A 72089-nucleotide genomic window follows, 5' to 3' on the forward strand; every position below is an offset into this window, starting at 1 on the left:
TCAAAATCTTTGAAAGGTTTTGCATCTTGCCACCCAAACACAAGTTCATCTTTCACTCTTGCATAGGCTATCTCTGGGCGTTCAGTAAATGGTCTCCCAATTATTAATGGTACCTTCTGAGATTCATCCGGAATAACATAAAATTCAACTGCATTCGCAAAAACGCTGTCCAGGACCACTCTTCCACGAACCTTTTCATTACAGATTACAGACGATCCACCTCCAAAACCGGTTAATTTCAACTCATATTGTTCTCTTTGAAATTTCTCACCAATCATTGATCTCTGAATCGTACATACGGCGCTGCCTGGATCGATAAGGCCCAAGAGTTCTTCTTCATTCAACAATACACGCTTCAAATATTTAGTTAAATTTGTTACCGTATCTTCCACCATCAAGATTCTCTTTTGTGTTGTTTCTCCTGTTGAATTTGGACAATCCTTCTTCAGGTGACCCGACCCTTTGCATCCGAAGCATACGACCCTCGGTTGGGTGCATTTATTCGTCATATGACCTCGCTCACCACATCTGTGACATCGATCTGAACGTTGTTGCCGTCTAGGTTCTTCAGATTTCCAGCATCTCTCTTCTCTCTTCGAGTCTGGTTCACCACGCACCTGTTTAACATCTTTAATTACGGTACCCCTCGGTCTCGTGTATTTTCTCGCAGCACTAATTCTTTCGGCCATCAAAATGTCGCGATATAGTTCCTCGGTATCAGCGTAAGATTTAACGCACAGATTACTTGCGATTTCATTCGACATCAACCCTTTCAAAATTTCTTCAACCGTTTCCGAAACCGTTAAAATCAAGTCCCGACACAATTTGAATTTATAGTGAAAGTAAGCACTCGCGCTTGCACCGTATTTCTGAACCCTGCTTTTCATCCGCTCCCATTTATCGCTAGTTGTTAATGTGTCCACAAAAGTCTTTTTAAACAATCGTTCGAAATCGTCCCACGAACCAATGTCACTCGCGCGCGCACGGTACCAATTCGCCGCTAGACCCACCAAATGCGATCGAGCCGTTTCAATTTTCACGGATTCCGGCCACTTGTAAAGCACCGCACTGGTTTTTACGCTCGCCAGCCAGTCTACCGCTCGCGATAGATCTCGATCACTATCGAATGTATTTACTGTTTTCGTCAGATCCGGCATTATTTGGAATTGTGAAGACCGTTGGCGCTCCGCCCTCATTTTGCGTAACATCTCCGTCATCGTCGCCATCATTGCAATCATGGCTCCCTCGCTCGTTGAACGCTCACGTCTACCATCCGGTAACTCGAACGCAAGACCACCAACTCCCGCCGTCGTCGGCCGTTTATTCGCACCTTCGTCTTCACTCATAACGACTCACGATATGTTTTTACACCGAATTTTCACCGTTCACACGTGTTTTTTGATAAAATCCCACTTCTGATGTGTAAGAAATAAATACCACTCACAAAACTGAGAACTATTTAATTAATCCTCATCAAAATAGTACATAGATAATAATATTCGATCAAACTATGACAATCTCGTATATCAGTCTTTCTCTTAATCTTACTTCGAAACACACATGTTCAGTTCCAAACCCCGACTGTCCCTTTCTTTTCCCCCCATCGAACCACGACACAACCCCACCGCGCTCACCCGCACTACCAATCCAACATCTACGCGAACCGAAATTCCGCGTCTTACATTCGACTATTCTGACAGTATTCGACCTCCTGGTCGAAATCCCCTGTCACAAAGTCCTTCATCCATTCTGGCTTCTTTCCCTCACGAATTCCCCGTCTTACACTCGAAAATACTAATTTCATTCCCTTTATTACCGATTCCACTGACTTATCCTTCAATGCAACTATTTCCAGTCAATTAGAATATGAATCAAATAATACAAGATAACTAACACCAGCATACGTAAATATATCTGAGCCAATTCGTTGCCACGGGCGTTGAGGTATTGGATAGGGATTTAGGGTTTCTTTCTGTTGCTTTGAACCATGTTTTTCGCATAACTTGCATTTTTTTACGAAATTTTCAATATCACTTGAAATGCCTGGCCAAAAGAATATTTGTCTGGCTCTCGCTTTCGTTTTCTCTATCCTGAAATTACCTTCATGAATCAATTTTAACATTTCATTTCTTAAATTGGTTGGAACGACTATTTTATTACCCACAAAAACTAATCCATCCACAACAGATAACTCTTCTCTTACCTTATAAAAAATCTTAATAAATGGTGGAATCTGTTTTGATAACTGAGGCCAATTGTCATAATAATATGAAATTATTTTTTGTAAGACAATGTCTTTTAAAGTTTCCTGTTTAAACAGCTTTAATACGTGCTCTCGACATGGCTACATTAGTGACCAAAGACTGAATAGCAAATTCAAAACTACTATTGGAGGATAAACCTTTTTTATTCAAAAATGCAATATATAAATATTTTCCTGGCTTGTAGTTTACAGATAAATCATATCCCAACAATCATTCTCATTCTTTGCAATCTAGGTGTAATTGTGTGTAATTCTTTTTAAAAAATAGCAACAAGTGGCTTGTGATCCGTATTGACATTAGTGCAATGACCATAAATAAGAAAGAAAATTTCTGTATTGCAAAAACGATTGCCAACATTTCCTTTTCGATCTGGGCATATCTCTTTTCTGCATCATTTAGGCTTCTTGACATAAAACCAACTGGGTGATCATCCTGCAACAAACAAGCTCCCAATCAATAGGTTTGCTAGGATGATAAAATCTCAAAATTGGGGCTGAAGTTAGTAACGTTTTAAGTAATGACAAGGACTCATCATGATCGCTTGTCCATGACCAAGGTACATTGTTTTTTGTCAATTCTCTTAAAGGGGCAGTAATTTTAGACATATTTGGAATGAACTGTGCTACAAACTTTGCCATTCCTAACAATCTTAACACATCTGACTTATTGCATGGATTTGGCATATTAATTATTGCTTCAATATATCTAGGATTTGGTTCCATTCCTCGTTTAGAATATATCTGACCCATAAACTCAATGTTAGGAGATTTAAATTGAATTTTTAATTTGATAATTTTATGTTATACTTTGATGCTGTCTCTAAAACTGTTTTTAAGTTTTCATCATGTTCCTGTTCTGTAACTCCCGATATTACAATGTCATCGAAATACATTCCCACACCCTTAAGGTTACCAAATATTTCATAAGTTTTTTTCTGAAAAACTTCTGGGGCGGAACAGATTCCAAAAGGTAAACGACAAAATTGATAACAACCAAATGGTGTGCCAAACGTACAAAGATCTGATGTCGATTATTATAAAAAATTGTTTTCCGGAAAATTGACTACTTATTTCATCTGCGGTCGGGATTAAAAAGTATTCACGTTTGATAGCTTTGTTCAAAAATTTCAGATCAAGGCACAATCTTAAGTCTTTGTTATATTTTTTTTTCAACAATAACTAATGGGTTGAGCCATTCAGTAGGTTTTTTGTCTTTTTTATTATTTCCTGATTTTCTAATTGTTCTAACTTTGTTTTGAGTCGATCATGTAATATTTGAGGGACTCTTCTAATCGGTTGAACATGAGGAATTGCGTCTTTTACTACAGTAATATGGTGCTCTGAAGGAAACCACCCTAAACCTTCAAAAACACTTGGATACATATTAACTAAATCCTCCACTGACCTAAACTCTAATTTAACACTATCTAATCTCTTAATTAAGTTTAAATCGGTGTTTAAATCGTCTGTAAACCCAACAAAGGTATTTGATCTTCATCTACAATAACAAATTTTACATCCGCGATTTTGTTTCTCACTTTACATTTTAAAGTTACTTTTCCTATCGGCTCTATTTTAAAGTTTTCATAAGCAACTAACGCTATTTTCGTTTTAAAAACTTTAGGCTTTATCTTAATTAATTTAAATACTTTTAGAGGCAAAACACTAATCTCTGCTCCACTATCTAGCTTAAATTCTACTAACTGACCTTGTAAATCTACAGACTGACACCCCTGAACTGAATTTAACAACCTCGTAGACCCTTTGGATATTATCGAATAAATGTAAACCTCTTCTTCACTATCTGTTTCTTTTTCTTCATCTTCTTTGGATTCCACTTCAGAAACTTTTCTTTTTCCTGTTTCAACTTCTATCTTAGTTTTCTTTTTATCTTCTTTTTTCTCCTTTTTATCTTGACAGACTGCAGCAAAATGGTTCCATCCCTGGCACTTCGCACACGTCTCACCATAAGCTGGACACTTTCCTTTTTCGTGATTATAACCACAATATTGACATGATTTTCCTTTATATTTCTTCTCTGTTCTCAATGAACTAACCATGGATTCATTGTTTATTTCCTTACATTGACTTTTACTAGCTTCCACCGCTAAACAAAAATCAATCGCTCCAGTGAGTGTTAGGTTTGATTCTCGTAATAGCTTTTCTCGTGTAGACTTTTCTAAAACACCTATCACTATTCGATCTCTAATGAGTTCGTCTTGTTTTTCGTATTCCGTCGATTTTACAGCTTTTCTTAGTTCAGTTACAAAGGAAGAAAATGGTTGTCCTTCCTTTTGAACAATGCTGTTAAACTTGAAAAGTTCATAAACAACATTTTTTCTCGGTGCACAATAATTCTCAAATTTTGCTATTATATTATCTAGCTTCTTATTCTCATCACCACTAAATGTAAAACTACTGTATAGTTCCAATCTCTCATCACCTATTACGTTTAGGAAGATAGCATCTTCTTTTGTTCCGGTTTATCTTGTAAGTCAGCAGCCATTAAAAACAACTCGAACTTTTGCTTGAATCTTTTCCAGTTTTCAGCTATATTTCCGTCGTTTACGAGCGGATCCGGGGCTCTAATTATGTTTTCCATATTTCCATACACACCTGACATCATGTATGATTCTCAAGGCTTAATAAAACAACTAAGGACCATGAATCACGTTTATTGTCTGAACTTAACACACAACAACTATACGAGTGCCGCCATATTCTATTTTATTCTTTATGACACCATTTTAGTCGTTTCTATAACTTATAATTAGGCAACTTCTAGCACAAAGGGAATTATAAAAAACAAGTAAAGTACTACATACCTGTAAGAATTTAATTAAATCATTCGTCAACACAATCCTTATGTAACATTAACGTTGCATTAATTGTCTGTTCGAGACCAAAAAAACACTTTGGATGGGTTAATTTATCGATGGACAATTTCCATAACTTTGACACAAAATCTTTTGCATCAAGCAATTTCGATGTTACCAAAGGCGTTTCTTCTGACAAAGCGCAGCGATATGGGTTGCTATCAAACCTTTTTGTTGAATCAAATGAACAATCAAATGTATTATTTATAAGTTCGATAAAATTAGCCGTATTTAAACAAGAACTGCTTGTTAATTCACTAGTTTTATGGCACGTCCTGATTGCACAGGAAACACTATAACTTAGTACTTGCACGGCAAGTTTTACCAACTATTTTTGGAACGCGTTTGGTTTTATATGTATATACGTTAATTTAGGTAATGCTCTAGATGTGTTTGACGTTTTGTCTAAAGCATACACAGCATTTATGTCTTTGAATGAAATTATTGTTTCGTTTTTTATTTTATTGTCTACTTTACACACAAAATCACTATCCATTACAAAATACCTTAATGTTTCGATGTATAAAGTAAGGGGTTTGAGTGGAAACATGCAGTTTTTCCATAACTGCTGTATTGGCAGGACCCTGGTCGCAAGTTATAGCTGTTGTTTTAGGGCAAGTCAGGGTTTGATTTTAAACAACCGGGACCAACTAAATTAAGTTTATTATGTATTATTTCTACTTCAACGTGTTAGAACGTTTTACAACCATGTTATAATACAACTATTATAACCATTGAACTACTTAACTTGTTTTTGTACGACTGAAGATAGTTTCAAAAACAAAAGTTATGCAACCGTACTTACATTATGTAAGCGTAACTATTTAACATTCGCCCGTAAACGAAAAATAAACAATAACAAAGTCCTAAAATTCCCTAAACTTAGTGAATTTAACCCTTTCAAGGGGTTTTGTGAACATATCACTAATGTTCTCTTCACTGTTACAAAACTGTAGTACAATTTTCTTATCCTTTACTATGTCTCTTATATAATGATATCTAACGTCAATGTGTTTACTTCGTCTGCTTATTACGCCACTTTTAATTAAACTAATAGCACTTTTATTATACATGTTTAACACGGCTTCCACGTTTCCTCCAACAATCTCATCTACCAGTCCCTTTAAGTAGATCAACTCCTTACAACACTCGGCCGCTGCTATATACTCCGCGTCCGTAGTTGATAAAGCAACTGTTGGTTGCTTTCTTGCTACCCAACTTATTGGTCCATAGTTTAACATTATCACGAATCCGGTCGTGCTTTTTCTTGTGTCTGTACAATTCGCGTAATCTGCATCACAATACGCACTTAATTTTAAATTTTTAAGTTCCGTGTTTAATCGATATTTAATATCAATGTTTTTATGAGTATTCAAATATTTTAAAATTCTTTTCACATTGATTACGTCACTGTTTGTTACTTCATTTATGAAACGACTTACAAAGTTTACCGCGAAGCTAATGCCCGGTCGTGTTTTGTTTGCCAAATACGACAAACTACCCACCGCTTCTTGATAAGGAAATTTTAAATTATTGTTTTGTCACTGCTTTTAAAGTCACTTATAGTAAAGTTAATGGTATATGAGTCTCTTGTGATTCATTAATTTTAAATTTTTTGGTTATTTTTTCAGTTAGTTTAATTTGTTGTAGTTTTAATTCATTATTTTTTATTTTTATGTTTTGTCCTAGGAAATTGTTTGGATTTTCCCATGATTTTGTTATGAAGTTTTTTTTTTATTTATTAATTACGTATTTTATGTGTTCTTTATTATTTGATATGATGAGGCCATCATCTACATAAATAGCCATAATTAATGTTCTGTCACTGTTTTTAAATATACACTGTTCTGACTTTAATTGTTACAACTCAATTTTTTGTAGTACTTTTGTGAATGTTTCATTCCATTTCATAAGTGCCTGTCTTAAGCCATATAAAGCTTTTTTCAGTTTACATACTTTTCCATCTGCATTGCCGTATCCCTGTGGTATATGTATGTACACGTCTTCATCTAGTTTTCCATATAAGAATGCCGTTCTTATATCAAATTTTACTACATAACTGGATTGTGCCGCTGCTAGCGCAAATAATGTTCTTGTAACACTTGAACTTATTACTGGGCTATATACCTCATCAAGTGGATCATTAAACTCCTGTTCAAATCCTCTTACTCCAATCGAGCCTTAAATGTTCCATCTTCTTTTATTTTGAATATCCATTTATTAGATAGTATCTTTTGGTCGTCTTTTACCTTGTCTTTATCCACTAATTCCCAGACATCGTTCTGTTTCAATGAACGTTTTTCCTCTTTTATCGCTTTCATCCATTCATCTTTGTCTTCGTCTTTTAATGCTTCTTCGTAAGTTAAATATACATAATCCTACAATCTTTCCGGTTTCTTCTTTGTTCTTTGTGGTCTTCCATTTGTTTTCTTTATTTCTTCTTTCTCTTCATCATCTTTTTTATTTTCATGTTTTTCTTCGATTTCATCTTTTTGCTCTTCTTCATTTTTCTGACATTCTTGATCTTTCTTATCTTCATTATTTTCTTGTCTTTCTTCATTTTCTTCTTCCGTGTCATCAACCAGTATTTTAATTTTTTTATTTTCGAATATTGCATCTCTCGAGATAATTATTCTTTGTTTTTTCTCATCAAAAAACCTATGTCCATTGCTTGCATATCCTACAAATATCATTCTTTCACTTCTTTCATCTAATTTTTTAAGGTAACCAAGCTTCTTTACATGAGCATAAGTACCAAATATCTGTAGATTTTTTAGGTTTGGTTTTTTTTCATTCCACATTTCGTATGGAGTGCATCCTCTGGTCATTGTTCATTCATTAAATAAGCACCAGCTCGTACAGCTTCACCCCAAAATGTTTTTCCTAATCCCGAATCATATATCAAAGCTCTTGCCTTTTCCATTATTGTTCTACTATTTGCTTGCTCAGCTTTTCCATTTAAATGTGGAGTATGTGGTATAGTATAGTCTAATGTTGTTCCTCTTTTTTTGCACCAGTTTTTCAATTCATTGTTGGTGTACTCTTTTCCATTACTTTTGCTTCTAATTTCCTGTTACCTTGTTTTCAATTTTAACTTTATTTTTTCATCTTTATTCCTGAAAAAACATTTTTCAGAATGATTATTTTTCTTGCAGATACTGCATCCTTGTTTGTTTTTGCAATTTTTTGCGATGTGCCCTTTTTTTCCACATTCTTCCACAGAAGCATGTTATGTCGTCTGGTTTATTGTGCCTATTAGTTCTTTTTTGTTCACCTTTAAATGCCACCTGTTCCGTTGTGTTTTCACTTTTCATTCTCAACTCTTCGTTAAGCAATCTTCCGGTTAGTTTTTCAAAAGTTTTATCTTTTTCTGAAGCCGACTCCCAAGCACTTCTAAAATATTTATACGTATTTGGTAGTATCGATAATAACTTTGTTATTTTCATTTCGTCCGTTATTTCTTGTTTTAATCCCCTTAGTTTGTGGGTTATATTTTCAAGTTCTGCTATGTTCGACCTCATATCAACTTCCTTTTTAAATTGTAATTGGTAAAAATCCTGTAGTAGTTTGTATTTCACATCTTCTGTATCTCTTTGATACATTCCCGACAATTTTCGATCATTTCATTTGCCGTCTTACTGTTTAGCACATGCATCATCGGTTGTTTTGCAATTGTTGTTATTATTATTTTTTCAGCAGTAGCATCCGTCTGCACCCAATCTAACTTTTCTTTGATTTCTTCTAGACATTTATTTATTCCATAAGCTATCTCATATATACCCTTGGCCTTAAAAAAGATTCCATTTTGAAAGCTCGTTTGACTCATTTTTATTATTTATTTTATTTTAATTTAATTTTTAAACTGTCTTACCGATTTATTTATCCGATGTTTTGAATTTGTTTTCGTTCACTTGCTTTTAACCGTCAATGATTTCTTTCTTTGTTTCGATGATACAACAATGGCGACCGCATTTTGGATGTTTTTTATGAAACATTCCTTTTTATTTTTTATTCCCTGGCTTTTCTCACTTTTCTTCGTTGCCTGGGCCCATAACCTGTCGTTTTAGGGCAAGTCAGGGTTTGATTTTAAACAACCGGGACCAACTAAATTAAGTTTATTGTGTATTATTTCTACTTCAACGTGTTAAAACGTTTTACAACCATGTTACAACTATTATAACCATTGAACTACTTAACTTGTTTTTGTACGACTGAAGATATAGTTTCAAAAACAAAAGTTAAGCAACCGTACTTACATTATGTAAGCATTACATGTTGACTATTTAATACTATTTTTCGTTTAACTATTTAACAATAGCCTTCAGAAAAAACCCACAATCCATTACATAATCATTGGCATCCACAATTAACGTTTTCAAATCATTGCTTTTTGTTCCTGTTTCGCTTAAAAAATATGCAATTGGTAGTTTCCACTTTACAAATAATCTGCGGATCATAAACACCATAGCTTTTTTGGCGGGTTGTTTACGTCGTCCTAAGGATCCTAAATGTTCATTCTCACTATACGTTCCGTCTCCGTTCCATAACCATTACATATACGTTCCGTTAAATTGTTGTCGTTCACATTTTCCGTTCCTGATCAGTTTCATTTACATAAAAGTAGTGTGCGTGTTCACAAAAAGTGGTCTGATGAAAACTTGATTATAGCTGCTATTCTGTTAGATGAAGAAGTTAAGTTAAAACGAAGATTTTGGGTGCATAATATATTAAAGAAAAGAAATATTGAAGGAGAATATACAACATTATTTAGAGAACTGAGAGATGACGAAACCAAATTTTTTGAGTATTTCCGGATGTCAAAATATAAATTCCACGAATTACTGTTAATCATTGAGCCGGTGATAACAAAACAAAGAACAACATTCAGGGAGGCGATAACAGCAAAACAAAAATTATCTGCTTGTTTAAGGTAAGTTGTTTATTTATTATGGCAGTAATACAAAAAAAATTGTAAGTTATTCAATATTTGCATGATCATAAAATGATTCTATGTATGAAGCAGCTGTTGATTTGAAGTAGCAGGGGAGGGCGTAGACGCTGGAGCAGTTCGGGTGTGAAAATTATAATTGTTGCTAGTAGTATTGAAATTTGCTCTAGTTCCATATCTTGTACCAAATTAAAGATCCTACTTTCTGCAATGTTTCTATAATACCTCGTAAAGCGGTTAACCTTTGTAGCAATACTTTCAAAAAATATATCTGTTGAATCTTTTACTGCAGGAAGACTTGTTTCTTCTCTTCTTTGCTTTTCAACAAGGTACTCCAGTAGCGAATTCATCTTGTTTTCTTTTCGATGGTCTGCTTAGATTAGAAGTAGATTTAGTTTGAGCAGGAGAAACTGTAACCCCTTCTGCGTTTTCCAATGCGTCAGTAACTGGGGTCCCAGTAGCCGCAATATTTTCGTCTCGTTCTTCTTCTTCACGTCAATATCGTCAAGATTGCTAATTGTTTCTCGTTGGCGCAAAAATGCTTCTAAAACCCCGTTTGTTCTTCAAATCGCCATTTGTTTATTGGCTTACTCGCTTGTCCCAATTTCGTCAGATTATTTTTTTATTTTTTCGCCACTGATCTCTCAACTGATTCCATCTATTTTTGCAAGTCGACCCTATACATAGAAAAAGTATTTATTCGAAAAGGTCTATTTATATATTTTATAAATATTGTAAAACTTTAAAAGTTAAATCTTTTTAATTTTGTGATAGTAGGGGATGAAGCGTTTCCCTTAAAACCTAATTTATTAAGACCATGATCTTCTGCTCAACAACGAGACGATACAACAAAGAAAATATTTAATTATAGATTATCACGTGCTCCAAGATGCTCCGACAACGCCTTTGCTATTTTAGGTCAAAAATTTCAATTTTATAATAGAAGATTAAAATCTGCACCACAATATGCAGATAAAATTGTTTTAACTACATGTTTACTGCATAATTTTATTAAAGACTATCAAATCAATTTCACAGCTAGTAACTCTACCGTAGAAAATTTGCCACACCAAGGAGGAAATGCAACAGCTACTGCATTTCAACTCGGAGACATTTACAAAGATTTTTTTAATTCTCCAATAGGAGCTGTTGAATGGCAAATGAGTGCAATTTAAAAAGTTCACCATTATATTAATCCGTACTTACATTTCATATGTATATACTAATACTCTTGTAATAAAATGATTACTATGATTAGTTAAAGTTATGAAAATATTCTTCTTACTTACCCAGTGTGACGTTTAGTTCCTTTGAAATAACTGACCAAATCTTGTCTTTATAGTAATTGTCACTATATTTAGAATTTTCTAAATCATAGAGGGTCTTATTTTCCCTCACCAGTTAGTTCGATTAACTTCTCGTCATTCATATCTCAATAACACGATAAACAATAACAATAACTCAATAAACACGAAAAATGTAAACGCGAAACACAATTTTATACTTAGTGCAGTTTAATAAAATATTGAACTGAACTGTAACGGTATCCCCACTATCAATAACGTTTCCGTCACGTCTCAGCTTGTCCGTTAAAAAATATGTTTGCGTCAATATGGAACGGAACGGAATGGAAACGGTATGTAAATGGAATGGAAGGTGTGCATACGTCCACTCATTTACAGCCTATAATATTTTACGTAAACGGAATGGTACCGGTACGGAATGGAGACGGAACGTATAGTGAGAATTAACCTTAAGTCTTCAAATCCTTCAATAAAATCAAGGGCCTTCGAATACTCCAACAATTCTTTTATAGACATTTCGTCAAAGCATACCGTGCAAAAGTTTTCAATTCTACTCATTGACTGTGTCTTCGGCAATAATTGAGTTTTTAAAGTAACACAAAAACCTGGTAAAACAGTTGCGTGTCCAATCCATCGCTTTATAGTACTTATACCAGGAAGAATGATATTTTTTCGTAAGTTCCGGTAGGCACTTGGACTAGAATAATATAGTGATAACGAGAGTTGTTTTTGTCCTACCTTCAATTTGGATCGTTTCTTATGCAATAACTGCATACGCACTAAATTTTTAGATGTTGTACTGAAGTAATGGAACTTGTTTAACACGTTAACTGCCATAATGTGTACCATATATGGACACAGTTGAAGTACCCCCAGCGCCATGTGTACCATCAGTGGGCACACGTTCTACCACCTTCTAAGCCATGTGTACACAAGGTGGCCGCATTTAGTATTGATTTAAATATATGTATGGGTGGGTCTGGCGTAGGAAATCATTATTCGAGTGTGGTCTGAGAATATTTTAGTTTTTATAGAAAATATGACACAAAATTATTATATATCAAAATATATCAAAATTATTTATTTCTTTCTGTTCAAAAATGTAACGTTTAGCTTAAACTAATATTTATAAAATTAATGGAAAATGACTGCGAAGCACAAAACATTCTATTAAATTTTTTTGAAAACGTGTTTTTCAAAAAAGCATTCCATGCAAATGAAAATATTGCCGTCGTAACCTAGACATATGTAAGTAATTCTTTTTGTATTTTTTACTGCATAATCGCGCCCATGTTGTTGTGAATTCTTTTCATAGCAAAGATTTGCATCTTCCCCTTTTATGCTTTCTCTCGTTATCCATTTTTTCGGTAAGTCTGTGTTCTTCTACTGGATTCTCTGCGTTTGGGTGTAGCGGTTCTCCACTTTCAAAAAGTTGCATGGCAAGGTTTTCCTTGAAAGTGGTTATAGAAATTCTTATTGTTTATTTTGTTGTACAAGTATAACGCATTTACTACTGAGGTGCCTGTAATAAATTCAAAAGCCAATTTTCTGTACCATTTTCTTGACTTTCTCAGAGAATTTGAATAGGCTGCCATTTGATCTGACATATCAACAAACGCTTTAGCTTTATTGTAATCGATTATTGCAGACGGTTTGAACCTGGGACCCTCTTTGTGATGTAGTTCTTTCTGTTCATCTGTGTGTTTAGTAGATAATAGGAGGACATCTCTTTTGTCATGTTAGTTACTTCATAACAACCACTTTATTTTGATTCTGCCTTGCAACAATTTCTCCTCTCTTGAGGTTTGCGTCGACCACAGTCTTTGGCAGACCTTTTTTATTCTTTCGAATAGTTCCTACTAGATGAGTTGATCTTTTTTGTAAGTTCTCCGCTAGGGCAACAGACTGGTACCACTTATCTGCATAAAGAGTCCTTTCATCATCAAGCAATGGTTGTAACATTTCCATAACGATAGATTCCGCCACCGATTGTCCTTCAATCTTTTCCTTACCGCAATATATCTTCAGGCTGTCGCCATCAAAGCATACTTTATAAATTTTCATTCCACACTTATGCCTTTTTCCTTTTATGTATTGTCGAAAAGATAATCTGCCTCGAAACGGAATCATGGTTTCATCGATACAAATGGTTTCTTCTGGAACAATGCACAAAGAAGCGTTTCTATTCAACATGTCAACCAGACATTGAATTTTGTGTAGCCTATCGTTGAAGGGGCATTCTTCGTTATTTGCTAAATGGAACTTGCACAAAAGCAGCTCAAACCTATTTCGAGCCATATCTTGATATCTCGTTTTTATACAATGGATTTTTACGCCAATAATCTTTGAGTGATGGCTTTTTATCTAATCCCATCCAAATCAAAATAGCAAGAAATGTTCGTATTTCACTAAAGTTGGTATCTACCCATGCATGTAAACGTGAATAGTCGCCGAAATTCTCGTGGCTTATGGCTAAAACAATTTGCTGTTCGGCATATCTGTTTGTTTCATCAACGATCTTGTTAACAACAACATCGGACACAAGCAATTCAAAAAAACTAAGCTCGTTTTTACCATGCATTTGAGCCTGCAGGGCTGGTGAAATTTCCTGAAATTGGTCCCCACTCTGGCTCTTCACTTCGACTTCCTGGAGGATCTGTTATTGTGTCAGACTGGGCCGATGTTGATGGTTTAGCCTGAAGTTGATGGTTGCGTTGAATCTAACAGAAAAATGAACTTTGCAGTATTGCAATACCACATAAAAATACAGACGTACTGCTAAACGGTAAGACTAAAAAATATTTGAAATGGTAAATCGAAACAGCTTTTTTTTTCATCAAAAAGCTAAAACTATACCATAATCAAAGTTTATGCTATTGGTAATATCTTTTTTACGTACTTGATCGACTTCTACGTTTCGTTTTCCTAAGGCAGTCATCTTCAGAATCGTTCGATGATGTTTCATCTACCGAATATGTTGGATCAAGGTCGGAATTTGAGAAGTCTGAAAATTCATCACTCATGTCAAGTTCTCTCCAAACCTCAATCTCTTCTGCTGCAGTCTTTACCGCTTGTTGCATTTCAAACTGGTTACTGAAACCAGTTGTCGCTGCTGAACGAACGAACATCGAGTTTATGCGTGTCCACGTATGGCGCACGATGTGCAAAACATTAAGTAATGTTCACTCAGGCGCCACGTGTACCATATTAGGACACACTTTTTTCTAACAAAAAAAATAATTAGAGAAAAAAGGTTTTTCAATATTTGTTTATTTTTAAACAGTAAAACATCATTTTCATTAAAAAACAAACATGGCCCATGGGACACGGTACATATTTTTTTAAATATTGGGGAGGGCAGTTAACGTGTTAATATGTTGTTGCGGAAAATTCCGTGGAAGGTGGTTTCGGGGTAAGGTGGAAGAATTAAATGTGATTTTTCAAAAGAAAACTGGTTTATTAACCACACTCTGAATAAAAATGCAAAAATTAACATTATGATAAAAATATAAACTAAAATGTAACAAACCTGAGCACAAGGACACACAACATATAAAAAATATGTTATAAGTTCCCAAGAGGTCGCTCGAGTCTGGTGTCACAAACCAATGTGCCAAACCGAATCAAAACCAGACTCGAAGGACCCTCACAAGTTTACATCCCCACCTCGCACGTGGTGGACAAAAACTAACCCAATATCAAAATAAACGCCAATTCGAACGCGGATATACAAAAATATTATGTTTCATCTGCCCCCGTGCGAACAATCTAAGGGGTTGATTCGCAAGTAGTTAAAAATAAATTATATGGTTTCAAATGTGTTACATGAAAAGTACCACGTTCTTTTGAAGTTCCCGGATAAACTAAAATATATGTATTTTCATGAATTCTTTTCTTAATTATATAAGGCCCTTCAAACAAAAATAAAAACTTTTTTACTTCGGAAGTTAGCGCGGAAGAAATAGGGTTCGCTCGAAGCAAAACTAAGTCACCAGGCAAAAAAACAATACATTCTTTTAGTGAGTGAAATTTACCCTTTCTTTTTTCTAAACGACTCTTAAAACATTCTCGAACGTAATAAAGACGTACATGCGCGTCAAGGTTTACGGTATTTGGCCAATCCAACAAATCACGAATCGGCGAAAAAGATTTAGTACCAAAATGAATTTCGATGGGCGCAAAACCAGTGGACTCGTGAACCGCGTTATTAATTAGTTTAGCTATTTCCGGAACTGATCTAGCCCAAGCTGAATGTGAAGAATGGCAAAAGGTACGAAACATCCACCCCAATTCACGCATTACCCGTTCCGAGGGATTTCCTTGGGGATGTCTAACAGAACTAAAAACTTGTACGATACCCTCATCTCTCAAAAAGTCCTTGAATATTCTAGCTTTAAATTGTGTACCCTGATCAGATAGCAATCTTTTAGGTTTACCTACTTGTAAAAAATAATGTTGCCTAAGTCGATTTAAGGCGGCAGCGGCGGTAGCTTTTTTAATTGGGTACAACGCTAAATATTTAGAAAATACGTCAACCGCGACGAAAATATAAGAGACACCACCAGTTGAACGGGGTAACGGACCATAAAAATCGACAGCCACCAAATCATTTGGCCCTTCCGGAACAATTGACTCTAAAGGCGGTTTAGGTAAAACGGAAGTTTTACATGATTGACAAAGTTCGCAACCCTTTACCACTCTCTTGACATTTGAGTGCATACCCGACCACCAAAAATCTCTACGCAGTGAACACCAAGTTTTATATACTCCAAAATGACCCAAATGTTCATGATAGTACCTTGTGATAGAATCAGTATGTTTCTTAGGGATACACAACCGTAATTCGACCCCATCCTGACGACAAAACAATAAATTCTGAAATAAGATGAATTTACTTTCTTTATTATTGGGTTTATGGAGCTCTTCAATTATTTTGGATAGAGTTGGATCGCTTTTCTGAGCCTCAGGCAAATCTTTAATTAACGAGTTCAATTCGTTTATTTTACACTTCATCACCGCAAAACATTTATTATCCGGAACGATAGGACGAATAGGAGGGTTTCTAGACAAAACATCAGCCAAAACATTATCTTTTCCGGAAATGAATACGCACTCGTAATCATATTCTTGGAGAGCAAGAACCCATCGTTCAATTCTGCGATTCAACAAACGGCAAGTATTTAAAAAAGACAAACTTCGATGATCCGTATAGATTTTAAAATGTTTCCCGATAAGGTAAGTACGCCATTTTTGCAAAGCAAATACCACTGCCAACAGTTCCTTCTCAGATACCGAGTATCGTCGTTCCCTGTCCAACAGTAAACGGCTAGCATAACTAATTATTTTTTTCCTACCATTCACCATTTGGAAGAGAATGGCTCCCAAACCAATATCGCTAGCATCACATTGTACTTCGAAAGGTAAGTCGTACGAAGGTTGATAAAGCATAATTTCCCGTGATAAAATTTCTTTAATTTTCACAAAAGCTTCCTCCTGCGTTTCACCCCAACGCCAACGAGATTGTTTCCTCAGTAACTCAGAAAGAGGTTCCGCTATAGATGCAAAGTTTTCTACAAAACACCTATCGAAATTAGCCAAACCCAGAAAAGCCTGCAGCTGTTTCACGTTACGGGACACGGGGAAATCACGCAGAGCAGATACTCTTTCAGGATCCTGACATACACCTGACTGGCTAATTAAATATCCTAAATAAATCATTTCTGTTCTAAAAAATTGGCACTTTTTCAACCTTAATGTAAATCCAGCATTTTTTAGTCTACTTAAAACCAAATCTAAGTGATGAAGATGTTGCTCAAAAGAATTTGAGGCTATTAATAGGTCATCGACATACGCATAAACAAATCCCGCGAAAGAAGGACCCAAAATGCGATCAATACATCTCGTAAATGACGAAACGGCGGTCTTTAAACCAAAAGGTAGCACCTTAAATTGGTAACATTTATTTTCGAAACGGAAACCTGTATATTTGCGATGTTCCGACTTTAATGGAATCTGCCAATATCCCGCAGTCAAGTCTAAAGTAGACATATAAGTAATATTGCCACAATTACGAAGGATATCTTCTATGGTTCTAGGAAGCTCATTATCTCCTACCCTAACCTTATTCAGACGCCTAGCATCCAAATAGACCCTAACCGAGCCATCTGATTTAACTGTTGTAACCAAAGGACTACAATATGGAGTGTTGGCGCGTTCAATGATACCCCATTTTTCCATTTTCCTAATTTCGTCCTGGATAACACCTCTATGAGCTACGGGAACCGGATATTGCTTTACCGTGAAAGGATCTGTCGAGTTGAAAATTATTTCATGCTCATATTCCTGGGTAAGACCCGGTATTTCGGAAAAAATTGCCCAATGCTTATCCAAAACCGACGCGAAATGACTTTTTTCCATAGAACTTATATTTAAATTGTTTAAGATATTATTGAAAAGATCTGATTCGTTATTACTGACCGTTTCACATTTTAAAATGGAAAAATAATAATTAACTGGATGCTTTACTGCGCATAACCGTAAAGTAGATAATTCAGGCGGTTTCAATTCATGACAAAAAACTGTTTTCGGAATAAGAAATCGCTGATTCTGATGAATGATGGTTAATTCCCGTTTTTCAAAATCAAAACTGGAATTGTGAAACCTCAAAAAATCTATTCCCAAAATTATTGGATATGACAAATTAGGTATCACAAAAAATTCATACCTAGTATTAAAATCATCTATATTAAATTCTAATGATAATTGATAGCTAATTTTATTTGTTTTTCCTTCAACTGCCCCCGAAATTCGTGTACCTTGTATGGGAAAACAAGGAGTGTAATCTTTAATTATAGGCCAAACTTGCTGAAACGTAACCTCGGAAACGCAACAAATCTCGCTTCCAGTGTCAACTAACGCCGGAAATTCCATTCCTCCAATTCTTACCATCACCGTAGGACAACGATACGACACACTTTCATGAAAAAAATCACATATAATATCTAATAAGTCTTCTCTGGGTTCTCTATTTATTTTTAAATTATGGGCCGGTAAATAAGTCGACACCGATGGCCCTACTCGGTGTTTCCTCGCGCATTTCCCGACTCTAAAGCTAGCGCTTCACCCATATCATTGGAAAAAGGTGACCAAGAATCTACTTGAATGGCCGCCACCGGTCTATTTGGGTGAGAATTCCCGTGCGATCGCGGCTGAGGTCCGCGGGACTGATTTGTTTGCGAATGTGACGGATAAGGTCTAAAAACATATTCCGCTTGACGAAGTCTACTCAGTGCTTGCGTAATATCTGTTGTACCGATAAGAGACGCACCGATTTGTGGGGGAAAATGACGAGCAATCATCGTAATTAAAATATCTTCTTGTAGCGGAGGGTCTAAATACCTGCTTTTAGCGACTAAATTTAAGAAATAAGTGGAAAAACTGCCCTCATTACTTCTATACCGGCCGCTCTCTAACAAACTTCTAATTTCCATTTGTCGGAAACCGCCCCAAAATTGTTCCAAAAACGCTTTTTTAAAAGAGGGAAAATCCGGGGAGACCTCGCTCATAGCATCAAACCAAACCCTGGCCTCATTCGAAAATTGCGATCTCACGTAAAAATTTAATAAATTGTATGGGATCTTATACAATAGCAACGCTTGTTCTAATTGCGTAATAAATTTTACGGGATGAATATTAGTTCCGTCAAAAATAGGAATCATTCTCGCGACATCTATTACAGAATTCACCGGATCAGGTGGCACCGGAGCGCTTAAAATTGAATTTGTTTGCATACGCGGAGCAGTCAAACTAAACGGGTTTTTCTGGGGCGCGTTATTATTAGTAACGGGCCACCCCACCATCTAGTATGGCGGAGGAACATTATCGACAACATTTTTGTTTGATAAAAATGGACCTTTTATCTTACTTTCATTACTAGCCGTCTTCTTTATTGTTCCGGTAGAGTGTTCTGTTATTCCGGTCGCTTCTTCTGTTGTTGCCTTGTCCATAAATCGGGTTGTTGATTGACTTTCGTTTTCCCTATTATCTCTCTCTTGTTCACGTTCCTCCAACTCGCCATCGCTGTGGAAATTTTTCGTCCCCCGCGTGTTATATATATGCCTCGCTCTCGAAACCGGTGTCCGATTCATTATTCTCACGTAAATTTTCTTCAAAATCCACAATCAATTTACCACCAAAGCCGCAAGTTGGGCGCCAGATGTTGCGGAAAATTCCGTGGAAGGTGGTTTCGGGGTAAGGTGGAAGAATTAAATGTGATTTTTCAAAAGAAAACTGGTTTATTAACCACACTCTGAATAAAAATGCAAAAATTAACATTATGATAAAAATATAAACTAAAATGTAACAAACCTGAGCACAAGGACACACAACATATAAAAAATATGTTATAAGTTCCCAAGAGGTCGCTCGAGTCTGGTGTCACAAACCAATGTGCCAAACCGAATCAAAACCAGACTCGAAGGACCCTCACAAGTTTACATCCCCACCTCGCACGTGGTGGACAAAAACTAACCCAATATCAAAATAAACGCCAATTCGAACGCGGATATACAAAAATATTATGTTTCAATGTTTTCAGTTTGTTAGTTTAAATTTACTGTCATTTATTTTGCTCTTTAGTTTTGAAATTGTTGATCGTTTTTTTTTTATTATGTATGCCTGTTTCTTTACTAATTCTTCTAATTTCCGGATTTTCTTGGTTTTGGGACATTCTTCCTCATTAGGAAATTTTCGTTTTTTTTGAAGGTATTGGGAAATCTCATAATTCTCCTAAAAATTCCGATTCAGGAATTATAGATTCAGGAGACATAGTTACGGAAGTGGGTTGCTCTGGAGTTGACCATATTGATGGAAATTCATCTTTGCCGTATGGTTTTATGGGAGTTAATACTTTTAAATCTCTAAAATTATGAGATATGACTTTTCGTTGTAATCTACTTTAAGCAATTTAAAATGAACAATGGTTTCAAACTTTTTAAACGAGTTTATTAAATTTAACTTCACAATCAACTAAGAGAAATAGAGACGCGTTCATCACACTAGTCGGTAGTGGTGGAGAAATATCGATAGTCGGGCCCCATCGATAGATATCGATATTCGAATTAGAAACTATCGATAGCATAATTATTCTTTTCATATTTTTAATAAGAAATAGGCTATTAATTTAAAATAAAAGAACACATGTAGTCCAGAAGCCACGAATTTTTATTTAACCCTGGAGCATCACACTTATTTTGTGTAACGTAAATGTCACACATGGGTCTCACGGACCCTCGAACAACTTTTTTAAATAATAGTAGATAAATAAGACTATCTTTGTAAAAGATATGTGGTTATCCTTATATTATTGTGGTGGTACAAATAAAATCAAAATTTTTTATGAATTTACTTATATATTTCGTATTGTTCGACAAAAACTACAGTAATTACTTTTAAAATTTGAATTAACAAAAATTAAAAAAATATGTTTTATGTACAGTAGGAAAAAGTTCACAAAACGAAAAATAGCTTTTTGAAGTTAGTGTAAAAAAAAATGTTGACACTCGTAACAGAGTTTTGCACGGTGCTCCAAACAATATGGTTTTGCGCAAATAGAGCACGCAAACTTTGTTTTCCTATCATTTCTTGTATCACAAAAGGCCCATCGAACCCTTTTATCTAAATTAGTGTTAACACTTTGCTTGGGTAACTCTTCATTGTTGAGGATTTCATAAATTTTAACACGTAATGTTTTTTGCAATGTCGTCACTTGCATTTGCTCCTGTAAATGAGGTTTTATTAAATCCATTCCTAATTCCTTTAAAAAGAATTTTCTATTATGACATCGCTTTGTTTTCCAATATGGGTTTGCAAGAGAGAACAAAACTAAAGCATTTACTCCACTGGTATCAAGAATATTGAACCAAAATCTTAAAGGCCATCGTCTGGTGTTACGGGCAGTAGTGTATGAATGGCACAGTTGGTCAAACGTGTCTGTTCCCCCTTTAGTTTCATTGTACGTGTGTATCAGATTTGGCTCCGGTATCGGGGTTAATCGATGCATCGGGTTTTAGTGTTGACAATAATAATACATTTTTGTTTTTTTTGGTGTATAGGACACAAGCGTTTTCTTTCTATCAAATGCAAATAATGATGTGCCTACTCCCTTTTTATTGATAAATGTAGGGGGTATTTCTTTCTTATTTCTTCTTAACGTTCCAAGGATTGTTAACTGATATTCGTTATACATTATATCTGCTAATGGTATTGACGTAAACCAATTTTCAAATGTTATATTCCGAGAAGTTCCTTTAATAGGTTCTGAAAGCTTTCGGACATAATAAGTAGGTACCGAATCATTTTCTGGGTTTACTTTTCCGATATAGGGAATTGCATTTACCATATAATACCTTTTGGAATCATTCATCATTAATATTTTAATACCATACTTGTCTGGTTTACTAGCCATATAAATACGGAACGGACACTTTCCACAAAATGCAACAAGTTGCTCGTCAATGGTACAGTATTCATATGGCGTATAGAATGCTAAACAATTGTTCACAAAGATATCCCATAATTCTCGTATAAGGGCGAGCTTGTCAATCAACTTTCTTTCAATTCAAGTTTTTGTTACCGCGTAAGCGCCATCTAACGAGATTTTCGCCGTCGTTTTGAAACTATTGGTAGCCATCTTGATTTGATATTATTTTTATTTTATAAATTGCCCTGTCGGTCTAATTCGCAAAATCCGCTTCATATTATTTTTGTTACACTTAAATAAAAATAAGTATAACAAAAAAATAATAAGTTACACATTTTGCGAATTACACAGACAATATAGAACAATTCACTATTAATGAAAATTAAAGAAGTATAAAAATAAACTTGCGGGCGGGGCCCCTGATTTGAAGTTACGCTCCTGATTGGGTCATAAAATAATTAAAATTAAGCATTTAATTATATATATATTTATCCAAATTCTGCTTCTATCATTATCGTTTTCTACAACTTCTTCCTGGACAGTATTTCGTGCAGAATCTGCTTTTGTATATTCCCTTAATTGAAATAATGAAGAGGCCAAATCTTCCTCACAGTTAGCACCCACTGAATGGGTGCTAACCATTTTTCTCATCAACAGACTTTTAAATGTTTCCGTGAACTGTTTTGGCGTGGATTGGTGTTTCGGCCTCTATGCTGACGCACCTGACCGAAAAAGTTTTCCCGAGGGTCTTGGTTGAGTCACCGTGGAAAATAATAGGACGCCCCATGTGAAAATAGTAGTTGGTTGAGGTCAATGACTCCCTCCAAATTCAAAATAAAGTTTTTTAAACTGGGTGGGATAACTTTTTCATTACTTCCTTCCTGTTGAAAAAACATGTTCCTCATTTCTCTAAAACAAAAAACCATAAACTTTAATTAAAACTCGGATTTTTAACCATTGCAAATTTGTAAATTATGTTATTTTTTGTAAATTTCATTTAAATTATATTACATAACATTTTATAATATTCATCTTAGTTTGTTTCATACATTAATGCGTTACAATTACCTTTTGCATCCATCCAAAAACTTATGTGTTTTGACCGCTGAGTTACTTCAGCGCGTAATTGCTTTCCAGGATGTCGCCTACAGCTTCCCCCATTAATACTATCAAATAGCTGATCAAAAAATTTGAAAACTGTGGTTGTTTCCTGGGCTCGTGACGTGATTTTTATACGCCCGCTAATATTAGTAGCATCTTAAAAAGCAATATTTATTATGAAAGCCCATTGAGTATATACATACAACATTTGATTTTTATTTCTTATACATACCTGTTTTGGCCATGTAAGATATCGCGGCTGCAGTAGTATGGCTGAAAACTTGTGCCGCACATGACACCTTCATTTTTTTAATTTTATTTCTTACATGAAAATCTGTGATTTTTGGCATTAACCGAAAATCGCCACTATCACAATCGATTTCATATGATTTCTCCAGATCTTCCCATTTGGCAACAATGATTTCATGATCTTTTTGCCATACTAAATTTTTTTTTAATAAATTGTTTCTAATACCTTTTAAAATATGGGGCATGTCGTACAAAGGAATGATCTCTTTGCTTTGAATGATCAACCTCCTTTTTGTTGATAAATTATTTTTTAAATAATATGCACGGGCTTCTTGAACCAAACCTAGAACAATTAAATAAATAATAATATAGCATGTTATGTTATAATTTTCTATTAACTCTTACTTTCTATTACAGTGCGATTTGTGGTGGCCGATCACATATCGTAGCAGCCACAGTAAAATTTGCTTCTTGTATTTTATATACTATTTCTTTCAAAATTCTTTTTAAATCAACTTGTTTAGTTGTTCCCTGGCAGAAATAATAGGTTATAAAGCTATAAAACCATAAATTTGATCAGCGTATTGTTGAATTTTAAATTTGGTTTTAATGCCACTTCATCAAACATGAGAACGCAATGGCGTTGTAAAGAATTCAATTTTACTGCAGCCTTTTTTAAATTCTCAAATAAACTTTCATTTATTCCACCATTTATGGGGATATTTGAAAATAGCCGCATAATGGTACGTCTCGATGGTAAATTAAACATTTTCGATAAAAATTTATAGGATGTACCAGAATGTTTGTAGAGTGCAAGGCACATTAATTTGTCTTCGTAAGAATACCGTCGCCCGCGAGGTTTCTTTGACTTAGCATTTAATTGTGCCAAACAAAAATCAATTGCTTCCTTTCTCAAGCCAGTGTTTCTAACTTCAAACTGCGTTCTTGCGACTTTCAACCTTTGTTTTAACATATGACTGCGTTGTCGATATATCGAAACTTTCTTCTTGAGGTATGTGGTTGTTTTGTAGAGGTGTTTATCCTTTGGTGACAATTGTTTTGATTTTTCAACACCAATTGCTGCCAATAATCCTGTATCAGGATTGCTAAAAAAATGCAATTCCAGGATTAGTTCTTTAATTAAAATCTATAAGCATGCACATATAAATCCTTAAAAACTCTTCTCTAAATTTTGAAGGAGTTATATTGATAATAAAGAGTAAGAAATAATACAAAATTAATAGAAATAAAATGATTTTATAAGAACCATATTAATAGCACATACTTGCCCCTCAAATACAACACTGTTTATAATTAATAGCATATTATTATAGCTTTCTTCAAACTCAAAATGACCCCCTTAACAAGAAGTTGAAAGTAATAACAGAACACAATAATAATAGAGCATTAATAACAAGCGTTTAACGTTTAGGATATTATGTTGCCCTCTTTTCAGAAACAAGTTTAAAACTATAAGAAGGCTTAAATATAACAGGGCGTAAATAAAAAGCGTATATATAGCACTAATAAAAAAGCGCTTGACATTTAGGATGTCATGATACAAGTATCATCAACAAGAAGGTGAAAGTAGTAACAGAACATAATAATAACAGAGCATTAATAACAAGCGTTTAACGTTGATTATAACAGAGCGTAAATAAGAAGCGTATATATACATAGATGTCATGTTGAAGAATAGAGAAATGAGAATTGAGAAGAGTTGAGAAACTATGATGACATTTTAATAAAATTTTCAACTGTCTCATTCGCAGTATTTGAGGAATTCCGTAACTTTTTATTACAAAGGGTTACGAAATATCGGAGGACCAGGAATGTGAGGTGTTTATAAATATTGTGAGATATATCAGGATGTAAAGGACATACATATTGAAGAGAATCAGTGTAGGATATCTGGGAAAGAATATTGGGATGACGGATAATATTAGGAATGTTATGAAACATATTATCCTTCATAACGGAAATAAGGTTGATGAAACGGGATGAAGGGTATTTCAAATAAAAATTAGCATCTCTCGCGTCATCCTGTAATACGATTAATTCATGAACATTGATAATGGCATCAGAACAAAAGAACTGATTACAATGCTGACATTCATAATTTATTAGCTTTTTAATCAAGTACCCTGCAACATAAGCTAACTTGTTAAGGTCAACTTCAAATAACGATACGGTACTCTTAGTGTTAGTAGATGATTTCGTAGTGGTAACTGAAGAAAATTGATAGAAAGTATCTTCATCTACTTCCTATCAATTTGTGGGATTGATAGGATCACTGGGAGTAGAGTTGGAAAGAAGAATATTATAAGAAAGAAGGAAGTCTTCGCCATCATCTTCACAATTCGTCCCAATGCCACAAGGACCAGTATTATTTAAAATTACTGTTTTGTAAACATCGACGAACTGCGAAGGTGAAGGCTTTGTGTTACCACCACATAATCCTCTAGCAACACTAAAGAGATTCTCTAAAGGATCTTGATTTAAAGATCTCAAAGTGAGATGCTTGAAACCCTTATCCCTTAGAGAATCCCATAAGTACCTTACATTACTAATTGTTGCTAACAGTAGTTTGATTGTTGGAGGATTTCCTACACACTTACCACTGGACAAAAATTTGATTTGTCTTAACTTTCTACTAGCAGCATACCAAAATCGAAGATGTTGTGAGCTGCTAGTTAGCTTGCATGCTAAAGGTTTTTCAGAGGTAAATACAGAATTCAGCGAGTCAAATATGTCGTTCATAAACTTTATAAATATCGCTGTTCCCGCAGCATCCATAACGGCTGCTTTCGACAGAATGTGAAGGAGGGAAGCAGTGGAGTTACTGAAAACTTGCGCTCCAAGCTTTACTTTCATCTTCTGCTGGTTGGTGGGGTTTACGTGAACATACGTAAGCTTGGTAGTTTTGAATATGCCACTATCCCCATCCAACTCGTACAGCCGATGAATGTCACTCCACTTAGCCGTTTTCCCTTCGAATACAATATCTTTGGTCATCAAATTATTCCTCATGCTGTTCAGAATATGACGGACATCAAAAAGATGAATAATTTGGTGACCATCAATATTATATACGAATTGATCACCCTCCTTACCACATTCTGCTGAAACGCTACGCAAGGCAGCTACATTCCAGGAGCCACCATCTCATACAGATGCTTCGATGCGAAAATCCGTATGTTTATGAACGGCTCGTATAACTTCTTTGATCAGTGATTTTAATATACAGGGTCATGCACGACGACCGTCCATTAGAACTTTACAGAGTTCTGGCCAATACAAAAATTTGAAAATTCAGATTTACGTATTATTAATTGCATTCTCTTCGACTAAAATATTTTCAGATTTCTAGCACTTCCGGTTATACCGGAAGTTGCCACCTAGTTTATTTTTTTAAATGGAACACCCTATATATTTTTACATATTTGGATTTGTCTATTTTCAAGGTTTATGAATAACTTTACTTTTTGCAATTTGATTCGGCCGTTCTCGAGTTATTCGAATTTTTCAAGAAAAATCTGCTCCAGCAGACATTTGCAAAAAAAATCAGAGAACACTCGATTTTTGGGATATCAATTTAGGATATAGCACTTGCGTCACATGTCAAAATTAATGGATTGTTCTCATTATAGTGAACTAGAAGTGGCTCACTCGCGAGGATGTCTTTCAACTTTTTAAAAGCATTGTTCTGCTCGGCACCCCACTTAAAATCAATGTCTTTATGAAGTAATTTGTGTAGGGCTTCCGCTATTGAAACTTTGTCTTTGATAAAACTGTGATAAAAGGTTACAAGACCTAGGAATGCTTGTAATTCTGTTTTGTTCACAGGAGTCGGCGTATTCACGATAACGTTTATTTTGTCTTTAGTGGGACGAACCCCGGCCACACTTATGTGAAACCCCAGGAAATTTAAACATTCCGTACGGAAAACACACTTTCTCTTTTTTAATCGAAGTCCGTCTTCTTTAAATCGAAGGAGAACCGCACGCACCTTTGCTTCGAGATCTGTATCAGACATTCCGTCTATTAAAATATCGTCAAAATATGGATCACGCCCGAAATTCCGTGCAATCTATTGTCAATAAATTGTTGGAACACTTGTGGGGCTATTGATACCCCGAATAGTAATTTCTTGCACCTAAACGCTCCTTTATAAGTTACAATTTTCTGTGCATCCGCGGCGTCGTTATCCACACTTAATTCTAAATAAGCGTGTGCCATGTCCAATTTAGCGAACACTTTACCACCAGATAACTCGGAAAGAATGTCTTGTACAACCGGTACTGGATAATTATATGTTGTTAACGCACGATTTATTGTACTCCTATAATCACCACAAATTCGGATTTCATGGTCGTTTTTTGATACAATAACTATTGGTGTTCTCCACTTCGGATGCGCCACCGGTTCCAAAACTCCCTGCTGCACTAGACGATCAAGTTATTGGTCGACCTTATCGCGCAATGCGAACGGAACTTTTCTAGGTTTTAACACCGTTGGCTGTACGCTCGGATTCAAAACAAACGATACCGGAGGTCCACGATAAGTGCCTATTTTCTCGTCGAAGACTTCAAGAAATTCTTCCAGAAATGCACTTCCGACGCACGGCCCCGAAATATGGTTAATTCCGCTAATGTTCAACCCAAGAGGCGGTAACCAATTTCTTCCCAGAAGATTAGCTCGATTAGACGCGACCACGATAACCGGCAAATTCGTTTTTATGTCTTTTAAGCGCACAGGTATTTCGCACTGTCCCAATATTACCACAACACGACCTTGATAATCTCTTAACGTAATTTCCGGTTTTGTTAACTTTGGAGGATTGTCTCCGTACAATTGTTCGAAAGTGTTTTTACCGATAACTGTATACGCTGCCCCGCTGTCTATTTCCATAGTTCTTTTTTTTCGTTCAAGGAAATCTCCACAACAAACTTTTTGTTTAACTTGTCGCTCGAGACGTTATTCAAGGGATACAGATAAGAATCTCCGTCTTCCTCTTTGTCTTCGGACGTTATTTGTTTTACCTTATTTGCGTTTGACTCCGTTTTTTTCTTTTTAAAACAGGCTCGTTCGATGTGTCCTTTTTTCTCGCAATAACGGCATAAAGCGTTTTTATGCTTGCACGTGTCCGGCAAGTGTTTGTCGTCACATCGAAAACATTTTCTAGACCCTTTTATTTTCGATCCTTGTTTATTAGTAGGGTTTCGACGAATTAATAGTGTTTACGTTCTTCGCGCCGTCTGCCTGTGTTTGTTTAAGAACGGCGATGCCTTCGGCTGCAACTTCGTGTGCGACTCTCATTTCTAGGCCCTTTTTGAACGTAATTTTTGATTCCGCCAAAAGGCGCTTCTGAAGAGCTTCGTGGTTAACCCCGCACACGAGACGATCGCGCAACATCGTATCCAATGACGATCCAAACCCGCACTCTTCCGCTAACTTTCGCAGTTCTTTTACATAAACGGAAATTGTTTCACCCACCTGTTGATTTCTTCGGTAGAATTTAAAGCGAGCCACTATTTCAGACGTCCCAGGGGAAAAATGTGCTGACAATGTTTTAATTACGTTTTCGTACGACGCGTCGCTTACTTTTGCCGGGGAGATCAGCGAACGCAATATGTCGTACGTTGCTGCCCCGCAAATGTTTAAGAAAACAGCTTGCTTCCTGTCATCTTCTGTTATATTGTTCGCCTTTAAGAATAATTCTACTCTTTCCTTGTAAGCGTCCCACGCACCAGGATTATTTGGATTGAAATGCTCCACGTTTCCCAGAGTTGCCATGGTTGAAATTTTAAATCAACGTTGTTAATTTCGAAATCACATGGATCAATGCGATCCCGTCCTCGTCGCCAAAATGTTATGTTTGAGTAGAGAGAAATAAAACAAAGAGTTGACCTGGTCTCGTTATATTTTCTAACCGATACATTCGAGTAGATACATTCACTACGACAGGCAAAAACTAACTGGCTGTCACAGAACAGTAGTATGCATTAAACTATTACTTTCAGGGGAAATACAAAGTATACCGAATGAAACAGAAGACGAAAGCGAAGAAGAAAACGAAAATAGAAACTCATCAAGCGAAGAATTATAGTCATCTTGAGTTATATATACAGTGTGCACCCATTCGACCTGCGGATAGACGCATTAACAACAGTTGGGCGATTGTAAGTAGGCGGAGCCTGCGCTCTCAAATATATCGAATTTAAAAAAGAAGGTTTTATTCTTTACATATTTTTTAAAAAGCCGAAATGAAAAAAATAACTGCTCAGTTATTTAATAAATGCTCAAATAATCCACCCTCTTGAGCTGAACAATAACCCAACCGGTTGTAAAAATTCTGTCGGACGTTAGCAAATACATCCGGTGTGATTGTATTGCTTATTTCAATAATTTTTGCTTGTAACTCCTCTAAATTTGCTGGACGGATCTCCATATCCGTAAATCAAATTATTTAAAAAGGGCCACAAAAAATAATCGAACATTGTTCTGCAATAAGTATAGATATTTGTTGCCGTTTAAATTTCCATTTATGAAAAAAGGCCCGATTATTTCATTTCCAATAATTCGTGCCCATACATTTAATTTTTGAGGGTATTGTGTTCTCGTGGGAACATTCAAATGGCGGTTTTCACGGGACCAATACCGGCAAGTTCTTGAATTATGACGACCATGTAAATAAAATGTTTTTTCGTCCGAAAATAAAACGTTATTTAAAAATAATTCATTTTGATAGCATTGGTTAATCATTATTTCGCAAAACTCCATACGGCGGTAATAATCATCCGGAAAACGTACTTGAGATGTTGAAATTTTATATGATCGGTATTTATGCTTATGTAAAATTTTTATCACTGTTGTTGCGCTAATACCCGCTTCACGGGCAATTTCGCGAGATGATTTGTGACGATCTAATTTTGCTAATCCACATATTTCCAGTTCCAATGTGCTAATATTATCGTCTGCTTCATTTTTGTTTTTTTGATTTATTAATGTGAAATTTGACTCGAAATACTTCACCGTATTTCGAATAGTATTTGCAGAAGGAATTGGTCTTTCCGGATAGTTCACAGCAAATAAATCGCGACATATTTCCGCAGAATTTCCACCATAAAATTGCTTTACCATAAACAACTTTTCTTCCGGTGTATAATAGTCCATTTTGAAAAAGTTAACTCTACAAAATCGCTAAACAAATGGAGTAAATATGAATAACCAGATTTTATCATAAGTCTGGGTTGATTCGACGCCTGTCTAGGAATGATGTCATAGCTCAATACGAAAAAGTAAGAGAATGAATGTCAAGTAGACAAAAATATTAAATTTCAGAATTTCTATCGAACTAAGAATCCTAGAAATTTCATTTTTTTTTTAAAAATAGGTGTTAAATTAGTCATTTATAATCTCAAAAACTTCATTTTTTACTTCGAAATTCCTACTTGCAGTTTAAAAAAAAAATTTCAAAGTTTATCATGTAATTTTAGGTTTGGGTGACTATAAGAATTTTTATCAAAGCTACGAAGAATGCCAGAAACTTTGATTTTTTGTTAAAATAAAAATTTATTTTCTTTACAACCTCTAAAAATTTCGTTTTTAAAAAAATTTGAGAAGATAAATTTCCAACTTGTATGAAATCGCTTTGTACCGCCCTCCGTGCAAGTAACACGGCTAGAACGGTGCGGTTGATTACGTCTGTCTTCGTCGCACTTCGAGGTTCGTGTGGTTACTGCGACCTGCGGATAAGGCTTTTCAATGTGTTAGACAAGGCATCGAATTGCATACGATTTTAATGAGTTAGATAAAGAGACACATATCAACTCCAATCGGCCCGATAAGTAAACGTAGTATATCTGTCCTGTGTTAACTAATAGAAGCCTTATTGTCGTCCTTTTCCCACTTACGTTAAATGTATCCGCAGCTTACCGGCGTGCACTCTGTATAAGAAGTATACGTAAAATTGAAGCAATACTGTCTTAATTTATTAGTTAACATATTATTATGATTAATCCTATAGTATAGTGAAATACCTACATATGTATGTACCTACCACATATACAAGTACATAATGTACAGGTGTTTCTAAATTGATGCAAAAGATTTCAAGGGTGATTTTTCAGCAAAAATTACGCGGGTGTTTCATATATCTTTTTGTTCAAAACCCCCTCCACTCCCAATTACAGCCCTCTAAAGTTAAGGGAAAAATTGCTTTTGTATAATACATATGTCCCCGATGGAATGTCAGTAGAGTATTAATGCCGGTTCTGGACCGGAAGTGAATCCTGAATCCTGATGCTCCTGCGCATACGCGCAGGAAGTGACGTCATAGCGCGGGAAATTTGAAATTTTGCTGGAAATTTGAAATTCTAAATTCCTGTGGCGCCACCTGGTGGTGTGTAGTGAAACTAAAAAGGCGCCACCTGGTGGTGTGTGGGGTGGATGAGCTATAGATGGCGCTGGGAAACGCCATCTGGTGGTGAAAGGCGCCATCTGCAAAAGGCGCCATCTGGTGGTGGTGGTGGATGAGCGATAGATGGCGCAGCTTAACGGTAACTTTTTTATGTGACGCCATCTGGTGGTGAAAGGCGCCATCTGGAAAAGGTGCCATCTGGTGGTGAAAGGGGGGTGTGGATGAGCGATAGATGGCGCAGCTTAACGGTAACTTTTTTATTGCGCCACCTAGCGTGGGGAAACGCTACCTGGCGGCGGCAGTTCGTGTGTCGTCACCTAGCGGTGGACAGTTAGGTGGGGGGGCGTTACCTGATGAGCGATAGATGACGTCCATCAGGCGCCATCTATCGCTCATCAGGCAAAAAAAAACACTCATTTTATGAACATTTTATTATTAACATTTTACAAAGTCGATAAGAACGTTTACATTTATTTACTTTCTAACGTTTTTACGAAGTCGGTGAGATGCGCTGGATTCCCTTTTCCAACGTCTTTTGATCCTTTAAATATTAAGCTCATACCTCCTCCTCCTAGTTCAGTAATTTTGCCATCTGTAATCATCTCCGCGATACGTTTCGGTAAAAATACGGTGAATCCATCCTCCAAATCAACGACAACTGATGGCCATGCGCATGATGTAATCCGCTTCGGAGACTTAATCGTATACAATTTATCCACCTCTAATTCGGATATGTTCTTCTTCGGGGAAAATTGATACTGTCCTAATTGGCTTAACCGTGACATACTAATAGCTTTTATAACGTGAGCGAGCGGTGCGAGTAGTAGTAGTAGAAGAACTGAGTTTCGTATGAAAATTTTAACCGTTTATATACCATCGAGAAAAACCTTGAATGTGAGGCGCGACGCGGCGGGGTTTCACGGTAAATACAAAGTCATCAGAAATGTGCTGAGGATGCGTTCTCAAAGTCAAGTAGGTTACCAGAGACGTATTCAAATCAAATTCGAGATAATAATTTTTATTAATTTTTTTCTAAGTACGCGTGTGCAATGAATAGTTCCAAAAAACTATTATATTTTATTAACATATAAATACACATATAAATTAACTTTGCGATTTAAAAAGAATAAAATGTAGGTAAACTAAAGAAAAGGTTTTTTTATTTCTTTAAAAAGTTATATAAAATGGTTACATTATATAGAGTACAATTGCTTAATCTATTTTTCTTATGATTAACACAACAACAATCAGTTTTTACTAGTTTAGGTACATTAGCTTCATTTTCGATGTTAATAATTTTTACATTTATATATTTTTCTAAAAATTTCTTTTTTTGATATCTCTTAACATAAACGATAGTAAAATCATCCTTAATATGTTTATTTAATATTCTTTTAATATTTTCTTCTAAATCAATATAACCTTCATTGTAGCTTATGTTTAATAAATTGCGTTCTATCCAAGACACACCACGTTTCACTTTTGACGATAAAAATTGATACGGAATGGTAGGTTTGAAGAGAAAATTGAATGTTTCCTTTCCATCGGTTATACTCATTTCCTTTGGCGTATCGGGTGTGTTAAATCCTTGTATATCAATCGCTAAAACGTTATCATTTTTTTCTTTTTTATGCGGAGAAAATCTTTCGTTATAAATTTTTGAACGATGTGAAGACGACAGGATTGGATTCAGTATTATTTGCAATCGATTAATATAATCTCTAAATCGTTGTCGATCAATCGCACTAAATAACCAATGTGACTTTCTATCTTCTTATTCATAAAACCACTCATACGTTGTTGTAATTCCAAAAGTAACCTGTTTACGTAGCATAATTTTTTTAATTTATACAATCTTCCGGACGATGCCACTCAACGGTTCGTACTGAATGATGTTATCGTGAAGAATGAGACAATAGGCTACTGTTTCCGGATCAAATGACCTTGTACATTCGAGTTCTAATATAATGTCAACGGTACCCGATTTAAGTGATTCATTTTGATTCGCACAATCTATGACGAAAAGCGTATTACCTCCAAATTTGTCGTAGTCGAGCAGCGGTTCTGCTGCGCTTTTAAAATAAATGCTGGACTGAAAAGCGGAATAATTACGATAAGCGATTACGTATCGCTTTTCGTTCATTTCAATGTTCATTGCATCATACGGATAATTTTCCGCTTTCAAATATAACTTAATATTTGTAATCGAAGAATGATCAAAAACTGAGGCATCTTGTTTAAAATTATCTTTTCTATTATTTTGGAAACCGATTATGACGTAGCGCGGTTTTTCTAAGTTTGTACTAGTTTTTACAGGCTATATATCGGTTTTGGTTTTACGTAAAGCCGGTAATTCATAGAATTCCCATTTTCTAAACGAAATATGAGCCGGTTTGTTATCACGTAAATTGGATAGCAGCTGAAGTCGCGTTTTATCGTTAACAGTTACGTGTGGCACGTGCCATTCAATCTTCTCAATTTCGATTGTAGCTTTTCTATCACCGTCAACATTTATGTAGCAGTTATCATCCATTCTGCTGCGCACTAAAATAAGTTCTTGACTGACGTTTATCAATATCTTTTGATAGTCTTTCGGCGAAACCCATTAAAAATGTTAACGGAATGTTTGCGTTAAATGTAGTATTTTTAGATGTTGGTTGTCCCTGATTTAAGGGGTTCCATCCAGCGGTGAAGAGCCTTTGAATCATTTTCATTGTATGAAAGTAATCCTTTCATAGTTGTCGCTATACCGGGTTTACTACATCGATCTATTTCAACTCCATTGATTTCGTAGCGAATTTATTCAAAAAGGAAGGCATAGGCATTGTTGGTTAACTTACATTTATCCGTAGAAGTAACATCACCTCCATAAGTAATAAATTTACCCTCGATGTAGATTTCACTTTCACCGGGCAACGTGTAAATGTCCTGATGTGCAATTCATATACGTACTTTGTCATTTAAATTGAAATTATTGTTCCTCGGATAGTAAGTGTGAAATTCCTGTTTGGTTATAACTTCATCAAAGTTAGGATTGTCGAATATTTCCAATTTGTTATTATTCCATTGTTATTAACCTTTAAACCGAGAGATTGAAGAAATGTAATGTTTTCAGACGTTAACTGCAGGCCAGATGGACGAAGTGGGAGAATTACACCCACTTCCCTATTTTATAGGAATTAGGTCAGAAGTACTACGTTTTTTTCATTGTTAAATACCAAACCCATTATTTACTACTATCATTGCAGTACTTTTTTAAGCTCGAGTCTCACAACAATTGTTTCTCCTCGAAAATCTACCGGATCACCGTCCTGATCTAATATAGTAAGAGTTATATTTTCGATTTTATTTGTATTGATAGGCAGGAAAATGACGGGTTGAGGTTCAATGTTAATAGTATTATAACCCGGTTCGACTTGTGGAGCAAATTCGTAGAGCGTATGCACCAGACGTGTGTTATAGTAGGCTGCTGTTGTAGTATTACACTCTATGGGTATAGTAACAACTTTTATAATCTGCACCGGTAAATTTGAAGCGTGTTCTCGACCGGCCTCCAAAATTTGACTACTAAATTCCAACATTTTTCCTATAGAATTTGACTTTTTGAAATTGATTCGGTATTTACTGTTTATAATACATCTCAATGTATTATTATTGGGTAGTCCACTCGATTTCCTTGTTTTACATAGGCTACTTAGTGCGTACCCGGTGCTAACTTGGAATATAAATTAACGACTGCGCACTCGTTCTTTCTGGGAGAATCCGGTAAAGTGTCTCTTAAGAATACACCCCTAAACCCATGTATACTTTTAGCCATCTCTAAAATGTCATAATTAGAAAGTGGTCGGAGAGGCAGTCTTTCAATTAGTTTTTTCTCGATTGTCTTTTCAATCCCTTTCCTTGTTTGTATGGTTTAAGGTAGAGGCCGTTACCGTCTTTGTTGTTTTTGACTCCCAAACGGGTCATTGCTTCCTCGACAATTTTATTGTGACGGTTTGATTCGTTCATTTGGTGCCGAGAGGCTTTTGCCTTGTTGACTGCGGTTGCTATACCGGCCGCACCACCTGCTAAACTGCCAACACCGCTCAAGCCGGCGAATAGTGGAATTAAGGGTAGAAAACCGCCGGTAGTTTTAGGAATTGGAAGTGTTCTGGTAGCTGCCTTGACCACATCCAATGCTAATTTCATCTTCTTCTTATTACTCTCCTTTTTCTTCTTATCAATACTTCCTTTTACATTCTTTATAAAGGTTCTCCGAAATAATTCCAATCCATTTCCAGCATGTTTCTTATTTTTTTATCATTGCATTTCTTCTTGAGACCCATGCCTAATTTACGGTTGATTTTCATAGCATTGGTGACGACCATGGCGGCCGCTTCTTCTGTAACAAACCGCCCTGTATATTAAATTGCGTTTTGTATAATTACCTTGCTTAAGTCAGCTTTATCGCGTGAGGCGTTGATGCGTCACCGAGTTCGACTCGGGGAGTCGAGTACCAACTACCAAGGTAGCTAGGAGCTACAGTCTTCCCCTTGAGTTCGCTCCATTTCATTTTTAATTTAAATTCTCAATACTAAATTCGGAAGGGCTTCTAAATACGCTGGTGGTTTGTGCTGGGTAATTTGCTAGAGAAATCGAATCCTCAGATCGAAATTGCGCCTTGAAGCCTGTTCCTGAAGCGTCCGAATCCTGGTGGAAGAGCGTCGTCGTGGCGTAGAATAAGTAAGCATAATTAATTACTATTGTTCTTGAAACTCATAATCAACGCTAGTATTTGTATCCATAATTAACGTTCCGTTATCCAAAATTTGTTCAATTAGTTTTTTTTTCTTCTTTAATATTTTAACTTAATTTTTTTTGGTTGATTTATTTTTCTATTTTTTTTTTATATTTTAATTTCCTTAATTTAACATATTAATATTTTTATATATAAATTCTTGTTTCGTATTATTTCAATTTCAACAATTTTCTGCAAGTACACGCTACCGTACTTCTATCTTTTCCCGTCCGCATAACGTTGGTGGCGGGTGCCCCCTTCTTCCTTTAATATTACACTTCACTGAAACTCGCGTCGTTCGATAACTCGGTCCCAAGCTCGCTCCTCTAGCGCTCGGTACACTTCGTGTCTACTCGATAGATCTTTGTTCTGTGCGTAAAATAATAATATGCCGTGAGACTTGCAAGCTGAATCGAGGAGTTTAATGCCGGGATCGCCTCGTGCCAATCGTTTTGCCAACTTCGTACCCGGTCCGCAATACGAATACGATGGAATGTATAGTTCTACGGGTAATTTGTTGATCAGAGAATTAAGAATACCTCTGCCTCGTTTGAGTGACGGCATTGATGTGATATACAGCGTGTCCCGTATCTTCCGCATCAGAGCATTATACGGTTGTAGGATACATTATTCTGAAGCGATCTTTCTAATAAAATTTTTTCGAAATGTTTATAATAACCGCACGGGAACTATTTTATACTTTTTCACGATGTGTACTAAGCTTTAATTTTATAAATAGTATCAACGATAACGGAAGCGAGGTCATCACGCGCTCCCGATTTCTATTACTGCTTTTATTTCTTTTCTTCAAACTTAAAACCGTCACCGCCGTTACGACAAGAATGACATCAATAAATTGGAGGTGGACATCCATCTACATGGGTATTTTGTGTTGGAAGATTAAAATGTTTCCAACACGGTCTAACACTTTTTTTTTAAGAAAAAGGGCAACTCTGTTTATAAGGTAAGAAAAGCCATGAAGTCAAAAGTATCCATTTTGCCAGTATGTGTAATAAGATGATAACGTTTCTGAAACGTAGTTTACTATTTTAATTTTAACATGATGTTCCGTGCATTTTAAAATTTTATCATGTAACAGTGAATATAATTCGGAATTAACTACTTGAAAGTTAACCAAATCCTGTAACATTTTTTAAAATGTTTAATATATTTGATCTTAAAATTGTTATGTTCAGTTAGACATAGTCTCTGGAGATGACATTATAGGCGCAACTAGTGGGACTGATAATTAAAAAATAAGCGAGTTAAAGTACAACAAATTCGTTTACTGAAACTTTACGCTTGTTAGTAAAAAAAACATCAATATACGCTTTAAAATGTATTTTTAGTATTTTATTTATTTTTTTTCTTTTATTCAACTATGGGACCAAATTTTTTAAAAAATTTAATACATAATTTGAAAGTTTTAATTCAACCATGTTACGTAATAAGCTCCGGTATTTGTTTTGACGTTTTCCCCGTAAGTTATTTATTTAACCTTAGAAAAATAGTCTGCGTAAAATTGACGCATTTCAAGTTTCTGCTTTTTTATATAAATAAATAAATATAAATGCAGAAATTATAAACATGTAATAAAGATTGGTATATTCAAATCAATAAATAAAACTTGAGATTAAAGCTAGTTAAAGCTCATGAATCAATTTTACGCATAACTTCTACGTACATCACAATATTTAAGATTATCTTTCTAGAGTTCAACTTACCCTACCACTGTTGTTACCGCTACTCACTACCCACCGCGTGCCTGTAATGTTCCTCTCAAGCTTCCACTACACACCACAAGGTGGCACCCAACCGAAGTTTCGCTGCCCACAAGCTTACACTAAAAACCAGGTGGCGCCCGACTCACCGCCTACAGATTCCGACTCAAGCTTCCACTACTTACCAACAGGTGGCGCGCGAAGTTGCGCTGGCGGCGGAAGTGCGGAACATGCGCAATTTCCGGTCCAGAACTCACATTTCTACACTACTATTTTTTATGCCAAATTATTAGGGTTAACAAAACATAAATATCGACGTGTTTTGGCTCGTAACGATATCTCGAACCATTTTTAAATTAGATAGAGTGAGTTACTTATAACGCGTACTATGTGTATAATTATTGTTGAATTGATCGAACTTCTTTTTGATAACTAATAATGAATGCTGTGTCATCAACAGAAGTAGGAAAATCAGCAACGATTAATATTTTTAACTCAGCCCATTCGGTAATCCTATCTTAAACTCCTTTAAAACATTATTTGGTAGAAAGTTGAAGATAACAAAAATAATAAATTTTATTATTTAGAACAATTTATTAAATTGTTGAACTTTAATTTTAAATTTAACAATTATAGTGAACATTTTAACTTAAATATTGCAATATGTAAACCAAAATAATTATCCATACAATAGGTTGTAAATAGGTTTTAAAAGTTTTTCATCTTTGCAACTGTTACTAACCAATTGAAAAAACCATAAACCTTCTTGTATTCCTTAAATAAAAACATTCGTGTTATAATTTTCAAATTACCCAAGTACTGTAAATGAGTTACCTGTAGTGCGGCTTCACAAGATATTTCCCTAAACAAAGGTACTTCGACCATAAGCGACTTCTGACACATGGTAAGAAAAATTAACACATCTTGTCTTGTTGACACATCTGCTTCATACCAATTCATGGTATAAACGGCGTCCGACACCATCTTAGCCTGTCATGAAACACAAAATACATTCAAATTTTCCAATTATAATAAGAATGAGTTGTTCATACCGCTGTAGTAACTCTTTGTCCGATTATGTAGCATACAAATGATATTATTAAAGACAATACGGTCATAGAAAAGTTTTTCAAGTCCTTTGTCTAAAAGTATTACATTTATTAAACGAGCTAATTGATGCGATAAATCAAGATTCAAACTAGAACAAATGCAGCAGTTGAAAAGGCCAAACACAGCAAAGCAAAAATTTTAGATGGTACAAGAAAGGCAGCAATTAAATCTTTAACAACTTGAAATAATCTGTAACCAAATAATATATCATAAGAATCCATAGAAAAAATAGTTTTCAATACTTAAATATATCTTGATATTCTAAGATGAGAGGTCGCAACATTTTAAAGTTTTTCTTTTTACTTCTGGTCAGGTTAACATTGCAAATTAGCTCATTAAGATGTTCAATTCGTATAATTAGTAATTCCAGCAAATACCAATATAATAATATTATGTGTAAGAAAACGTTCACCGTTATATTCATGGTATGTATTTGAAATAACATTAACAACGTAATCACCCATTCATTTAAATTAAATGGAACGTAGTATTCAAGTATTGTGCAATACTTCGTGTTCTTAAAAGTTGCACAGTTATCCTCCAAAATAATAACGTACGTCATATAATACGCGATAAGAAGTACCCCACAACGAATGCTTTTAAATATAGATTTCATGTTCTTTTCAATAATTATAAATCTTTCTGAAACACCATATTGATTGAAATCACTTAACATTTCAATAATTTTGAATAAACTATGTTGTTTACGCAATATTTGGAAATTAAAAGATACAAGTAGTGCTCCCAGCGATATGTACTCCATATGAAATAAACATGTTCTAATATTCGTCTTATAATCTAAAAATTATTAAAAAAAAGTAACCACGCAATTCTCTTTGGCAGCATTAAATGACACCAACTTTTAATTTCTAATAAAAACGGGTACATTGCCCAAATCGCATTAATACTTATCAGAATAATTGGTGAAACATTTTGAAGTCCTCGCGATGTGGGCCAACATCGCAATTTCCGAATATATTGTTCGAAAAGATAAAAACCGACTGTTTTTACCATTTTGAATGCAACCGACCCGATTGAACTGAATCGACGAAATGTGAGTGGAAAAACAAGAAGACTTGGTAATATAGTATCAGTATTAATAATTGAATCATGAGAATTGATTTATAGTGTTTTCAATTTTTAATATGGTTTAAATATAAAACGCATTATAAAGAAAAGAATCACCTTTTTAACGATAAAATCCGACTTAAAAAATCACCTTTAACCATCTTCTTCCGGAAAAAATTAAACCTATTCTTTTAAAGGTAAATATTCAAAAAGGTTTTGTAAAGTAGTTTTATAGAAAACAAACGTTTTTAGGAGAATTTAATTTTAAGAAAATCACAAGAAATTGATAAAAATCAAGAAATGGTGGAGGTCGTATTTTTGGTAATTATAAAATGACTTATACTAAATTAAAGCTTAAAGTATCCTCGTTGAGTAAACATGTAACTCGTTGCATCAATTTGAAACATATTTTATCAAGAAAGTTCTAAATATAATCTTGCACAATTCTACACGCTGCCATAGTTAAAACTTTCCTGATGATCGATAGATGGCGCAGCTCAAAATTTACCTGATGACCGATAGATGGTGCAGCTTAAAATTTACCTGATAATCGATAGATGGCGCAGCTTCAAATTTACTGTAAGGAATTTTAATTTGTCTCTATTCAATCCCTTTTCACGATTTAATCACACTCGTCTGTTTTACTCTTTTATTAAACTATAAATAATAATATATTTAAGTAATATAACACATTCCAGTTAAAACTCGTTATCACTTTTAAAGTCTACGCGCCCGACCCGACAAACTGTTTTTGATACGCACTTCACTACTCTCATAATCATACTGCCCAGATGTTGCCCACTTCCCTTTTACTTGTCTCAACTCGTTCTGGTCGCGTCTCACTACCCACACACACACATAGGACCTAACTCAATTATTCTTTACACTCGGCCATTCCTGACGTTTCGCGTCCTCGCGAGCCGTTTAACACTCATAGTCCAACAAATATCTCGGTTTACTACTCCTTCTTGCAACTTCTTCCTGTTGTTCTCCTTCACCTTTATTCAATTTTCCTGAAGTATCCCCCACATCTTTCATCGTGGTTATCTCTTCCTCGGCACTATTCGATTCGAGCATGTTCTCCATCTCTCTCTCTGAATCATTGGGCGCGGTCAGCGGACACAGCTGATGTAAAAAAGCAGCTTTTGTGATGAGTATGATGGTAAGCAGCATGTTTCTTTTCGCTGTACGGTATTTCTACACATCATGTTTTTGACATATTATGCATTAAATGTCTAAACTGTCTTGGTTGACAGTATTAGATTAGTTAAGTCCCGTATATACGTGTTTGCTAAAAATGGTCGATACAAATCGTAATAAACGTTTGGTAGTGGATTATTTTTTAAACGATGATGATTTAACATCACACAAAGTTATCCTCAATATAAACAGCCACCGATCCGAAACAATAATTATTATGAAAAAATTACACCAAACTATAGATTAAGTGAATTCAAAATCCAGTTTAGGATGTCCAAGACAACTTTCGACGCATGTAAATTTGAACAATTATTGCCAACAAAGATATAACATTATTATAAATTTAGGAATTGTCAGGACAAGTTTTTCCACATCATAAGGTTCAATCGTATGTAGCTTTTGACAAGAAGATGCTCCTTACGATATGGCTGCTTGCAAAACCAGAAAGTTTCCTAGCTGTCGGAGAACGCTTTGGGGTGTCAAAGAGTACAGCGCATTATGTATTCCTTAAAATAATTTCTTTAATACTTCATTTAAAAGACCAATATATTCGTTGGCCAAATCGCCAGGAGATAGCTGCAATTGAAACAAGATTTAAATCACGTTCTGGTAAATACATAAAGGGGAGATAACATAGTTTATCTTGTACTTATATTAAAAATGTCTTACAGGCATTCCTGGTATAGTTGGAGCTATTGATGGAAACCACATTATTATAAAACAGCCTATTAACAATCCTATAGATTACTACAACAGAAAAGAACAACATTCAGTGATATTACAAGCTGTTTGTGATGACAAGTGTGTACTAACTGATATATTTGTGGGGATGCCTGGACGAATGCATGACGCTAGAGTCTTTCGTAATAGCCCACTGTTCCAGAAGTTACGTGACCACCCACCATTATTATTACCTCATCAGCATATTTTAGGGGATGCTGCATATCCTTTGATGACTAGCCTACTAAAGCCATATCTAGATAATGGACATTTAACAAGGGTACAGTCGACTTTTAATGTACGCCTCAACAGTCAAAGATCAGCGATTGAACGAGCATTTTCATTATTAAAAGGTACTATTTTATTTTTAGTGATTTATTTTATTTTTTTCGCTACCATTTAGTATTGCACTGTTTTATTTCTAATAACTTATTTTATATTGGATATATCAACTTTGCATTTAAAGGCCTTGTACCGTGGATTATTTCATGAATGCCCTTATTATGTAAAGAACTTATAATGGTTAAACTTTTAGGAAAGTGGGGACGGTTAAAATATCTGGACATGTCTCTGAGACAAGAAATTCCAAATGTTATTGCGGTATGTTGTATTCTGCATGATTTTGTTTTGAAGCATGATCACATGGAAATAGATGATGAAAATGAGACTCAGGACTGCAGACAGAAAAACAACGATCATAACGAACGTAACACTGGTTCCTTAAAGCGAAATTTCATTGCCTCACTTTTGGTACCCTCACAATAAAACTGCTATAATAATACAGTGTGATGATAAAGTTTGGAACATAATTCATAATTGCGTTATTAAATGTTTTCAGGCAATAGTTACGTTTTTATTTTTTAAAGTGAATAATCTATTTATTTATTTATTTTTTTAATTGTTGTGTGGGCTATCAATTTTTTTACATCATCATTTAAGTAGTAACTAGTTCTATGGAAAAAAGTGACCTGTCCTAGCGTTTTTCTTGAAAATATTAAATAACGCAATTATGAATTATATTCCAGACTTTATCACCACAGTGTACATTATTGGTTATAAAAATAAAGTAAATATGTAATAAATGTTGTATTTACATGTAATAATTTATTATAACTAATTACAATCTGTTTTTTTATATACTTATGTATACTAGGTTTATAAACACATAAAAAAATTCTTTATAAATTTAAATATTTTTTGAAAAGTTCTAATTTCTCTCTTTGAATTTTATTGTATTCCTCTAAACTTACACGTATCTTTTTCACTTCTTCCAACTTTTCTTCTTCTAGTTCAAGTTGCCTTTTTCTAAATACATCAAAACTTTTTTTTTTTGAGGGCCTGTAGGTGTATTCGATCGTGAATCTTGTTCGAAATCCTGTGCAGCTCCCAGCCCAGGCGATCGTACATCATCATCACTCTGGGTTTGAAATGAAGATACAGTACAATCAATATTGATTGTTTTATCCTCAGTAAATATTTCATTGAATCTATTATAATACTCCCAACTGATGTGTCCTCTTCCAGTGCTCCGTTTTTTGTTATTATCTATAATTCCTTTGTACGTTCCTTTCATATTCCTTAGTTTTCGGTCTAGTGTTGTACCATCGACTTTATATCCTTGCTTTAACATTTCTCTTCGAATTTCTTCCCACAACTTCTTCTTTTTAATTTTGGGATTTCGGAACATGTCCTTCCTCTTTTCATATTCCGCTAAGAAAAGCATTGTTGCTGAATGTGTCCATATAAATTTATCTACAAGATTTACACAAATCGTATTTATATACATGAATATATAGTTATACTTGTATGTACAGACCTTCATATACTTCTACATCGAAGTGTTCGCCCCTTCCTTCTTCTTCTACAGTACTAATATTCTTGTTTTCTTCTGTATTTTTATCTTGGGTGTCAACAAGGTAATAGGTTAAATCATCTAGAGTAAAATAAGAGAATTCAAATAAAACCTAAGATGCTGTTAAGATGTGGAAAACCCACGTTGGCTGTTGCATGTTAGCGTTAAAGTATACAATTTAGTTATTTCATACAATAGTAAAATACTTATTGTTAGAAATAATTTAAATACGAACAAACTTACCATTACTTATTTCCTCGGCATCCATTTTGTTGTATGAATGTCAAAGTTAGGCCACGGCTAGGTGGGATTATATTAACCTCACTTCACGACTTCACCCACTTTCTGTCACTTTCATTTAAACGTCAAACCAAAGCGTTGTTAAAAACGGCCAGCGCTGAGTTTCAGCGCTAAACCAGCGATACCGTTCAGGAATCTGATGTGGCTCAGCTACTCAGCTGCTGTGTCGGTAAAATCGTCATGAGATTCACTATCATTTTTGTACAATTTCAATTGAGAAACATGTGGAGTTGTGTTAAATGTGTTAAATTTTCGCCCCTCGATATTCACAACTCGATAAGTGTCCCCTGGAATCACCTCAACAATCTGCAATGGTGCCCTATATCTTGGTTGTAACTTTGTAGAAACACCGTCCCCACCTCGTGATAGACATTTCATGAAAACCAGATCCCCCACATTGTAATTAAGTCCCATAAATCTTTTGGGATCATAATGTTGTTCTGTTTTAATTATCTCGCGCACTTCCTCTTGTATCTCCCTTGCTGGAACCTACTCGTTATTATTTTTTGCGATGTTACTGAGTTTATTTGGCATAAATTTTGGAACGAACCCATGCAATACTTCGTAAGGTATTTTTCCCGTCGATTTATTTATCGGTAAGTTTAAATTTCGTTCCACTAACTCTAGCTTACTGTCCCACTGTTCGCTTTCTATTTCACACATTACGGTTGGAACTAACACTCGATTTACGCGTCCATTCGCTCGCGGCCACTGTGAAGAATTTAACGTATCGTGGATATCGTTTTCTGTCACAAACTTTTTAAATCCTTCCGAGGTAAATGACGTACCGCGATCACTAACTATTCTCGAAGGTAACCCAAATTGTCTAATAAAATTGTTCAGAGCACGTACAGTTGTCACGGTTTTTGTGTCTTTCACGGCATATAATCTGACAAATTTTGTTAAAGCGTCAATCACTACTAACACATACACATTTCCTTTTCGGCTTCGTATCAACGGTCCTAGATGGTCAATATGAATTCTTTCGAACGGTTGCTTTGGAATTGGAATGGGATGTAATTCTCCCGGTTGCTTTCCTCCTGGTGTTTTACTCAATATGCACTCGGCACATGAACGTATATGTCTTTTTACATATGCTCTTATTGCTCCAAACCAACATAATCTTAGAATACTTTTTACGGTTCTCTCGGTTCCAAAGTGACCCTTCAAACCGTGATGTTGAACAACGATACTCTTTCTCATTGTTAATTCTTAACAAATCTTCGAAAGAAAGATGTCAATCCAAGGAATCTGCGATTATCGTGCACTTTTTTGGGGCGAGGAAACTCTTTTACATCCATCACCTGATCTATTTGGGATTACCTGGTCTCAAACCTTCTTCAGATAACACAAATGCCAGATATTCCACCTCCCTCCGACCAAATTTACACTTCGTCAATTTTAAAGTTACTTTCGCTTCTCGTAATCGTTCAAATACTAGCTTTAATCTTTCTAACATCTCTAACCGAACTGCCGCAAGTATTATAATATCATCTAAATACGACATTACTACTTTATTTCTGTATTATTTTTCATGATAGTATGCAACCACCGATTCATTTTGTTTTTGAATCCGCTTTCGCATTCTTTCCCATTTCTCTCCAACGCTTATAGTTTCTACGAAAGTTTTTCTAAATTTTCTCTTAAAATCGTCCCAATTTTTTATTTCGCTAATGGGGTCATACGCGATTTTTTTTTAATTATATTTTCTGAAAGTTTGTGTAAAAATATAGTTAGTTATTTTTTTTTTTTTAATATTTTCGAGCAAAATCATTGTTAAAAAAATTTTTTGAAAATTTATATACCTATTGCGCTTTTAAAATTCCCGCGTTGATGACGTACGAGTATCACTTTTGCGTCCCCTGCTCCCCGCTCAAATGCGAGAAAGAGATGAACGTCATTTAGGCATCGACATAAAAGTCTGAACCGCTGATGCTATTGTCCCCACCACCACCAAAAGTGACGGCAAATCTTCGTCATATTGGAAATACTCCTTTGGAGCGAAATTTTAAATATATCAATAATTGTCCAATAAGTTCATATTTATTAAATAAAATCTGATTTAGAACAGACGTTCATAATATAAACGTCCGCAGAAAAAACTGCCTGTCTATCCTGCCCATTGAGGTCTTATATATAATCTAGAGAGCGTATGTGGTGGTGGTGGGGGTAATCACAAAGTCAGACATGTTGGATGTACCCACCTGAACTTAGCTATAGTTTCAAGTTTCTATTGTACCTACAATTATAACCTCACAATTCTCATAAACATATTGTTATTTTCCAAATTTGATTTTTGTTGAAAGTTTTCGAATTCTTTTCGTTTCACGTTTCATATTTTTTATAATTTGGTAGGTTGGACGATTATTTACAACAGTCCATAAAATGTTTCTGGTTACTTGACTTGGAATTAACAATTAAAGACCTCGGTGTAAGAAGGTCTTCAATTGAAGTTCAAGTAAAGTTTATTATTAAGGACTGTTCAGTTTTTTTTAATAAACTAACAATTATTTATAAGCAAAGGTTAACGTGATCAATCAGAATTGCTTTAAATATTTTCTTAGTTTATGTTAGTTATAAGGGTTATGGCTAAAAATTATTAAGTTCTTTTAAAATATCATATAATTAATAATTATTTATCAATAAAAAATGAATGTTTTGTTTTGGTTATTATTTTCTGTGTTTCCAGTTTATAATAATGTAAATTCTTGCATAAGTATATATAAGAATTTCGAATTTCCCGCTAAGTTGGCACATCTAACATGGCGACCGTTCTGGCTTCATTTTAGGCGTGGTGGGGACAACAGCATACGCACTCTAGATTATATATAAGACCTCAATGATCCTGCCTCATAGCACCCAACTGTTTAAAAGGTCTTTTTCTTACAGAATTGCCGATTTTTGGAATTCTCTGCCGGAAGCTTTGCGCTCTAAACAATCAGTGCCTGCCTTCAAAAAAGCATTTAAATTACAATTTGTTTTTTGATGTTGCTTGAAAAAACAATTTTATTTTTGTTCTTTTGTGTTTTGTCACGTTTTGCGTGTTTTCTCGATTTATCTGTTTTCTTGTTTTCTTCTATTCTCTTCTTATTTATAGTATTTTCGGACGATTGTGAAAATCAGAGTTGTTTATCTAAACCTCCTCTGACAATCGTCCGAGTTGACTTGATTTAATTAATAGTATTTTTATTTTGATATGTTATTATATGTTTGAATTAGGTTTCTGTTATCAGGTCAATAAATGAATTATTATTATTATAGGTTTTTTTTATATTTGTTTAAATAAACACTAAATAATTAACTAATAATTTATTAATCAGAAAATTAAGTAATGTTATTAATTTTTTGCGGAATTATTAATATAATGTAAACCAATTTTTATGTATAAATGTTTAAATAAACACGAAATTAATTAATAATTCATATTATTCACTATTACAGCATTTTCACACGTCAGGTTATATTACATGGATATACATAAATGAAAATACACAATAAACAAATACATGAGTCAAATTTAAAAATTAATAAGTAAAATTAAATAAAATAAAAATAAAGTCAGGCATACACATGTATATATATTTTGAAGGAGACTGATTACCAGCAGTAAATATTGGTGAGAAATTTGCGTTCATATTAATTGAAAATCAATGCTTACAAATTCGTCGTAGCTGTAGAAGCCTTTAGCAATCAAGAATTTTTTGATAACAGATTTAAAACACTTGATGTCCAAATTCTGAACATGAGGAGGCATGCGTTAAAAAATCGGATACCGTGATAATTACAACCATTTCCTGCCCTCAACGTGCGAGTGAAAGGGACAGCAACGCCGCATCCATTTTTTGTGTTGTATTGGTGAGTATCGTTGTGTTTTTTATATTCACTCAAATTTGCCTTCACGTGCATCAGACATGCAAGAATATAAATGCACGGAAAGGTCATAATACCTAATTGAACAAATTTCATGTCTTTGACTGATTAAGACTAAGCGAATTTGCAGTAAACCAGTCAAAAGCAAGCGTACGCGACCTCTCGGATTGTTTTTTAAGATCATCGGTTTGTTTGTGCAAACAATCAGCATACAATATGATGTTCGTATTCCGTCATAGACACTTGGGCAGGTTATTCATGAAAACAATGAAAAGTAAAGGTCCAAGTGTCGATCCCTGAGGGACTTCACACTCAACTAACAGCTTTTCGGATATTTTTGAGTTGGAAGAAACATATTGAAAACGATTTCTCAAATAAGACCCTAACAAATGTAAACTTTCATTTATAATGTTATAATTGCGGAGCCTCTGTAGAAGCAGATCGTGGGAGACGCAGTCAAAAGCCTCGGTTAAATCATAAAAAGAGGTCTCCGCAAATAATTTGTTTTCAAAACACCGTTGTATGTGACCGACCAGTGCTCCAACTGCCGCGATTGTCGATCTACCCTTTCGGAATCCATACTGGAACTGATTCAACAAATTATTATTCTCTAAGTGACTTGACAGTTACCGGTGTAGAGCCATTTCAAACAACTTACCCAATACCGGTATTATTGATATTACTTGCGTCGTTATTATCTCCTTTTTTAAAGACCGGAACAACCCTGGAGATTTTCAAGCAATCGGGAAAAATTGTAGCTTTTATGCATTGATTTATTAGTTTATTAGTATATTTTTTATAAGTTTAGCGTTAAGTGAAAAGGCATCCTTGCTTGAACTGTTTTTTAAATCACAAATGATATCTCGCAATTCAATAAAAGTGATTTCTCTAAACCTGAAAACTGGACCAACCTGCATCTCATCTACAAGATTCACTACCCCTGCAATTGAGGAAACAGTTAATTTACCAGTGCTCCCAAAATACTCCTTGAAATCGGTAGCTGTTAGTGAAGTTACTGACGAATTTCGTTGTTTCTTTGCGGGATTGCCTGCCAAAATTATTGCCCAAGTGGCCTTTTGTACGTTTCTAGAGTTTTTAATATACATAATTTGTGTTTGCTAACAAATTACAGAAGGCCAATCATTAATTACACAATATTTCGATAAACATAATCAGAAGAATGATAGTGAACAAGATAATAGAAATATAAATGACGAAACTAATAAAATAACAAATTTGAATAAGTTTTGTAAGATTAAATACATACCGTCATTAACGAATAAAATAACTTCAGTATTCAGAGATCATGATTTTAAAGAAATTAAATTTGCAAAATACAATGATAATAAAATAAACACATTGATTTCAAATATGAAGGATAAAATTAAGATGATGGACAAAGTCGATACCGTTTACAAATTAAATTGTATGAATTGTGATAAAGTTTATATTGGAGAATCAAAACAACACCTGAAAAAACGAATTCAACAACATCAATATGACTCAAAACAGATCAAAATAAATAATAAAACAGCATTGTGTCAACGTTCTGTACTATTAAACCACAAATTTGACTTTGAAAACCCCAGGATTCTCAATACAAATAATAATACCTTAATAAGGAAAAATTTAGAATCAATTTATATAATAAAAAATATCAATCAATTTCAAAACTGATGTTGGGAAAATTGGAGCGCATTACGCGAATATCTTAGATAGATTAAATATATAAAGCGAGATAGATAGAAGACGTTTGGGAGTGGTAGAAAGGAAGAACGAATTCCAGTTTTTGGGTAGTAAAATTAACCTTGAAAGTTCGTACAATGGTATTTCAAAACAGTTGTACAATGTGACGCGCATACATGTATGCAAAGTAATTTTAAAATATTGCTTTTTTAAATCATCATATCAAGATTAGAGGTAAACTTTTTTAACATTCGACACCGATTAATTTTTGTATTTTTTTGTGTGGTTTGAGATTTTTATGGTCTTTTGTTGTGGTTTTTTTGTAGATAATATTACGAGTGACTATTTGTAGACTGAAGATGGGAGGTGTTCCCGAAACGTCTCAGATTGATTAATTTATAACAATTACGGAGGAAAAGTGGTCTTTTTTTAAAAAACCTTTCATATAACAACACCTCTAGTTCAATTTATCGTTTAAAAAGCAATGTTTTGAACACAATTATAAAACTGATATAATCCTTGTGTAGTTAGAGGTCTATGTTTAAATGTGGTTTTTTGGTATGTGAATTTCATTTTGAATTTTAGAATAAAATAAAATTGCCAGATGATCAGACATGCAAGACTCAATTATGGAGACAGAACAATCAGTAAGATTTGTGAATATATTATCTAGACACGCGCGGTTGCGAGTGGCCTCAAAGTTTACTCGTCTAAGACCATAGGATTCACAGAGGCTGCATAACCGAACCGAATCCCCAGTACCCACATGAAAATGAACATTAAAATCACCTGTCAGTATTATATTCTTATTTAGAGTTAATTTCGATAAAATATCATTTAATTTATCAAGAAACACCTCGAAATTTCCAAGTGGTGAGCGATATACCGTTAATATTTGTGTTTTATTTATTATGATACCAGCAGTTTCGATGTCTCTTCCCACACACTGGGCATCCAAACTAAGCAATTTATATGAAGAAAACGCATTAGATAATAAAATAGCTACACCCCCACGCTCAAAAACTGATCTACAGAATTGAGATACATTTGTGTAATTCTCTATTACAAAGTTTATGAGTTCCTCATTTCTGAGCCAATGCTCATTAATGCAAATCACGTCGAACTTGTTATCCTACAAAAAGGAGCACATTTCATGTCGTTTATTTCGGAGTCCTTGTATATTATAATGCAATACTTTAAGGTAACCTCTCTTTGTGAATCAGTATTACAAACAGCACTTACACGACCAGTAACACAAAATTTTAAACGATTAACATTACAATTATCATCATCAACATTAGTTACATAATTTTTATCACTGACTGACCATTGTGAAAATATATATCATTGCATTGAATTGACTTTAAATTACAATACCTACTTAACTTGTAGTTTTGATGTTTTATAATTTTGCTAATATGTGCGAATAGTTTTCGTTTACCTTTAGAATTTAAGTGAAGTCCGTGTTTAGTTTTATCATCCACATTTAAAAAGGAATTGACATCAACAAAACAATCAACATTTTTAATTGAATCTTTAAAAAAATCAAACATTCTATTGTTATGTTCATAGATTTTCTCATTTAAACTGTGTTTACCATACTAGTAAGGAACCGATACATAAATTAAATTACAACGATTGTATAAATATTTAATTTTATCATACATGTCCTTTGAAACCTTAGTGTCACTCAAAACGTCATTGGTACCAGCCATAATTATGGCATAGTCATGTTGATTATAGTTAGAGAACAGTTTTTCAGCATCTTCTAGAACATCACAAATTTTAACATTAGGTTTGAATACTGTTAGAACGTCGTATTTCTTCTGCAAAAATCCAGTTATATGCTGGTTGGCTTGACGGCCGTGACTGTCAGCCAAAAGCATCACTTTTGATTTACGTTCTTGCACTATTTCCTGTGACGGTATTACCAGTTGTTCTATGACTTCTTTAGGAGTTTGGGATGACCACAGTACATTCTCCAATTGATGATTTGTAGAGCTTATAGGTGCCTCCACAACAGCCCCAGAAACAACTTTACGATTTGCGACCTTTGTATTTTTTTTAGATATTTTCGTATTTGAAGAACTAATAGGTGCCTCTGCAACAGCCGCAGAAACAACATTACTATTTACGATCTTTGTATTTCTTTTAGATATTTTCGGAGTTAATATTATCTTCTGTTTGGTTTCATGTAGCTTGGTTTCATTATCGTTTTTATTTGTGTTTCCATTATTTCTGTTAGTTTTTAGCGACTTGGTCAGACGAACAGCCAAGAAATTAATGGTTTGTTCTAAATAATTGATTTTATTTATTACTTTTAAAATAAGATTATGTTTTGGTTTATAAGCCACATAACATCATTTTTTAGATGTATCAATTACGGTTTCCGTGCTACTGCAAGAGTCGTCTAGATTTTTTTCATTGTTGTGTTAGGGTGGCCGAAATTAAATTAATCTCATTTATTTTACTTGTTTTAATAATAGAAATAATAATACAAAGGATGTAACACACAAAACGATCTTAACTGACCCACGTCTCATCTCGTACTGTTTGCCCTCCCCACGCCTGCCAACAATCGTTCCTTCGCGCCTATATTCACATTTCTCTAACAGTTGTCACATATATTTCTCGTTAAAAGTGCATCTTTCAATTTTAACCGAAGTTCGGTTTTATTTCCTTTGGTGTCTATACCTAATTTAGTTAATAAATTTCGCAATTAAACTAGTTTGAGGGAATTTATATCCAGATCTCTTAAATCGGAATCCATCATCGCAAAACCAGATTGTCAACAAAGTTGATTTTTAAAAAAACAAAAAAAGAGAAAAGAACGACTACACGATATCCCGGCAATAACATTCACGAAAACGACTAGTTTTTTCGTAATAAAAAGATTATTTAGACATCAACCACTTTTAACTGTACGTATTTTATAGATTGACGAAGTGGTTTTATACGAATAAATTTTGGTTTTTGTTAAGAGCGCTCACAACAAGACCATCACACCCGACAGCGTGACAATTAATTTGATTGGAAAATAAAACTATTTTTTTTTGATTAATTTTGTTATATTAGCTTTTCAAGAGGCAGTAACTTTATCGACTAGAAAGTATGCAACTGGTATTTTCCAACTGCCATTAATAGAAACCACCATATACACCAAGGCATTTGTTGCTAATAATAAATCACAATCAAGATTGATACCATAATCAACATAACCGACATTCTTTGTTCCATCGAAATCGATGTGTTTTCTGATCGACATTTGATCAAATACCAATGACACTAAATGATGTCTATCTTGATCAGCAATGTATATTAAAGCTTGTAAACCTTCACCATTTATACCAGGTTCCCCGTTCATGGATCTGTACGAACCTCGTATAGTGGATGGGTGTGGAAGAGCTTTAAAAAATATATTGCGGACATAATCATATGACTTCGGCGATAAAAAATTTAATGTTAAAGCAAAACTTCTAATTTCTGGACCAAATTTTGATGTTCTTTGATATCTTTTACTTTTGTTGTGATGTGATCGATGTAATAGATTATCTAAAAGATCTAAAATAATTCAATTACATATTTGTTAAATTTCTTAAGTACTGAACAAACAATATCTGAAAACGAATAGTTTAAAATGCTCTCAGTATTACTAGAAATACTTGTTGTTTCTCGTAAATCTTTAATTAAGTCTTGGCAGTTATTCACACTTTTTTTTTCTTCGCAACTGCTGCATTTTATTTGTTGGTGAAGGTGTTCCTCACTAGCCTGATAATCGTGATCATGGTTAATTCTCCTTATTTTTTCAGGTAACTGAAACATATACAACTACAATATATTTATAATTCATATTAAAATTATGCATATACACACCTCTAGATAACTATCGGCATTGAACTCCTTTATAAGATTTTTTTTCAAACGCTTTATTGCTTGCAGTGTTTTTGGTGTAGTGGAACCTTTCTAAGTAATTGATAAAGTGATTAAAGGATATAAAAATGTAAAATTTGTATCAATTGCAAATCTTGCAAAGTACACTACTTACCAATTTATATAACAACATTCTTACATTAATTATTATGACAGTACACTACTACCTATTACTAAAATGAAATATAATTTAAATAACTATTACTTGCAATTATTAGAATTTTAATAGTAAATACAACTCACCATAAGGATTCATGCGGTTAGCACAGACTTACCTTTTGTACTTTATTTTTTGTCAAAACATTTATAACAAAATTTTACTTACATTTGTAGAAAGAAGAAAAATATATTCTTGAAACAAAAAAATCATTAAAAATGTGAATGTAGTAAATATATAGGAACTTAATATGTAGGAATTATGGTTAGATAACACCCTGGTTTAATTCGCACAGATGTTCCCGTTCTCTCTATATATTGTTTTTCAAAGTGGGAAGACATTTTTTACCTGTTAGCATCATTTTCATCAAAAATATAAAAAAATGTAACCAAAGAAGTTCAAACTTATTTACACTTTGAATAAATACTTAAAATTAAAGAAAAATTAGAACAATAACACTTAAAAAAACACTATAACTAAGAAAAACTAAATGAAAGAACGAAATAACAATAATAAATTAAGAATAAATGAGCACAACACTATTCGCTTACGGTTCGACAGCTGATACAAACATTCAAAACAAACGTTTGTGACGTAGCTAAGTATTTCCAATATGGCGTCTTTTTGCCGTCACCCCCACCACCACCACTTCCGCAGTCCAGATATGTCGATGCATTTAGGTTGTATTGAAGAGAGATAGAGTGTTTGTAACGTCCGGTTTTGTGTTATTGTGATTTGTCTGTAATTGTACAGAAGTCGGGGAATTATATACCATTTTGTTTATTTACCTTGTTATAATTTTTGTTGTTGTTTTCTTTTACAGCAAGCCGAACTTGGAAACACTTAAAAATCCTTTTCTTTTCATCACTTTTCTTAAATCCTTTCCTTTCGCTCATTTTAAACGCCTTTTTCTTTTTCATTACCTTCATTACAATAAATCTTAACCTTAAAACTTTTCTTTTTCTCTTCTTCATTTTTGTATTAAAATTTTTGTCTGCATTTTTTTAAGTTCATACTTTCAATAATAGAGGGAGGGAGTGGTTTTGAATTTTTGATACCGCGCGATTTGAGAGCAAGTTTTTTGGATAAAATTTTGGGGAATGAATACCCGTGCACGATTTTACTCTTCCTCTTTTTGAAACCAGCCTTTGTAGTGTTTGGATGGTTAACAAGAATTTTAAGTCGACATTTTGGTATAATTCTGTGTAGAATTTTGGATCGATTTATATCCGTATTTATCGGGATCTGAGTTAATTAATCCTCTAATTTTTCGTTTGGAAATTATTCAACGATTACGGTTTCACCGGATTTATTGCACATTTTTTTTACAAAGATTATTCATTTTGCTGGTTAAAACCTCATACCACCTTGAGGTAGGTTTTTCTTTTTACATTTTCTTTAATTTTGGCTTAATACTAACTTAAACCTAAATTCATTTAAACTCCTTTCACGCTACATAAAATCATCCACCCCTACATTCTTGCCTAATTATCTATTTACATATTTACAGTTTTTTCTTTTTTTACACGTTAGGTTTTTTTTGTTCTTTGTAAAGACACCTCTTTACATAGAGCCTTATTCGTTATATAAGATCTTGGGAAATCTCCCATCCCGGAAACAAGTACAACCTGGAATAAAGAAGTAAATTAGAATCCACATAACCCAAGCTTCCTGTACTTACCATCGAACAAGTGTTTCCAAAGGAGGTTTGCTGGATTTCGTTGCTGTATCTACGTATAATTGTTGTCATCGTGAAGTCATCAACCGTCGTTCAAAAGAGTCTGGAATAAAGGTCAGAATTTTCCTTTTTTTTTATACAGAAGAAAAAAATATCAGTGTGGTTAGATAATTTTGTATTTTTTTATAAAGTAAGATTTTCTTTTGTACTTACCATTTAATTTTTTTTGTTAACTTCACTGGTTCATTTCACTTTAAACCAGTTCTTTATTATTTATTTTTTTTTTCTTTTATCATTATTTTTTTAATTTCATTAATTAATTTTCTTGTAAAGTTATCGGATTTATTAGGGGTGTTATTAATTTCGGTTTTGATTTCGATTTTGTTTTCCTTTTCCGTTCACCTGATCGAGCGCTCGTGTCATTCGGGAACGTGTCGCGGTCAATACTTGGTTTAATTTTTTATTTCTTTGATTACCTTTTTTTTGTTTCATTTTGCTTTTTACTGCCCCTAATTATTCGGGATACTACTTTTTTTTTTTTGAACAATTTTCGTTATTTTATTTACTACTTATATACTTGATATTTTGTTTTACCATATTTTTTTTCCCTTTAATAAATTTGTTTTTATATGGTATATGATTCTGCGATTTCTTTGTGTTTTGTTATATGTTGGTGTTGTCGAACCTTTTCCTTTCCAGCCCTCTTCGCAGTTAGAGCGATCTGTAACTGAAACTGCGTGGCGCCTTATAAATTCAAACCCACCCCATCTTCACTGGGAAGCCGAGGTGTTACAGATCTGTATTTTTCTAAAGGGGTTCGATTGTGTTGTTGTCGTTTTGTTGATAAGTCGTCACATGTTTGTAGGTTATGTTTATTATGTTTTGTTCATGGATGAAATAGAGACACTCTATTACATCCATGGTTTTGTTTTGACACTGTTACACCGCAAGCGCTATCTAACGGACAATTTAACTTGTTTCAGACTGTGCACTTCCTACGTCACAGAAAAGCCGCGATATTATTTCGTTTGAATACTTGCTATTTTCCACTTCAAACTACGCAAAATATAAAATTAATCAAAATATTTTGTTTACTTTAGGTTCGTTCCAACCGCAGTTTTGACTGCCAATTGACTGTCACAAGCCTCACTGCGCAGCTGAAAAGTGCGGTTCCAACCGTCCCGTGGACGTGCCGCGGACTGGTCGGCGACAAGTTGTCATGAGTTCCAACGACCGTCGGACGCGTTCATGTACGCGTCCGCGACAAGTCAAATCCGTACCTGGTTTCGACGATGTACGGTTTGTCACGTTCTTTAGCGCTTGCGCATAACTGATTTCCAATTGTGCATCGTGCCTGCAAGTGTCTGTTAAGGTCATGTTAAGATGGTTAAGGCCAGGCCTCAGACACGACATAGGAATAAATTTATCCAAGTATGTAGTTCCCTGTCGCAACTATGGGTGGCGCTACCGGCGGTCTTTCGGCAATATTCGGCATTGTTCGTCCTTCCCGAGGTTAAATAATTAAAATTTTAATCACTTATTTTATAAATTGTTATAATATGTTACCTAAATAATGTATATATGAGAAAAAAATTATATATGTAATTATCCTGTGTTTGTATGACCTTTTGAGAATAAATATCGAGAAAAAGAAATCGTAGTTTCATCATGGCGTCTACCTGGCGTATTAGTCACAGTCTTTACTTCATTTCGTTACGTTCAGTTACGTTCTTTACGTTGTTTACTTCACTTCGTCACAAAGTTTTAGCTAAAATAAGTGTGGTGTATTATTATATTACAAAGTAGTTGTAAAAGGTAATCGCTTTATAAACGTTTATTACTTTCATTGTGATAATTGATTACCGGTCGATTAATAATAATAATTGTTATATAAATTAATCGAACAAATATTTAGGCTACCCCAATTAGTCGCAAGAATACGATGTTACAATTATTATTTATTAAATAAATTAATATGTTGTATATATTCTTCAATATTATTATAATAGTATTAAGTATGTCTTAATTATACCACTTATTTTGCCTTAAATAAATATTTTTAAATATTGTACGCACTTGTATTATTTTCATATATTTATTTCATCATAAAACCATTACAGGAGTAAGATTTTAAATTTATTTAAACCCGCCGATTTGCCGCGCTTCTTATTAGTTCACATGTCGCAACTATAGAGGCGCTGAAAGCAGGATAAACTTTTTACCATTGCGTGTCCACCGGCTGGTTAAGGCACAAAGTAACTGTACTGTGTAAAAGTATGTTCAAGGATTATTTTAAATTTTTTTAAGTTTTGGGTATTTTGTTTAAGAAATACTTTTAGGTTTTTTGTACATTTGAGTAGTGCATAAAAATATATAAAGAAAATGAGTGACGATAGTGATGTATCAATTATTTCCTCTGACTCTTCAGATGACGAGTTTTTGATGGAAAAACCCAAAATAAATAATAAAATCTTCCTTGGTAACATATACATATTACAGATACTGAAAATCTGAGTATAGTATAAGCAAGAAAAGTATTAATTTAATTTTATTTATTAGAGGAAACTGTTCCAAGTTACGATGATGATACATTTTTCGATCATTTTCGCTTGAGTAGAGAATCTGTAGAAATTATTGTAGAAAAATTTGACGCCAGTGAACACTACAAAGATTAATCTGGCCAATATGAAAATATTTCATCAAATGATCAAGTATATTTTTGTTGATTTATAAAGATTTCATTAATAATCATGTTTTTTAATTAAGGTATTAATAGCTCTATGGTACATAGGCCATCAAACGTCTAGTTATAGAGATTTGGCAGATGGGTTTGATATTACCATAAGTTCGGTCCACAGAATATTACACAGGGTAATATTCACAATAAGTAATTTGGCACCAAGTGTTATTACATGGCCAACGAATGAAGAAAAAATGGAGAGTGAGAGATATTTTCGTCAAAATGGTTTTCCAATGGTGATCGGAGCTATGGATGGAAGCCATATTAAAATTGACAAGCCTTCAGAGGATAGCGACTCCTACATAAATAGGAAAGGATATTATTCTATTCAAGTGGGTTTATTTAAAATATTAAGAGTTAAAATTAAATTGTAATGTAATAATATCTTTACAATATTCTAGATGCAAGCTGTGTGTAATCATAACAGAAAAATTATAGACCTTTTTGTTGGGTATCCAGGTTCTGTGCATGATAGCAGGGTAGTCCGAAATTCGTCGTTATTTAATACATTAGAAGAAAAATGTGGAAATTATTTTATTCTAGCGGACAGTGGTTACCCCTTAAAATCAAATGTTTTAACTCCTTTTAAAGACAGAGGTAACTTGACTGACCGACAACAAAACTACAATAGAAAACTAAGTAAAAATCGTTATGTAATTGACATTGCTTTGGATTACTGAAGCAAAAGTTCAGACAATTATATCATTTAAAATCACGTAGTATAACTTTTATAGTTCATTTTATACGGGCAGCTTGCGTTTTACATAACATTGCGCTAGACGACTTAATCCATATAGAAGAAAATGCAAATGCTAATGAAGCAATAGGGAATCATGATGAAAATGGTAGTGATGATGAAGATGATGGTGATAGAAATGCGCAAAATATACGGAATAGGATTGTAAATGTATTAACATAAATACAATGTACTAGAAAATTTGTGTACACTTTGTAGTTGATTTGATATTAAAAATAAAACAAATTAAATAAAGAAACAAATATTTTTATTATCACAAATGGAATAATAAATATTAAACAACTAAACTAATACCTACTATACCTCTTTGATTAAAATCTAATAAGAAGACGAAAAATATAATAAAAAAATTGCAAAATAAATCATAAAATACACAAGGAAACTAAAAACGAATTATCACAATATTGATCATACAAACAAAAATAACATTACGGTATAAAAAGAAAAAATATCACATTGCTGAACATAAAATACCACAGAAAAAAAAGAAAAAAAATAACATGGTTTAAAAAGTAAAAATTAAAACAACATAACAATGTCGGCAATAAAATACCACAGGAAAAAGGGATAAAAACAAAAAATAACGCTCTATTACAAAAAATAAAAATAAAACATCACAGTGTCGGCAACAAAATACCACAGGCAAAAAGGATAAAAACAAAAAGCGTTATGTATTACAAAACCCCAGGTAAGAAAAATTGTTACAAAAAGGAAAAATGAAAACAAAATATCACAATATTGGTCTTAAATATAGCAGATTAAGGAAAAATAACCAAAAAATAAATACATAAATGAAAAAAAAAGAAAAATTACAAATTATGCAAGACAATAAAAAAAAAAAAAGATTATATATGATCACATTTTTCACATTTTTTTTCTTTGAGGATTTCGTTTCTTTCTCTTAACAGTTCGTTCTTCACCTTTAATACATCAATTTTCTCCTTCTCCAACTTTAACCTTTCTTCGTAAAATTCAATTTTTTTATTTTTTAATTCTTCATACATTGTTAGTCGTTTGTTTTTATTTCGTCGGTTTGTGATAGCATATCTTGTAGTTTTCTTTTTCTCGGGTATTGGTTCTGGTGTATCTGGTGCTAGTTCTACACTCATTCTTTCGATTTCATCATTTTCTTTATTCTCAATGGGTACATGAAGTATGTTGTTATTTCTGGATGCACATTTTTTTTCTACCCATCATATCTGCCATTTCTTCTTCAAATTCAAAATATTTTCTGCCCCTGCCTGTTGAATTTTGGTTATCTATAAAATTCTTATAGCCACGATTCAATACCCTCATCCGGTTGGCGCATTGGTTTCCCAACACTTTTTTGTTTAGTTGCACACTCAGTTCTTTTGCAATTATGTCATACAAAACTTTAAAATTTTTCACACCTAATGTGCCCACTTGCTTGTGTTTCGCTTTGTAGATATCCAATAAAAGTTTCGTAGAGTTTGTATTCCACAGAAAATGATCATTGGAATTTCCACTATCACCACCTGGTGGATTTAAAATGATATACTCGCACAGCTCCCCATTTACATCTACAAAAGTTAATGTTTTATAGTTTATAAACACTAAGTCATTTATAAATTTACCCATCATTTTGTCCTTTTGATTGGTGTTTCGAAAACAGTGTTTTCTACAACTATAGAAAAATATTACATTAATTTTATTGGGATTTTTGTTAACTTATATATTGTCATTTATTACCTTTCCACACTAGTAAAAACTTAATAACTTAATAACAATTGAACTTAATAACGTCTAAAACTAAACACTAAACGCCGGCCGGTAAAAAATACAATAAAACGATAATAAAACAATGAAAAAAGAAAGTACTGGTCGCAAGACGCAAAACAAAACACTAATGCCGAAGATTTGTTTTTATATTCCGTTTGACTTGAACACCCGCGCGCGCTCGTGCGCATACTGCTTACAGAGCTAACTATCGGCAGGGTTGGATATAAAACGTACACAGAAATTTCAAACCGTTCCAACAGCGTTGACGAAATTTACGCGTACACAAACGTGTCCACGGACGAACATGCGCAGAAAAAAGTCCTGTACTAGTCGTGTACGCGTACACGACGAGTCAAATTTGTGCGGTTGGAACGAACCTTTTGTGTTCATACATATACTTCCAAATATCGTTTTACGTAAAAATTTTCTCTAAATTTAAGAAGTGTGTATGACCCCATTCTCGCGGTGTACCAATCAAGAGCCGGACCGATCAAATGGTTTCAGGCCGTCTCGATTTTAAACAAATCAGGCCATTTATACAGAATCGCACTCGTTTGAATTCCGTGCAACCAATCCGACGCAAGCGCCATGTCCGTATCGCCGTCGAACGTTGAAATCGTTTTATTAAGATCGGGCATTACCTTAAATTCTTTTCGATTGTTTCACCCGATTGATTGTGTGATGACACGGGTGGTTCCCCTTGCGCCATCTTGAATTGGAATCCGCCGGCCTTCGGTTATTCGTCTTTACTCATTTTACACTGTTTTATTTTATTAATTCGTTTTACCGATTTATTTATAAACACTTTCTCGATTACAGAATTTCCAGATGCCGAAATTGATCCAATCCCACTTCTGATTTGTAAGGAATTTTAATTTGTCTCTATTCAATCCCTTTCCCCGATTTAATCACACTCGTCTGTTTTACTCTTATTAAACTATAAATAATAATATATATAAGTAATATAACACATTCCAACTAAAACTCGTTATCCCTTTTAAAGTCTACGCGTCCGACCCGTCGAACTGTTTTTGATACGCACTTCACTACTCTCAAATCATACTGTCCAGATCGCCCAGATGTTGCCCAGTTCCTTTTTACTTGTCTCAACTCGTCCTGGTCGCGTCTCACTACCCACACATACACAGGACCGAACTCAATTGTTCTTTACATTACCGTATATTAATGAGAGGTCTAGATCAAAGGAGCAAGGAGCAGGAGCATGCGCAGTTCTAGCCGTGACGTCACGCTCTAATGTAGGCAGCATGAACGACTTACGTATATTTATTAAATCAAATTCGTCAAGGTTACCAGCTAAAGAACCTAATGATGAGGCCATAAACCTAAATTAATAACGGCTTGATCTTAGTAAAGACTAATATTTAATATATTAAATGTAGAAGTATCCATATCATCAGTTTAGATTATAGTATTTGGAAGTTAAACCACTTATACTACGATGATTATTTATTTATTAAAATGTTTTTGCCGGTTTCGGCACATTGCCGTCTTCAGAAGACTTCTACAAAAGAACAAAATAAAAATGTACATTACGAAATGATAATATCATAATATTATATAAGATAATATTAAGACAATATCAACGTGTGATTAGAATTTTAAACAATTTCTCTTAGGTTATGTAGATTAAAGAGTTGCTATTCTTAGTTATTAAAAATTCCTATTTTAAAACTAACAAAATAAAAACTTACGTCAAGTTCTCTATAATATCGAAAAGCAAGTTATTCTCAACATAGGCTGTGATTCTTGCGGATTATTATTTAGTAAAGTATAAAATTTTTAACGGACATTAATTATTGGCGTGACTGGATGTGTGTGAAAAAGGTTAGGTATCATAATGAAAGGGAAACTGCATTAACGACAATAATAGCTCGACAAAGTACATAAAGATGGGTTGCCTGAGTTACATAATTCTAAGAACAATCAAATGTAACAAAATAAAAAACCAACATACTCAAAAAATGAAAAAGAAGGAAAGGGCTCTATGGGCGTTAAGGCTTTTCTCCCTACAATTGCAGCATTGAAGTGCCCAACTTCAATCTCTCGATTTGTAGGGAGAATTTAATGTTTATTCTCCTGTTTTTTGGAATTTTTTAAAAGGCATTTTAATATTTAATAGGCACAAAATCACTGCAAACCAAAAGAAGTTATGAATACCGTTCACAGTGCGTCGGCGGCTTTTATTGTTTTTTTGTCCCCAGTAACGCGCTCAGTGCTACCTCCAGCAGGGGTGTGGTACCTGTCACGGCGATTTATCACAGCACAAATTCAACGGAACGACTGTAGTTTGTTGTCGTACTCTGTGCACAATGGAAGGGCGATCGCGTTACTTAAGCCAGTTTGAGCGAGGAACGGTTGTGGGTATGCACATTGAGAGTATATCGTTTCGTGAAATTGCGCGTCGTCTCGAGCGGTCGTTATCGACAGTGCAACGGGCATGGCGAGAATGGTCTGAGCTAGGACATACGCACCTTCAGCCGCGGCCGAGACGACCCCGCGTAACCACAGCACGCGTGGTTGTGCTCAGCCAAAGCTTACTAGAATTGCAGGCCGTCGTGTCGTAGGGGGGATTCGAAGGACTGGCTACGCAAACAAAGACGGCATAATAGCATCGTAGCCGTTCTAGTCGCCTTACGATGACCTCATATATGTAAAAAGTATAATAAACGCTGCGATCCAACCTACTCAACGGTTCTTACCGACGAGATGGGCATTGTCACCGATGACCCCGCCGACCACACGTATTACCCGCCGACCGAAGTGCAACGATCTGACGTTTTGGACGTGTTTGTAATGAAAGATGTCAGACTAGTTCATAGGGTTACTACGCTCAACGAACTTAGTTCCGACCATCTCCCTGTGCTGCTGCAGCTAGAAGACGTGGGAGAAGACGTTCGCGTCCTGGTTGTACGTTCCACTGTATCGTGGCCGGCTTTTACCGACCACTTGCACCACAATATGGGACAAATACGACCGATCCACAACGCTCCGGAACTGGATGAGGCTGTTGAACGACTCACGGTCGCAATCTAGGATTCTCTTCGATACGCGACCAACACGATTCCCGTAAAGGACCATCGATATCAGCGCAATTGGGATCCCGATCTCAAACGTCGCTATAACCGTCTGCGCGGTGATGTGAGAAGGGAGCTCGCGGAGTTCCGATACGCGTCTTTCGACGCCAAATTCGACGCCCTGAACACCGAAGATGATCACTTCTGTTGGAAGATGGTCAAGGTGCTGAAAGGGAACACGACGCGCATGCCGCGCATTCACGGTGAAACCGGAATGGCTTTCACTCTCGAAGAGAAAGCAGAGGCTCATGCCGATAACTTCGAAAACCAGTGCAGCCCACTATGCGACGATGACGAAGATGAAGATTTCATCGATCGAGTCGAGCGTGTAGTGAGCAGATCGTCGGCATATCGAGCACGCTTTCCCGACCAAGGTGAAAGAGGCAATCGCGAGATGTAAATCGAAGAAGGCATCGGGACCGGACAGTATAGGAAACGCTGCTTTAAAGGCCTTGCCTTTAAAAGCGGTCGTTTCGCTTCAATCATCAATGCGACGCTTCAGCTGTGGCAATTCCCTACCAAGTGGAAATACGTGGACGTCGTCGTGTTACCGAAACCCGGGGCGAACCTAACGTTCCCGCAAAGCTACAGGCCCATCAGTTTGCTTTCTTGTCTCGGCAAGGACGAGGCTACAAAGATCAGTTCAAGATCTCACGCTCGTTCAGGACGAACAGTTTGGTTTCCGAGCCAAACTGTTCAGTACCGTACACCAAGTACTGCGACTTGTCGAATACATAACCGAAGGTTTCAATCGAAAACAAAGCACTTGTGCGGCGTTTTTCGATGTTGCCAAGGCGTTCGACAAAGTATGGCATGAAGGACTTTTGTTGAAAATGCTAGAAGCGGGCGTGCCCCTGGCGTTGCTTCAATTGATCGCGTCCTACCTTGGCGGTAGGAAGGCGTGTATCAAATTGAACGGTACGCGTTCGAGAGAGCGAATCAGACCTTACTTCATACCTTAATACAGACCTTTGTGGAAGAGCACCGTATACGAATGCTTCCATGGCTAACTCGGTCTCCGGATCTGAATGCGATCGAACATGATTGGTCGGAGACTTCAACGTTATCCGGCTTCCCCGTCTAACATTGAGGAGCTATGGAGGCGAGTTGAGGCGGCATGGTTGTCCATCCCTCCCGCTACAATACAGCGACTTATCGACTCCATGCCACGTCGTGTAGTGATGGTACGCGCTGCTCACGGGGGATACTCTCGCTATTAGGGTGAGTTACACTTACTATACTTCCATACCAAATTTCATTGCGCTAGACACTCGCGTTCAGTATACAGATGTGCTTGTGAATTCTTTCCAAAAGTGTATTAGTTCGTCTCGTGAAATTGTGATATATTATGTTGTTGTATATTATTACAGGTGGGAAATAAAGGTATTATTATTATTATTATGTATTGGCAAAATCGAATAATAACGTTATTTTTTTTGTAATAGGGAAAACATTTATTTCCCACAATATTATTAAATGTAAAACTTGACGGTTTCATTAGAAGACCCTGTATATCGTACGATAAAAATAATTTATAGAATAATTACTGTGCTTTGTGCAAGTTATATAATTAATAATTTTTTTCTGAAAATTTCCATAACACTATCTAATAGTTTTTGTATCATATTGCCGCGAACGGCCATGATTTAAGACAATGCCCCGAACATCGGTCGTATGAAAAATGCTAACTAAGGGTTTAACACTACCGCGACCGATGATCGGCGGACATTGAGGGACAATGGAAAAATCGCGAACCGGCCACCGTAGAGTTAAGAGTCATTTGTAGAAAGTAGTATTTGATAAACATAATTTTGGGAAATAAGTGAAGTTTAATTGTTCAACCCCGCAACAATCCATCCTAACTCATAGCCTTGACGGAGGGTGACGACGATAAATAAAAGGGTAAGTAAGATTTTAATTATTTAATATCTACGCGATACCTCTCACAAAGAACAAAGATCAAGCGAGTAACTCCTACTGCAAACAACCCCCGAACGTAACATTTGGTGGAGGCGCTTAGTGATCCAAATTTAAATTAATTTTTTTTAAATTCAACTGTTATAATTTTTCATATATATTTTTTTACGTTATGGCTCAGGAAACAGGTGCCAAAGCGAAAAAGATTACCCACAGACGAGTAGCTAGTGTAGCTGATATACAGTTAGAATTGGAAGACAATGCTTTCAGTCGAAGTAGACGAACACCTAGATCCCCCCCATTAACAATGAGCACCCCACACTTAGAGAGCGAACCATTTTTTAGCTCAACTAGTGTGCCAAGTGAAACACAACCAATTTTTACGAAACCCCAAATCCCGCCACCACAACCACCATTAGTTTCTATTAGTAATGTCATAAGTAGTATATTGCCAGTTGAAATACCCTTTGATGATGCAGATACGTCTAGAGCTTTTAATAGAACAGTATCACAAAATTCGCCTGAACCCCCGTCTAATGTAAATGTTTACGAAACTCCAACTAGTCGGATACAAAATCCTACTAAAAGAGTTACAATAGTTTCTCCCCCTAGTAATATTACACAAATTAATTCATTTTTACCCCATAATAGTACAATCTCACAATTACAACAAAATCGCGCTCCGATCACACCAAAATTTACACAACCACCATATTTCGATCCACGTAAAGATGACCCCATCAAATTTTTAAAACAATATCACTTGACAGCTCAAGCAAATGCGTGGAATGACGACTTAAAATTAATTTATCTTAATAATTCTTTGTTGGGAACTGCGTCTGTTTGGTTCCGAAATTTTGCAAAATACAATCCAAATGCCGTTTGGGCAGATACGTTAAAAACTTTTAAATGTAAATTCATTGGACCTAATTATGAAGACAACTTAAATTATAGATTAATGACCACACGCCAAAGACCCGACGAACCCCTTTTAGAATACTATTATGCGGTGATAGATTTGTGCGACGAAATTAATCCGGGAATGCTAGAATGTGAAGTAATGCATAGAATTGTTGTTGGGTTGTTACCTTATTATAAACATATGTTTCATATTAGCCGTCCTAAAAATTTAAACGAAATGGAACAAATAATAGATACTATAGCGGAAACAGAACGGGGTAGTAATAATCATTATAATTATAATTTGCAATCAATAAGTCAATCAATTAATAATAACATAAATTTAAATCAAGAAAAAGAAATAAATTCCACAATAAGTAATATGACAACGGAAATTACGCAACTTGTGTTGAAAGAAATAAAGTCAGAGTTGGCACGTATTAAACCGGATTCGTATCGATCAAATAACGAGCGAAGACCTCCAGTTAACAATAATCAGCAATTCCGTAATACACGAACAACGGATGGTCGTCCAATTTGTTATGTATGTAAAAAGCCTGGACACATTGCCGCGATTTGCAGATATCGTAATTCGAATAACCAAGGTCAGACTAACAGAAATAATTTAAACCAAAATGGACAGAGCACTCAGAGGTCCTAAACTCTGTCCTGTCAAAAAATAAGGATACTCGGACCTCCTTATCTTACCTTATTAATCAAACTGACAAATTAATGAGTCATATAATACCTTCTCTGAAAAACTGTTCTATACTAACTATTAAGGGTTTTGTAAATAACATTACATTACATAGAATACATATCGGGTAGGCGGACCAACCAACCTTGCACCGCGATCCTAAGGATCTATTGTACCCCGATAGATATCATTATCAAATTTCACCGTGCAGTCCAATGCTCTTAACGAACATTAATACCTTGCTCGGCGAAAGGTCATTCAGATCTTTTGAGGAGATAAACTGCGACCCAAAAATCGAGAATCTGATACGGTTAACGGCAGGGCAGTGGCATAAAACATGCTCAACCGTCTCTGCTTCCTCCGCACATAGTCGGCATTCAACATCGTCGGCTAAACCCAACAAGTTGAGGTGTCCTTTTAATCGGCAGTGCCCAGTAAAAACACCCATTAGAACTTTTATGCTACTACGGGCAAGTCCCAAAATATTCCCGGGTTTGACAGTGGCGATGTTAATAAACACCTTAGCATGTCTCATTCCAGGAGAACTGGTCCACAGTAGGCGAAGTCTCTCTTCAGCCCACAGTCCAATCCTATATTTGGCCATCGCAAATGATACACCAACTGCTGGTTCCGGTCCCACAAACGCTTCAGCGCTGCCATCTCGTGCTAGCTTATCTGCCGCTTCATTGCCAGCAACACCAGAGTGACCCGGGACCCAGATCAGAGAGACTCTGTTATCACAACTCAGTGTGTTTAATGTTCTCTTACAATCATTAACCAGAGCCGACACCGTTTTCACGGCTTGCAGCGTCTGGAGAGCGGCTTGACTGTCTGAGAAGATTCGTACTGTCATGTTCTTCACCCCTCTTTCAAGAAGGATTTTAGCACCCATGTCAATAGCAAATACTTCCGCCTGGAATACAGTACAGTACGTACCCAGGCTGTAGGCTTGCTTAATTCGAGGTGTCTGGCAGTATACTCCTGCTCCTACCCCTTCAGGCGTTTTTGATCCATCTGTGTACAAGCAAATGTCTGCCCGAACCAGAGAATTTTCATTTTCGATCCAGGACTGCCGCTCAGGCAGTACAATCTGGTATCGAGCATTAATCACTGATAGTGATACCGCCAAATCTGACGGCATTGATAGCACAGTATCAGTGCTTATAATGTCTTCTGCAGCCCATTGGTAGGTGTTTAGAGTTCATAGATTTTGTATTTTGAATTCATTTATTTTGTTTCTTACGTTTGCCGAAAATATTAAAACAAGTTTTATTTTTTGTATTATTCGTACGAACCACGTAGAAAATCAGTCAGTCTCGTTGTTGTAGTTATTAAGTTGATTTAATTATTGTTTAGTGCAGTGTGGAACCAAACCATTTAATTTCATAATATAATATATTGATAGTAAGTTATCTTTAATTCATTCTCAAACGAACTCGTAATTTCTCAACCTCAAAACATTTGGTCCTTCGAGCCGGATCGCTCGCGTGCGGTAAAACGTTTCGGACATTTTAACAAAACGTTTCTCAATTTTCGTGAAATAATATTAAACAATTATCGGGTTCGTAAATCAACTCATTCTTTAATCTCCGATTCTCAAATTTATCTCAAATAATCGTTAAAATTCGTTTAAATCAGATAGAAAATGTCTGAAGTTAGAATTACTCTAGATCGACAGATCGAACTTTGCACTTGAATAAAAACTCGTTTAAATTTATTAAATTCAAATTGGGCTAAATTCCAGCAAATTCATGAAACTGTAACTGGTAATCGCGATGAATTTCAAGATCACGTTTATTTTAAAGACGATATATATGCTGAGTGCGAAGAACAATACGTAAATATTCAAGGAGACATGTTCGATCTTATAGATAAGTTATCCGCTCCCTCTAACAACTTAGTAAATAATTCTTTAAATAATACAACACGTGCTATAAATTCTCATTCTCCTAAATTACCAAGAATAGATTTACCAAAATTCTCTGGAGACTATCTACAATGGAAACATTTTCATGACTTATTCGATTCTATGGTTAAATCTAATTCAGAACTCTCTTTGGTCGAAAAATTACATTATTTAAAAATGAGTGTAACGGAAGAACCCGCCCAACTTTTAAAAAACACTAAATCTATAATATTACTCGCGACCGCTCTTGTAAACATTGCAGCTTTCAATGGAAAACCATGTTTAATTCGAGCTTTAATAGACCAAGGCTCTGAAGTTTCTTTTATTTCCGAATCTTTATGCCAACTTCTACAGTTACCTCGACGTTCAAAATCTGTTCCTATTCATGGTGTTGGAGGACAAGCAACAAATATTACACATGGAAATGTTGATTAATATTGGTGATTCTTATGCAATGGCAGAAAAGGCGTTGCTTCGTATGGAATCTCGTTTTCTAAAAAATCCAAATTTTCAAAGTCAATATTCCAGATTCATGGAAGAGTATCTTTCTCTTGGTCACATGATTGAATGTTCAAAAGAAATCTCTTCAGTAGGCCAACAATTGTTTCTTCCTCATCATGGAGTGATAAAAGAAACCAGTACATCCAAACAGTTGTTTTTAACGGCTCTCAGAAATCTACCTCAGGAATGTCTCTTAATGATTACCTTTTGCCTGGACCCAAACTTCAGAATGATCTTGTCGATGTTTTAACGATAATGGAGACAACATCCTGTTGCTTTTGCTGCTGATATTGAGAAAATGTATCGCCAGATAAAGGTTCACTCTGATCATTTGCCATTTCAACAGATATTATGGCGAACTAACCCATCTGATCCAATAAAAATATATCAATTGAGCACTGTTACATATGGCTTAACTTGCGCTCCATACCTTGCTATACGTTGTTTACATCAGTTGGCTGAAGAACACTCTAAAACTTTACCATCGGGTGCTAATGATACAATACATGCTAGAGAAAAAATTCACCAATTAAACGGGATTCTTATGGCGGGCGGTTTTCTTGCCAAAAAATGGTCATCTACTTCACAAGAAATAATTAGCTCGCTACCTGAAGAATATATTGCAACTTCTGATTCACGATCATTTGAAAATAATTTGATGTATCGAACCTTAGGTTTAATATGGAAAAGTAATGACGATAGTTTCATTTTCAGTTGGAAAACATTTTCAGTTGAATGTAATACGTTTACAAAGAGAAGCATATTATCAGTTGTTGCGCAAATGTTTGACCCTCTGGGATGGCTGGCACCCATCGTAATTACTGCGAAGCTATTTATGCAAGAACTTTGGCTAAAAAAGATCGATTGGGATGAAAAATTACCAGACGAATTTTTGAAGCGATGGTGTACATTTATAAAACAATTTCATTTAGTCTCTGAAATTGCTGTACCTCGTTGGCTCGGATTATCTAATCATGTTAGTGTTATTGAAATTCACGGGTTTAGTGATGCTTCCCAGCAAGCTTTGGCCGCGGTCGTATATTTACGCGTAATATCAAATAATAACAATAAAATAACAGTCACTATCGTATCGGCTAAAACTAAGGTTGCACCACTTAAACGAATAACAATTCCGCGACTTGAGCTTTGTGCCGCGTTAATGCTTGTAAAGTTGGTGCATCGTGTTCAAAAAACATAAAATTGAGTGATCATATTCACCTTTGGACCGATTCTACTATTGTACTTCATTGGATTACCAATCACCCGTCACGATGGAAGGAATTTGTATCCAATCGAGTAGCTGAGATCCAGGAACTATCCTCTGCTCAATGGCATCACGTTGTTTCTGAAGAAAATCCTGCTGATTTGGCGTCACGTGGTGTGTTACCTTCCGAGCTTCCAAATCTTCGGTTTTGGTGGAGAGGACCTGAATGGCTTAATCTACCGAATCTATCCTGGCCACAATCTATACCAAGTTGTTCTGAATCCGAAAATTTCGAAGAGCGAAACAGTCATACATCAGTAATTACATCAACACTAACCTGTTGGGACCTCATAGAGCGCTATTCCTCTCTCACAAGATTATTACGCGTCACTGCCTGGTGTTTAAGGTTTGTAAAACAATGTAATAATAAATGTTTGGATTCAGTTTGAGCGGTATTGTCTACTTCCGAAATTAATGATGCTTTACTGGTTTTGGTAAAACATGTTCAAAAAATATATTTTGCACCTGAAATTTCCACATTGATGTCTCGATCACTGCCTCGATCAAATCGTCTTCATCGTCTAATACCATTCATCGATGGTAACGGATTTTTGCGACTTAGTGGAAGGCTTCAATTTACTAATTTGAATTGGAACGAGAAGCATCCTCTTATTCTTCCGAAGATGTCATCATTCACCACACTGGTTATCAGATATCATCATTTACTCAATCTTCATGGCGGTACACAAGTAACTCTGGCTTCTCTGCGTCGGCAGTTTTGGATTTTGGGTGGGCGTTTACCAGTCCGATCTTTTATTCACAAATGCATGGTGTGTGCTCGTCAGAGAACAATTAATGGGCCAACTCCCAAAATCACGTATTATTCCATCTCGTTCATTTTTGAACACTGGTGTCGATTA

General features: G+C 35.0%; 5 protein-coding genes, 2 long non-coding RNA genes and 1 pseudogene across 7 annotated transcripts in view; 3 read left to right on the plus strand and 5 right to left on the minus strand.

Moving 5' to 3' along the window:
* Window positions 1–8279: 8279 nt before the first annotated feature.
* On the minus strand, window positions 8280–8741 carry LOC139432334 (uncharacterized). Its single transcript, XM_071200814.1, has one exon. The coding sequence runs from the start codon at window positions 8739–8741 to the stop codon at window positions 8280–8282; it is 462 nt and encodes a 153-aa protein (XP_071056915.1).
* A 4393-nt stretch (window positions 8742–13134) lies between these two features.
* LOC111413213 (piggyBac transposable element-derived protein 3-like) lies at window positions 13135–13689 on the minus strand. The gene has a single exon (XM_023044105.1). The coding sequence runs from the start codon at window positions 13687–13689 to the stop codon at window positions 13135–13137; it is 555 nt and encodes a 184-aa protein (XP_022899873.1).
* Window positions 13690–23285: 9596 nt separating this feature from the next.
* LOC139432379 (uncharacterized) lies at window positions 23286–23766 on the minus strand. The gene is made up of 2 exons (XR_011642193.1): window positions 23627–23766; window positions 23286–23564 (listed from the first exon to the last, which is right to left on the minus strand). It is a non-coding gene; the product is annotated as an uncharacterized lncRNA (long non-coding RNA).
* Window positions 23767–27679: 3913 nt separating this feature from the next.
* On the minus strand, window positions 27680–28132 carry LOC139432335 (uncharacterized). The gene has a single exon (XM_071200815.1). It carries the CDS (start codon window positions 28130–28132, stop codon window positions 27680–27682), a length of 453 nt encoding a protein of 150 aa, XP_071056916.1.
* A 300-nt stretch (window positions 28133–28432) lies between these two features.
* LOC139432336 (uncharacterized) lies at window positions 28433–29017 on the minus strand. The gene has a single exon (XM_071200816.1). The coding sequence runs from the start codon at window positions 29015–29017 to the stop codon at window positions 28433–28435; it is 585 nt and encodes a 194-aa protein (XP_071056917.1).
* An 8932-nt stretch (window positions 29018–37949) lies between these two features.
* LOC139432380 (uncharacterized) lies at window positions 37950–43300 on the plus strand. Its single transcript, XR_011642194.1, has 4 exons — window positions 37950–40516; window positions 40572–42128; window positions 42191–42592; window positions 42775–43300. It is a non-coding gene; the product is annotated as an uncharacterized lncRNA (long non-coding RNA).
* Window positions 43301–57892: 14592 nt separating this feature from the next.
* On the plus strand, window positions 57893–59394 carry LOC111413202 (putative nuclease HARBI1; annotated as a pseudogene).
* Window positions 59395–72024: 12630 nt separating this feature from the next.
* The window catches only part of LOC139432337 (uncharacterized), a 951-nt gene continuing 886 nt past the window's right edge, over window positions 72025–72089 (plus strand). The window contains exon 1 of the mRNA XM_071200817.1: window positions 72025–72089. This exon is cut by the window's right edge and continues 886 nt beyond it. Within this exon, the coding sequence (XP_071056918.1) occupies window positions 72025–72089 (65 nt within the window).

This window comes from Onthophagus taurus, unplaced genomic scaffold (genome assembly GCF_036711975.1).
Source record: "Onthophagus taurus isolate NC unplaced genomic scaffold, IU_Otau_3.0 ScKx7SY_15, whole genome shotgun sequence".
In the NCBI taxonomy this organism is placed as follows: domain Eukaryota; kingdom Metazoa; phylum Arthropoda; class Insecta; order Coleoptera; family Scarabaeidae; genus Onthophagus; species Onthophagus taurus.

Coding starts and splice junctions, on each gene's coding strand:
- LOC139432334 (XM_071200814.1), bottom strand. CDS start 8,741: ATGTATCAAAGAGATACAGAAGATGTGAAATACAAACTACTACAGGAT.
- LOC111413213 (XM_023044105.1), bottom strand. CDS start 13,689: ATGGCTCGAAATAGGTTTGAGCTGCTTTTGTGCAAGTTCCATTTAGCA.
- LOC139432335 (XM_071200815.1), bottom strand. CDS start 28,132: ATGGAAATAGACAGCGGGGCAGCGTATACAGTTATCGGTAAAAACACT.
- LOC139432336 (XM_071200816.1), bottom strand. CDS start 29,017: ATGGCAACTCTGGGAAACGTGGAGCATTTCAATCCAAATAATCCTGGT.